The following is a 72,089-nucleotide window of genomic DNA, read 5'->3' on the forward strand; positions in this document are numbered from 1 at the left end:
TGGGTAGCCTAGTGCCTCATGGGTAATGTAGTCTTAATATATATACAGCTGGGTAGTGTAGTCTTATACATACAGCTATATACAGCTCTATGGCTCCACCTAGTGTCCACTATAGAATGACATGTTATTGATCATTACAATAATTCGAAAAGGATTAAGAGTGTTATAAAAACAAGCCTGAAGGCTTTGTGTCTTCATGCGAGGAGCGTTCCTAATAAGGTGGATGATTTAGCTGTGCAAATAGATGTAAACGGATATGATGTAATTGGAATTACGGAGACATGGCTCCAGGGTGACAAAGGCTGGAAATGAAACATCTAGGGGTATTCAATATTCAGGAAGGATAGGCAAAAATCAGAAGTAGGTGGGGTAGCATTGCTGGTTAAAGAGCAGAATAATACAATAGTATGGAAGGATGTTAGCTCTGATGATGTGGAATCTGTATGGGTAGAGCTGAGATGCACCAAGGGGCAGAAAACGCTAGTGGGAGATGCATACAGACCTCCAAACAGTAACGCTGAGTTTGGGGATGGCATTAAATGGGAAATTAGAGATCCGTACAATAAGGGCAAAGCAGTTATCATGGGTGACTTTAATGTACATATAGATTGGGCTAACCAAATAAGTAACAATACTGTGGAGGAGGAATTTCTAGAGTATAGATGGCTCCCGGGACCAATATGTCGAGGAACCAACTAGAGATCAGGCCATCTTAGACTGGGTATTATGTAATGAGAAAGGATTAATTAGCAATGTTTTTGTGTGAAGCCCCTTGGGTCGGAGAGATCATAACATGAAATAATTCGTCATTAAGATGGAGAGTGAAGTAGTTGAATCAGAGACTAGGGTCCGGAATTTAAATAAAGGAATGTACGATGGTATGAGGCCCAAGTTGGCTAGGATGGATTGGGTAACGTTACATAAAGGGTTGACGGTCGATTGGCAATGGCAATCATTTAAAGATCGCATGGATAAACTACAGAATTTCTTCATCACTGTTTGGCATGAAAATAAAACAAAAATGTGACTCAACCGTGGCTAACAAGGGAAATTAGGGATAGCATAACATCCAAGTAGAGGACACATAAATTGGACAGAAAAAGCAGCAGAATCGAGGATTGGGAAGAGTTAGGGATTCAGCAAAGGAGGACAATGGGATTAATTAAGAGGGGGGGAATAAAATATGAGACTAAGCTTGCAGGGAACAGAAAAACTGACTGTAAAAGCTTCTATATATATGTGGAGGGTAAAAGATTGGTGAAGTCAAGCATAGGTCCCTTGCAGTCAGAATCAGGAGACTTTATAAAGGGGAACAAAGAAATGGCAGGCCAATTAAATACATACTTTGGATCTGTCTTCACAAAGGAGGACACAAATAACCTTCCAGAGATTTCGGGGAACATCGGGTCTAATTAGAGGGAGGAATTGAATGAAATCATTATTTGTAAGGAAATGGTGTTAGGGAAATTGACGGGATTGAAGGCCGATAAATCCCCAGGGCCTGATAATCTACATCCTAGGGTACTTAAGGAATTGGCCCAGAAATGCTAGATGCATTGCTGGTCATCTTCCAAAATTCGATAGACTCTAGAATAGTACCCATGGATTGGAGGGTAGCTAATGTTACCCCACTGTTCAAAAAAGGTGGTCAAGAGAAAAGGGGGAATTATAGACCGGTAAGCCTCACATTGGTATTGGGGAAAATGCTAGAGCCATTATAAAAGATGTAATAGCAGAGCACTTGGAAAACAGTGACAAGATCGGACAAAGTCAACATGGATTTACAAAAGGTAAAGCATGCTTGGCTAATCTACTGGAATTTTTTGATGATGTAACTGGTAGAATAGATAAGGGAGAACCAGTGGATGTGGTGTATTTGGACTTTCAGAAGGCATTCGATAAGATCCCGCATAAGAGATTGGACTGTAAAGTTAAAGCACATGGGATTGGGGGTAAGGTACTGACTTGGATAGATTACTGGTTGGCAGATAGGAAGCAAATAATTGGAATAAAAGTGTCTTTTTCCGAGTGGCAGGCAGTGACTAGTGGGGTACCGCAGGGATCAGTGCTAGGACCCCAGATATTCACAATATATATTATTGATCTAGACGAGAGAACTAGATGTAATATCTCCAAATGTGCAGGTGACACACAGCTGGGTGGGTGTGTATGTGGTGAGGAGGATGCCGAGAAACTCCATTATGATTTGGACAGGTTGGGCGATTGGGCAGATGCAAGGCAGATGCAGTATAATGTGGATAAATGTGAGGTTATCCACTTTGTTGGCAAAAACAGGAAGACAGATTAATATCTGAATGGCAATAGATTGCGAAAAGGGGAAGTGCAACGAGACCTGGGTGTCCTTGTGCACCAGTCGCTGAAGGTCAGCATGCAGGTGCAGCAGGCGGTTAAGAAGGCAAATGGTATGTTGGCCTTCGTAGCGAGAGGGTTCGAGTACAGGAACAAGGATGTCTTGCTACAGTTGTACAGGGCCTTGGTGAGACCGCACCTTGAGTATTGTGTGCAGTTTTGGTCGCCTTATCCGAGGAAGGATGTTCTTGCCATAGAGTGGGTGCAGCGAAGATTCACCAGACGGATACCTGGGATGGCAGGAATTAGGTATGAAGAGAGATTGAGTCGATTAGGCTTATATTCGCTGGAGTTCAGAAGAATGAGAGGGGATCTTATTGAAACCTATAACATTCTAACAGGACTAGACACACTACATGAAGGAAGGATGTTCACGATGGCGGGGGAGTCCAGCACCAGGGGTCACACACTAAGGATAAGGGGTAAGCCATTTATGACTGAGATGAGGAGGAATTGCTTCACCCAGAGAGTGGTGAACCTATGGAACTCTCTACCACAGAAGGAAGTTGAGGCCAATTCATTAAATATATTCAAGAAGGAGTTGGATATATTTCCTAAGGCTAAAGGGATCAAGGGACATGGGGAGAAGGCAGGGACAGGGTACTGAATTTGGATGATCAGCCATGATCTCATTAAATGGCGGATTGGGCTCGAGGGGCCGAATGGCCTACTCCTGCTCCTAACTTCTATGTTTCGATGTTTCTAATACCCTTTGCTTCCTGACACTGAGCCAATTATGGATCCAATTTGACACTCTCTATTTACATTTTTGATGAGCCTGCAATGTGGGACCTCGACAAAAGCCTTGCTTAAATCCATGTAGATTACATCAAACGCACTGCCCTCATCGACCTTCCATGTTACCTCATGAAAGAATTCAATCAAGTAAGTCAGACACGGCCTTCCCTTCACAACACCATGCTGACTGTTCTTGATTACCTACACGTGTACAGGTCAAACCAATTTTAAAATGCTCATGAACTTTAACAGTATGTGTTGTATCCGTGTGTTAATGGAGACACGGAATGCAGGAGTTGGTTTAACAGGTGTTTACTGGACAAAGTCTGGAGGTGAACTAACAGATACAAGACACTATACAGGCTTATATACCCGAGTGGCCACTACCGGCATTACAGTACACAGGGGCTCTTAAAGGCACATACACCACAGTATTTAATACATTATCAGTTCTGTATTGTCCTGTAAAAATAATTCAAAAACACAACTATATCATTTATATAAATTATCAAGGACAGGGGCCATTGGCGAGCGGGGTACCAAGCGGAACATTTGTCCATATATTTCATGGAAAGTGGAGGACTGGGTTCCAGGAAATAGGAGACTGGGGAAGTACAGTCTAGTGGTGGTGAAGGCGGCAGAGGGGGTCTGATGGCTGAGGCACAGATCTCAGTTGAACAGCATGCTGAGGTTGTGTACAGTCAGATTAAAACTGAGCCAGCAGCCACGGGAAAGAAGTGAGTCCGGGGCTGATTATGGAGAGTTCCTCCAGACCCAGAAAATGATGGGATGGGATGGGTCTATGCCTTTGTCAATGGGAGGAAATTCTGGATCGTCTGCGATTGAACGTTACTCGCAGTCTGGGAGCACAGCCGTGGCGCAGTGGTAATGGGGCAGGCAAAACAACAACAACAAGAACAACCTACATTTATATAGGGCCTTTAATGGAGCTAAACGGTGTCATAGACAATCCACTGGGAGTTGATCGTGTCCACACATCATGTCGCCGAGTGGCAGTGTACAGATTCAAAAGAGCAGGGACTGAGGGTATATCCTCATGAAATTCCACAGAAGATCAGGTGAGTGCTGGAGGATGAGCAGTTGTTGGAGGTACATTGAACAGTATGGCGATTCTACAATCCCAATATCCATCTCCTGTTGGTAAACTCCGCCACATTACCAGCTTATCCAGACCCGCAATCTCCCCGACCATTGCTCCTCCATCTCTTAGCAGTCGTACTCCCATTGTGGCTAATTTTCTACTGTGTATATACTTCATAGAATGGTTTGTCAGTGCCATTTATGTTGCTCATTCCTCCCCTGTTGTATGTTAAAGTTTACAACCTCCCTTTAATCCACCCATGAAAAGAAAGTTTCCATAGCAGAACCCATCAATGCCAAGTGTTGGCCTTTCCTATGCTCTCTCACATGTTTCACAATTATACATTTATTATATATCAAAGAATCATAGAATGATACCACACAGAGCAAGTTATTATCTTAATGGCAAGAAACTGGAAAGTGCTGAAGTACAAAGGGATCTGGGGGTCCTGGTGCACGAAACTCAAAAGGTTAGTATGCAGGTGCAGCAAGTGATTAAGAAGGCCAATGGAATGTTGGCTTTCATTGCTAGGGGGATAGAATATAAAAACAGGGAGGTATTGCTTCCGTTGTACAAGGTCTTGGTGAGACTGCACCTGGAATACTGCGTACAGTTTTGGTGTCCATGCTTAAGAAAGGACATACTTGCTCTCGAGTCAGTACAAAGAAGGTTCACTCGGTTAATCCCGGGGATGAGGGGATGGACATATGAGGAGAGGTTGAGTAGATTGGGGCTCTACTCATTGGAGTTCAGAAGAATGAGAGGCGATCTTATTGAAACATATAAGACTGTGAAGGGGTTGGATTGGGTGGATATGGGGAGGATGATCCCGATGATGGGTGAAACTAGAACTAGGGGACATAGTCTTAGAATAAGGGGCTGCTCTTTCAAAACTGAGATGAGGAGGAACTACTTCACTCAGAGGGTGGTAGGTCCATGGAATATGCTGCCCCAAAAAGCTGTAGAAGCTACATCATTACATAAATTTAAAACAGAAATAGACAGTTTCCTAGAAGTAAAGGGAATTAAGGGTTACGGGGAGCGGGCAGGAATTTGGACATGAGTCTAGGTTCGGATCGGTCATGGCCCTATGGGTGGCAGAACGAGTCCAGGGGCCGTGTAGCCTGATCCTGCTCCTATTTCGTGTGTCTAATTCGGTTAGATTCAGGAGATGGTTCTGTGATAGTAGATTGGCGGTTAGGATCAGATCAGCCATGATCTTATTGAATGGCGGAGCAGGCTCGAGGGGCCGATTGGCCTACTCCTGCTCCTATTTCTTATGTTCTTAGAAGGTGCTAATTCGGCTCATCCTGTCTATGCCTTAAGCACAAGTCTATATTAATTCACCTAATAAATAGCTACTGTATAAAAACAACTCTTTACTTTGTTAATCTATGTCTTTCCACAGTTCCAAGTTACAGTCTGCAGCTAACATCATTACCCTGTTCCCTTTCATCCATCCAAGAATCTACTCACATCCTGTGTTTGTACCTGAAAAGGATATGAATGGATTTTAAATCAGCTGTGAGTTTCATCATTTGTAATCTGTGCTACTTCAATATTATTTACCTCAATAAAGAATCTAATAAATAGGTCAACTCCTTGCTGCTCGAGTTCACATGATTAAGAGGGCAATAGAGTGAGGAAGCTCAATGTCCTTTCGAGGTTCCATGTAATAATGAGCAACGTTTATTTTCTAAACAGATCGATAATCCAGTCAGCTTGTTAATGTCGGGACTGTTCTCATAGTTCTGTGGATGTGGCTGACGCTGATCCCTAGTTTCCTGGGAATGGGCTGTTGACCATTGGCCTCGGACCATTGCCGTTCCTGTACGGATGGTGCTCACAGGATCCCGCAAGGTCGGGAATTCATAATCATAATCATAATCATCTTTATTGTCATTGTTAGTGCACAAGTGCAGTACAACAAAATGTAGGCTTGCGGCTCCCGAGAGTGTACATTTAGGTTAAGACATTTAAACATTCAACATTCATTTGGCTTGTAATACATTAACATAAACATAAGAAAGTGCATTGACAGATGTGCAGGCATTAGAGTTTATTTGTGGAGTTCAGTAGGATGACAGCCCTGGGAAAGAAGCTGTTCCTAAATCTGGTCGTACGGGTGCGAATGCATCTGTAGCGTCTCCCAGATGACAGGGGGGCGAACAGACTGTGGCTGGGGTGGGTAGGGTCTTTGATGATGGTCCGTGACCTCCGTAAACAGCGTTTCTGGTATATGTGCTCGGTAGCCGGGTGCCGGTAATGCGTTGGGCAGTTTTGACTACCCGCTGCAGGGCTTTCCGGTCATAGTAGCTACAGCTGCCATACCACACTGTGATACAATTCGTCAGGATGCTCTCTATTGTGCAGCGGTAACAGTTAGAGAGGATCAGGGGTGACAGGTTACATCCCTTCAGCCTCCTTAGGAAATATAGGCGCTGCTGGGCCTTCTTCACGAGAGAGGAGGTATTGAGGGACCAGGAGAGGTCTTCCGTGATGTGGACTCCGAGGAACTTAAAGCTGTCCACCCTTTCCACCACAGCCCCATGGATGTGGATGGGGGTGTGACTTCCGCCTTTAGACTTCCTGAAGTCCACAATGATTTCTTTGGTTTTCTTGATGTTAAGGGCCAGGTTGTTATCGGCACACCACTTCACGAGATGCTGGACCTCCTCTCTGTAGGCTGACTCATCGTTGTCGGTGCATCAGTGAGGGTGACGGGACGACCGTGTGCATGTTCAGGTCAGGACGGTTGGTGAGTTGGAGATAAATGTGCGACCACGACATTGCTGCTCTTGTCGTTCTCGGTGAAGTGGGGGGCAGGGGTTGGAGCCGCGGGCCAATAACTTTGGTCCAGTTACTGCAGAACTTCCTGTAGACCGGAGTTACAGCAGTCACAGGGCACATGTGCAGCAGGCGATGCAGCAAACAGGCCGACACTCACCACTGGAACTAATGTAATATTCGACAATTCCAGCGGTTTAGTTTATTGAAATAAGTTGCATAAAACACGACAAGTTTAGACACGCTTGACCTTAATTTGTTTGTTTAAAGGACTGTAACAAATTCCACTCCCACAGCACATTAGCTGCATCCCGGGAGATTCCCTTTTTGGTACAAATAACGGCGGCTCTGGGTGAATATTGTCTGTCTCACTACCACAATCGGGACTGCCCACTTGCCATTGCTCCCTGCTCCCAGAAAATGGAAATACCAGTCATCCTGCAGATAGTCTTCAGCTACTATCACGTCCTTGCGTTCTTTGGACTTCCTGGTGAGATTTCAAACCAGATGTGTTGTTTTCTGTTTGACTGCCGGGTTGTTCTTTTTGTCTGCCTGATATTGTAACGTGGGTTCTTTTCTCCTCTGGTGCAGTTCATGATTCCTTTTATTATTCTAATAAGGAGAATGGCTCCATTGATCATATTTATGGTTTATGATGTCCTTTTTGCATCTAGATTATGTTCTGAGCTCCGAGGGAATCATTTTATTCTGAATATATTCCTCCTGATTCAGGACCCCGCAGAATTCAAGGTGGTAGCTCCGATTGCTGATCTGTTCGATGATCGCTATTCTTGGGCACGACAACAGGGCAGTAAAGTTGTGAATGTAGAATATATACTGAAGCTATAGGGTCCTCAATGCTCACTGTATTGTCATTGTTAGTGCACGAGTGCAGTACAACGAAATGTAGGCTTGCGGCTCCCGAGAGTGTACATTTAGAGTAAGACATTTTTAGTGAAATATTTCCGATCAGCCTCCACTCCTGACTGACGGAGCATTTAGTCGCCCCCTCCGAGAGCGGTACCTCAGTCTTTGCTGGGCTGGGACTTCCTCGCACACAGAGTGTTGTTGGCCACCAAGAGACAGGCTAGACTCAGTCATTCAGTGAGATCAGTCAACGTGCCAAGAGTTAAAAGTCTCTTTGGTTTGAAGGCTAGTACCAGTTTGGCCAGGGAAGCAGACTGCCGTGAGCTTTCAATACGTGAACTTCCAAAAGTGCTTCGAGTTGATAAAGGCAGCGCATTGCTCAAGGTTTTTATATGTGTATGATTGGAGGAAATTTACCTAAGCTTTGTTAAATTATGCTGTCTGTTCAAATATGTGTGGATGAGGGTAACGCAGTGGATGTGGTATACATGGATTTCAGTAAGGCCTTCGATAAAGTCCCGCACAGGAGACTGGTCAAGAAGGTAAGAGCCCATGGAATCCAGGGTGCCTTGGCACATTGCCTTCTGCCACTAAGCCAGTTTTGTATCCAGAGGGTGATGGTCGAAGGTTGTTTTTGTGACTGGAAGCCTGTGGCCAGTGGGGTACCACAGGGATCGGTGCTGGGTCCCTTGCTGTTTGTGGTCTACATTAATGACTTGGATATGAATGTAAAAGGTATGGTCAGTAAGTTTGCGGATGATACAAAAATTGGTAGGGTGGTAAATAGCGAGGAGGGTAGTCTCAGTCTGCAGGACGATATAGATGGGTTGGTCAGATGGGCGGAACAGTGGCAAATGGAATTTAACCCGGAAAAGTGCGAGGTGATGCACTTTGGGGGGGACTAACAAGGCAAGGGAATACACAATGAATGGTAAGACCCTAGGCAAGACGGAGGGTCAGAGGGATCTGGGTGTACAAGTACACAGATCCCTGAAGGCGGCGGAACAGGTGGATAAGGTGGTAAAAAAGGCGTATGGGATACTTGCCTTCATTAGCCGAGGCATAGAATATAAGAGCAAGGAGGTTATGATGGAGCTGTATAAAACACTGGTTAGGCCACAGCTTGAATATTGTGTGCAGTTCTGGTCGCCTCACTACAGGAAGGATGTGATAGCTTTGGAGAGGGTGCAGAGGAGATTCACCAGGATGTTACCAGGGCTGGAGCGCTTCAGCTATGAAGAGAGACTGGGCAGATTGGGTTTGTTTTCCTTGGAGCAGAGGAGGCTGAGGGGGGGACATGATTGAGGTGTACAAAATTATGAGGGGCATAGATAGGATGGACACTAAGGAGCTTTTTCCCTTAGTAGAAGGGTCAATAAGTAGGGGGCATAGATTCAAGGTAAAAGGCGGGAGGTTTAGAGGGGATTTGAGAAAGAACTTTCACCCAGAGGGTGGTTGGAATCTGGAACTCACTGCCTGAAAGGGTTGTGGAGGCTGGAACCCTCACAACATTCAAGAAGCATTTGGATGAGCACTTGAAATGCCATAGCATACAAGGCTACGGACCAAATGCTGGACTATGGGATTAGATTAGACAGGGCGTGATGGCCGGCGCGGACACGATGGGCCTCTATCCGTGCTGTATAACTCTATGACTCTATGAACTTTAGATTCACTTATTTACTGTTCCGAAACCCATGAGTTCTTGTCCAATCATCTCTTTGCAGAGAGAGAGGAACCACGGACAGCATGGAAGGAAGTGCACCCTCTTATCTACACTGGGGTCTTCACACACACCCTGCTGTGATAAATAGCCTGCCTGGCATCGCTCTGTGTCTCTCACTAGTGTGTTTAAAAGCTTCTGTATTAGATCATTCTGCATAATGTCAATGAGCTATTTCTGTTGAATAATCTATACATGCTTACCCTTACACACTCCATGTTCTAATGGCCCCGTGTGTGAAATGAGCCGACTGACTCCACCTTCAATCTTGTATTTACTGAGTCCTAATGACCTGATTGACAAACTGTTAGCAACAAGCACGTATTATTGACATTCTCAGATTCATTCATAATTAACCTAATTTCTTACTGTAAATGTTAAATCGAGATATAAAGGCTCAGATTTACCATTGAATATTTCTCAGCATGTGTCAGTGCTTCGTCGTGCTCAACCTATCCCATACTGACCCATTCACCCCATCTATTCCCATTCTCCTCATCCTATCCCATTCTCCACATCCTGTCCCATTCTCCCCATCCTATCCCATTCTCCCATCCTGTCTCATTCTCCACATCCTATCCCATTCTCCCCATCCTGCCCCATTCTCCTCACCCTGTCCCTCGACCCCATCCTGTCCCATTCTCCCCATCCTATCCCATTCGCCCCATCCTGTCCCATTCTCCCCATCCTATCCCATTCTCCCCATCCTGTCTCATTCTCCCCATCCTATCCCATTCTCCCCATCCTATCCCATTCTCCACATCCTATCCCATTCTCCCCATCCTGCCCCATTCTCCCCATCCTGCCCCATTCTCCCCATCCTATCCCATTCTCCCCATCCTATCCCATTCTCCACATCCTATCCCATTCTCCCCATCCTGCCCCATTCTCCTCACCCTGTCCCTAGCCCCCATCCTGTCCCATTCTCCCCATCCTGCTCCATTCACCCCATCCTATTCCATTCTCCCCATCCTGTCCCATTCTCCCCATCCTATCCCATTCTCCCCATCCTGTCCCATTCTCCACATCCTATCCCATTCTCACCATCCTATCCCATTCTCCTCACCCTGTCCCTAGCCCCCATCCTGTCCCACTCTCCCCATCCTGTCCCATTCTCCCCATCCTATCCCATTCTCCCCATCCTGTCCCATTCTCCACATCCTATCCCATTCTCCCCATCCTATCCCATTCTCCCCATCCTATCCCATTCTCCTCACCCTGTCCCTAGCCCCCATCCTGCTCCATTCTCCCCATCCTGTCCCATTCTCCCCATCCTATCCCATTCTCCACATCCTGCCCCATTCTCCCCATCCTATCCCATTCTCCTCACCCTGTCCCTAGCCCCATCCTGCTCCATTCTCCCCATCCTGTCCCATTCTCCCCATCCTATCCCATTCTCCCCATCCTGTCCCATTCTCCACATCCTGCCCCATTCTCCTCACCCTGTCCCATTCTCCCCATCCTGTCCCATTCTCCCCATCCTGCCCCATTCTCCTCACCCTGTCCCTCGCCCCCATCCTGTCCCATTCTCCCCATCCTATCCCATTCTCCACATCCTGTCCCATTCTCCCCATCCTGTCCCATTCTCCCCATCCTGTCTCATTCTCCCCATCCTATCCCATTCTCCCCATCCTGTCCCATTCTCCCCATCCTGTCCCATTCTCCCCATCCTGCCCCATTCTCCACATCCTGCCCCATTCTCCCCATCCTATCCCATTCTCCCCATCCTATCCCATTCTCCCCATCCTGCCCCATTCTCCTCACCCTGTCCCTAGCCCCCATCCTGTCCCATTCTCCCCATCCTGTTCCATTCACCCCGGCCCTGTCCCATTAACCCCATCATGCCACAACCTGCTCCACTCTGCCCACGCTGTCGATTCTGTCACATCCTGTACCAGGTGATGCACAAATATCAACATCTTAAACTGATCCCCATTTGCAAACATTAGTTACTGCTTCACAGATGGAGTATTACTCCTTCAACCACGCTGCCCTGTTACTAATCGAGTTCTCAATTCATTGCGGCATTTTGTTATAGAAACATAGAGATAGGAACAGGAGTAGGCCATTCGGCCCTTCGAGCCTGCTCCGCCATTCAATGAGATCATGGCTGATCTTCGTCTGAGATCATAGCTGATCTTACCAGTTCAGTACCCCGTCCCCGCCTTTTCTCCGTAACCCTTAATCCCCTTAGCCTTCAGAAATATATCCAATTCTCTCTTGAAAATATTTATTGAATTAGCCTTCACAGCCCTCTGTGGCAGGGAATTCCACAGGCTCACCACTCTTTGAGTGAAGAAATTCTTCCTCATCTCTGTTTTAAATGATTTGCCCGCTATTTTTAGACTGTGGCCCCTGGTTCTGTGCTCCCCGGCCATTGGAAACATTCTCTCTGAATTCAGCCTGTCCAGGCCTGCCATAATTTTATATGTTTCGATGAGATCCCCTCTCAATCTTCTAAACTCCAGTGAGTACAAGCCCAAGCTATTTAATCTCTCTTCGTAGGTCATTCCCGCCATTCCAGGTATCAGCCTGGTGAATCGCCGTTGCACTCTTTCCATGGCAAGAACATCCTTCCGCAGTTGGGGCGACCAAAACTGTACACAATACTCCAGATGCGGTCTCACCAGCACCTTGTACAGCTGTAGTAAGGTATCCCTATTCCTATACTCGAACCCCCTTGATATGAAGGCCAACATACCATTTGCCTTCTTGATCGCCTGTTGCACCTGCATGCTCTCCTTCAGTGACTGGTGCACAAGAACACCCAGGTCCCTCTGCACTTCCCCATCTCCCAATCTATTGCCATTTAGATAATAATCTACCCTCCTGTTTTTACCCCCAAAGTGGATAACCTCGCATTTATCCACATTATAGTGCATCTGCCACGTATCCGCCCATTCCCCCAACCTGTCCAAATCGCACTGTAGCCTCCTGACATCCTCATCAGAGCCCACCCCTCCTCCTAGTTTAGTGTCGTCAGCGAATTTGGAAATATTGCATCCAATTCCCTGATCCAGATCATTTATATATATTGTGAACAGCTGGGGTCCCAGGACAGATCCTTGCGGCACCCCGCTGGTCACTGCCTGCCACTCCGAAAACGAGCCGTTTATTCCAACTCTCTGTTTTCTATCCGCCAGCCAGTTCTCTATCCACGTTAATACTTTGCCCCCAATCCCATGAGCCTTAATTTTGCATGATAACCTTTTGTGTGGAACCTTATCGAAGGCTTTCTGGAAGTCAAGGTACACCACATCCACTGGCTCTCCCCCATCTATTTTACCAGTTACTTCCTCAAAAAATTCCAGCAGATTAGTCAAACACGATTTACCCTTTGTAAATCCATGTTGACTCTGTCCGATCCTTTCCCCATTTGTCAAGTGCTCCGCTATTTTATCCTTAATAATGGACTCTAGCATTTTGCCCACAACCGATGTAAGGCTTACTGGTCTATAATTCCCTGCTTTCTCTCTACCCCCCTTTTTAAATATTGGGGTAACATTAGCTACCCTCCAATCCACGGGTACTGTTCCCGAGTCAATGGAGTTCCGGAAGATGATCCTTAGAGCATCTGCTATCTCCAGGGCCACCTCCTTAAGTACCCTAGGATGTAGTTTATCAGGCCCCGGGGATTTGTCGGCCTTCAGTCCCCTCAACTTACCCAACACCATATCCCTAGAGATACTAATTTCTGTCAGCTCCTCCCTCTCATTAGTCCCTATGTTTGCCGATATTCCTGGGAGGTTATTTGTGTCCTCCTTTGTGAATACAGAACCAAAGTATGAGTTTAATTGGTCTGCCATTTCCTTATTCTCCATTATATATTCTCCCGAATCGGACTGCAAGGGACCGACTTGGGATTTTACCAGTCTTTTCCTCCTGATATACCGATAAAAGCTTTTGCAGTCTGTCTTTATGTTTGCTGCAAGTTTACCTATTAAAGTGTAACCTTGCTCCTGATTTTTGCCATCTGTAACTTTCCTCGACAGCGAATTTACTGACGATCGTCGTTCTCTTCAGAGGCAACTGTGGTCTTTCTAAAGGTGTCACTCTCTACCTATTGGCCATGACCACAGCGGATCTGCTGGTTATCGTTTCTAATGTAATGGTCAGTTATATTCTGTGTTACTATTTCCCATTTTCATTCCTGCACTACACAGCCGTGCGTTCCTTGAACGAGGTTATCAACTATGTGTCCATTGACTGCTCTGTCTGGTTCACGGTCGCTTTCACTTTTGATCGATTTGTGGCCATTTGTTGGCAGAAGCTGAAACCTAATTATTGCACTGAGAAAGCGGCGGCGGTGGTTATATGCACCTTGTGCGTTGTGTTCTGTTTAAAAAACCTCCCCTTGTACTTTGCCTTTCAGCCAGTCTCTATAATTGATGACACAGAGTGGGGAGCCGGCATCAAACCCAGCTACCACGAGCAACCTGGTTGGCTGGCGTTTGACTGGCTCGACACAATCCTCTGCCCACTGCTGCCGTATTTTCTGATTTTATTCTTCAATGCTCTGACCATAAGGCATGTTTTGCTGGCCAATGCAATCCGTCGGGCCCTTCGGGGGCAGTGCTCGAGTGGTAATGACAGTGATCTAGAGACCCAGACCCGAAGAAAATCCATCATTTTACTCTTCACCATTTCTGGCAGCTTCATCGTGTTGTGAATGCCTTATGTTACGTTTTTCCTGGTTTCCCGGATCATATTGAAGCATTACAACCCTAGAGATTACAACGACCCTTTCTTTATCGCTGATCACACTGGTGAAATGTTTCAACTGCTTAGCTCCTGTACAAACACATGTATTTATGCGCTGGCTCAGACTAAATTCAGAAAAGAGTTGCTTAAGGTGGTAAAATATCCATTTACTCTAATTGTTAAGTTGATCAAATAAGAAAGGACACTTTCTGCTGTCAGTGTTGAAATGGACTTCCAGGGTGTCGCGTCACTCCTGCACTCATCTCTCACTTGGAGCCAGATGGATGATGAGGCACCACCCTCTGTGAGTGCCACTGGTTTATAGAGTCAATGCGGCACAGAAGGAGGCCATTCGGCCCTTCGAGTCCATGTCGGCTCTCTGTAAAGATACCCAGTCAGTCCCATTCCCCCGCTCTATCCCCGTAGCCCTGTAAGATTATTCCCCTCGGGTGCCTTTCCAATCTCCCTTTGACAATAGTGATTGTCTCCGCTTCCACCACTTCTGTGGGCAGCGAGTTCCAGGTCCTCACCACTCGCTGGGTAAATATGTTTTTCCTCACTATCCCATGCACAGAATCTGAAATCTGTGTACCCTAGCCCTTAAACCATCAACTAGTGGGTACAGCCTTTCCCTGTCTAGCCTATCCAAACCTGGCATAATCTCGTAAACCTCAATCTAATCAACCCACAACGTCCTTTGCTATAAAGAAAGGAACTCCAGCTGCTCCAACCTGTCCTGTTAGCTCAGATCACCCATCCCCGGAACCAATCTCGTAAATCTGCTCTGCGCCCTCTCAATGGCCTTCACATCCTTCCTAAATTGTGGTGACCAGAACTGGATGCAATACTCCAGTTGTGGCCTAACCAGTGCTTTATAAAGGTTCAGCATAACTTCTCTAATTTTGTACTCATTACTCCTATATACGAAGCCTAAGATCCCAAATGCTTTGTTAACAACACTCTCGTTATGTCCTGCCACCTTCAGGGATTAATGCACATTAACTCCCAGGTCCCTCAGTCCCTGCACACACTTTAAAACAGTGCCATTAACTACATATTGCCTCGCCCTGTTCCTTCTGCCAAAAAGCATCACCTCACACTTCTCTGTATTAACATAGAAACATAGAAGATAGGGGCAGGAGTAGGCCATTCGGCCCCTCGAGCCTGCTCCGCCATTCAATGAGATCGAGGCTGATCATCCAAATTCAGTACCCTGTCCCTGCCTTCTCCCCATGTCCCTTGATCCCTTTAGCATTAAGAAATATATCCAACTCTTTCTTGAATATATTTAATGAACTGGCCTCCACCGCTCACTGTGGCAGAGAATTCCATAGGTTCACCACTCTCTGGGTGAAGAAATTCCTCCTCATTTCGGTCCTAAATGGCTTACCCCTTATCATTAGACTATGACCCCTGGTTCTGGACTCACCGGCCATCGGGAACATCCTTCCTGCATCTAGTCTGTCCAGGCCTGACAGAATTTTATAGGTTTCGATGAGATCCCCTCTCAATCTTCTAAACTCCAGTGAGTATAAGCACAATCGACACAATCTCTCCTCATACGTCATTCCTGCCATCCCATGGATTAGCCTGGTGAATCTTCGCTGCACTCCCTCCATGGCAAGAACGTCCTTCCTCGGGTAAGGCGACCAAAACTGGACACAATACTCAAGGTGTGGACTCACCAAGGCCCTGCACAACTCTAGCAAGACATCCTTGTTCCTGTACTCGAACCCTCTTGCTACGAAGGCCAACATACCATTTGCCTTCTTAACCACCTGCTGCACCTGCATGCTTACCTTCAGCGACTGGTGCACAAGAACACCCAGGTCTCTTTGCAGTTCCCCTTCTCCCAATCTGTTGCCATTCAAATAATAATCTGCCTTCCTGTTTTTGCCACCAAAGTGGATAACCTCACATTTATCCACGTTATAGTGCATTTGCCATGTTTCTGCCCAATCACCCAACCTATCCAAATCATACTGGAATTTCACGACATCCTCCTCGCAGCTTACCCTCCCACCCAGCTTTGTGTCGTCTGCAAATTTGGAGATATTACATCCAATCCCCTCGTCCAGATCATTGATATATATTGTGAACAGCTGGGGTCCTAGGACCGATCCTTGCGGTACCCCACTAGTCACAGCCTGGCACTCGGAAAACGACCCGTTTATTCCAACTCTTTGCTTTCTGTCTGACAACCAGTTCTCTATCCAAGTCAATACCTTGCCCCCAATCCCATGTGCCTTGATTTTGAACGCTAATCTCTTATGTGGGACCTTATCGAAAGCCTTCTGAAAGTCCAAATGCACCACATCCACTGGTTCTCCTTTATCTATTTTACCAGTTACATCCTCAAAAAATTCCAGTAGATTAGTCAAGCATGATTTACCTTTTGTAAATCCATGTTGACTTTGTCCGATCCTGTCACTGCTTTCCAAGTGCTCTGCTATTACAGCTTTTATAATAGACTCCAGCATTTTCCCCACTACCGATGTCAGGCTTACCGGTCTATAATTCTCCATTTCCTCTCTACTACCTTTTTTGAATAGTGGGGTAACATTAGCTACCCTCCAATCCATGTGTACTGTTCCAGAATCTATCGAGTTCTGGAAGATGACCAGCAATGCATCTACTATTTCTAGGGCCACTTCCTTAAGTACCCTGGGGTGTAGATTATCAGGCCCTGGGGATTTATCGGCCTTCAGTCCCATCAATTTTCCTAACACCATTTCCCTACAAATTCTGATTTCTTTCAGTTCCACCCTTTCATCAGGCCCTATGTTCCCCGGAATCTCTGGGAGGTTATTTGTGTCCTCCTTTGTGAAGACAGAACCAAAGTATGAATTTAGTTGGTCTGCCATTTCTCAGTTCCCCATTATAAATTCCCCTGATTCTGACTGCAAGGGACCTACGCTTGACTTCACTAATCTTTTTCTCTTCACATATCTATAAAAGATTTTGCAGTCAGTTTATATGTTCCCTGATAGCTTACTCTCATATTCTATTTTCCCTTTCTTAATTAATCCCTTTGTTGAATCCTAAACTGCTCCCAATCCTCAGGATTATTGCTTTCTCTGGCCAATTTATACGTCCTCTCCTTGGATCTTATGCTATCTCTAATTTCCCTTGTTAGCCACGGTTGAGTCACCTTTTTTGTTTTATTTTTATGCCAAACTGGGATGAACAAATTCTGTAGCTCATCCATTCGGTCTTTGACCCATCTGACCATTTTTGCTGATCTAGGCACTAAGCTGTGCAACTATCACAGAAATCATAGAAACCCCACAGTGCAGATAGAGGCCATTTCGGCCCACCGAGCCTGCACCGACACACACCCCACCCGATCCCCGTAAACCCCTACACCAACACATATCCCACCCTATCCCCGTAACCCCACGTATTTAATCCCCCTAACACTAAGGGTCAATTTATCATAGCCAATCATCCTAACCCGCACATCTTTGGACTGTGGGAGGAAACCGGAGCACCCGGAGGAAACCCACGCAAACACCTGCCTAATCCCTTCCATCTCTGTATCTCACTCTCGTCGTTTAAGACGCGCCCTCAAATCTACCTCTGACCAAGATTTCGGTCATCTGTCCTCATTTTTCCTTTGGAGACTCGGTGTAAAATGTTGTTTGATAGCGCTCCTGTGAAGTGCCTTGAGAGAGTTCATTACTTTAAAGGCGCTATATAAATAAATGTTGTTGTTGTTGTCAGACATATATTCAGCACTTTGCCAGTGTTCCTATGTCCTGTGCATAGTATGGAGTCCGGAACTATGCACAGTGCTCTAAGTGTGACATGACCTATAGATGTTTAGCATAACTGACCTGGTAGATACAGCACAGAAACTGGTCATTCGGGCCATACAGGTCTATGCCGGTGTTTATGCTCCACTTGAGACTCCTCCTACCCCTCATCATCTCACCCCATCAACATGTCTTCCTATTCCCTTCTCCCTCACGTCCTTATCACACTTCCCGTTTAATGCATCTATTCCATTCGCACCAATGATAAATTGTTGCTCCTTCCCCAGTGCCTGTGCATATTTTTCATAATATTGAGACCAGAACTGTGAACAGTGCGCCAAGTTTGGTCTCACCAAGGTTCTATACAAGGTTAAAATAACTTAAAGTCATAGAGACAGAACAACACTAAAGGAGGCAATTGGGCCCATCGAGTCCGTGCCGGCTCTCTGTAGAGCAACCCAGTCAGCTCTAGTCCCCCGCTCTACCCCCGTAGCCCCGCAAGTTTATTTCCCCCAAGTGCCTGTCCAGTCTCCCCTCGAAAACATCGAGTGTTTCCGCTTCCACCACTTCCGTCGGCAGCGAGTTCCAGGTCCTCGCCTCTCCCTAAGTAAAAATGCTTTTCCTCACATCTCCACATGTACATCTTGCCCAAAACCTTAAACCTGTATTTCCTTGACCTTGTACCATCAACTAGTGGGAAAAGCCTTCCCTCGTCCAGCCTAGCCCAAGCCGTCATAATCTCGTTCACCTCTATCAAGTCACCCCTCAACCTCCTTTGCGCTAATGAAAAAATCCAGCTTCTCCAACCTGTCCTGATAGATAAGATCCCGCATCCCCGGAACCATTCTGGGAAATCTCTGCACCCTCTCAACGGCCTTCACATCCTTCCTAAAATATGGTGACCAGAACTGTACGCAATACTCCAGTTGTGGACTAACCAGAGCTTTATAAATGTTCAGCCTAACTTCGTTACTTGTGAAATCAATTACTCTGTTTATGAAGCCCATGTGCTTTGTTAACCACTCTCTCAATATGTCCTGCCACCATCAGGGACCTAGGCACATGTCCCTCTGTCCCTGCACACTCTTTGAAACTGACCATTAAGTGTATCTTGCCTCTCCGTATTCCTTCTGCGAAAATGCATCACCTCACACTTCTCTGTATTAACTTCCATCTGCTACACGTCTTCCCATTCTGCTAGCCTTTCTATGTCCTGTTGCAGTCGATCGGTATCATCAACACTGTTTCTCCAATATCGCAATTTTCCAAATGAAATGTTTATACTAAAATAAAGAACTAATCGTTATTTAGTTAGTACCTTTTCCAGCTCAGGACGTCCCAAATGGGATTTGAAGCCAAGTTCGGGGTCACAGGCGGCACGAGCTGAGCGTGGGGATGGAGCCGAATGTAACGATATCAGCAAATAGAGATGGTATTTGCCTGTTCGATTATGATGCCTTAATAGCATGTTTGCATGTATTGATTGCTTGTGCCTGACCAGCAGAGGGCATGTGACCGAGAGAAGCAAGGCAGTTAGTTTTAGTTTCAGTTTCGTTCTAGATGCATCACTAGCCTGATGTCTCCTGTAAATGCTGCATAAAAGAGTTGAACAGACTTTAGATTAAAACTCATTGGCCTAGAAATTCAGTTAGGCGCTGCAAGCTTTGCGCCCAGTTGGCGCCTAAAGAGGGTTTCTGCGCCAGTATAAGAGGTTGCGCTGATATTCAGCGCTGCGGTAATGGCGGCGGTAGCCGGTAGCGCTGCGCCGACACCGATGACGTCATCGGTGTGCGCAGTGCCCCGGTACCGCCCCGCTTTCGGCCCAAACCCCATATTTAGTTGCGGCCGCAAACAACGTTCGTGAAACGGGGCCGTACTGCTGCGCTACTGGGGCTCTTTAAGGTGGAGGTGCGGCCGGAAGCTTTTTCGGCGGCTGCCTGCCCGCACCTCCCTCCCCGGCCTCCTCCACCACCCCCCCGCGACATTGGTGGCTGATTCCCGTGAGTCCGGCACTTCTCCGTGGTGCCGGGCTCATTTGCTGGCAGAATCCAGCGGCGATCTCACGGCTGCAGGCAGCTCCTCCTTAAGAGAAGGAGGAGGCCTGCAGTACCCCAGCCTGCCGCACCGCATCGGGTGGTGCAGCGGCAGCTGGAGCGCTGAAATTCACTTTCAGCGCCCCAAGCAGAGGCGGGCACACCCTGGAACAGCGCCCGGTTCCGAATTGGGGCGCTAAAAGTGAATTTCTGGCGGTCGTAACGGGCTCCGCGCGCAGCGCTAACTTTTGGGCGTTAGCCTGCTGGCGGGCCTTAACTGAATTTCTAGGCCATTCTCTTTCATAAATGTCTCGTCATTGAACCCACAAAGAAATCAATACACCGAAGACATCAGAAACTATCAGTCGCGGTCAGTGAGACGTGCACAAGGACTGTGGCATTACCCACCGCAGAACAAACGGCAAAGGCGAGCGGCCATATTTGTGTTAAGTCAGGTCGACCATGTTTGTCTGACTTACTGTGTGTCGACCACGATTGTGTGCTGTGTGATGCGGCGGCCATGATTTCCTGAAATTTTCGACCGTGTTTGATTGACATCAGGTCGGCCATGTTTGTATGCCTTGCGTTGGGTCACCCATGATTGTGTGATGTACGATGTATCGGCCATGTTTGTGTGACGTGTGGTCTAAATAGTACGAAGCAGTACATAATATTTACAGCAGACTAACTGAATGTGCGACCCATATGGTCTGTGCTGGAGTTTATGCTCTACACGAGACTCCTCCCACCTCTCTTTAACATCCAATTGAGATCCGACATGCAGAATTCTGTAAAAAGTATCCTCCGGACTCAAAGGAAAACAGTAAACAATGCATGCAGGGCAGAACTAGGCTAATACCCATTAATAATCACTATCCAAAAAAGAGCCACCAAATTTTGGAAACACCTAGAAATGAGCAACCCCCAATGCTATCACTACGACGCCCTGAAATGCCAAGAGATGACCATAAAGAAGAATACGCTCAGTAAACTAGTCCTGGGACTCAGTGAAGTAACTACTAACACTACTAACAATAACCAGCCCCAGGACAGTGACAGCGTAACACAAAGTATTCGACCCAACACAATCGTCGCTAAGCAAAAGGAAAAATATCTGACATATTGGGCAGAAACAACAAAAACCCAAAGCAAACTCAATTGCTACTTGGCCCTAAACAGACAATACAACATAGCTGATTACCTGACCATGGTAAAGGACAGCAAACTGAGAAAAATCTTGACAATGTACAGACTTAGTGAACATAGCCTGGCGATCGAAAAAGGTAGACACAGGCAGACCCGGCTACCAAGAGAGGACAGGATATGCTCTCACTGCAGTCAGGGAATGGTGGAGACAGAGATGCACTTCCTCACAGCTTGTAGAAAATATCAGGGCATAAGGGAGAATTTCTACCCAAAATTTACAAAAATATGCCCGGAATTCAGACATTTGAATGACGACCAAAAACTCCCATACCTACTAGGGGAAGAGAGAGATTGCATAACACTAGCGGCACACTATGTTACAGCTTGCCATAAACAGAGGGACAACCACTAAATATAAGAGTATATATAAATTATATGAAAGTATATTTATACATTCATATGTTTATACACTGTACGGATAGACCTGTATTTTTGTGAACAAACATGAATGTTTTCCGATGCTTTGGCAACATAAGATGTAACTTGTCATGCCAATAAAGCGATTTGAATTGAATTGAATACATCCTTCCATTCATTCTTACTCATGTGCTTATCTAGTATAAACTTAAATGCATCTTCGCTATTCCCCTCAACTGATCCCTGTGTTATCCACTTCCACAATCTAACCACTCTCTGGGTTAAGAAGTCGCTCCTGAATTCCATTTGGTATTAATAAGCGACTATTTTATATTTCTGGCCCTACAGTTGCTCCCGATCAAACACTTTCATTATCGTAAAGAGCTCGATGAGTTCACCCCTCGGTGTTCTCTTTGCTCCAACCTGATGAGCTTTTCTTGATAGTTAGAAACTCTCACTTCTGGTATCATACTAATACATCGACCTTGCACCTTGTCCAGTGCCTATATGTGATTTTTATAATATACAGACCAGAACTGTTCACAGAACTCCAAGCGTCTGAGGCTGCAGCGGGTGACTGGCGAGAGTGGGTGGCACAGGTGGCCCGAATGCCGTTGCTTTTCGCCACCTTCTCACTCCAGGAGACGAGGAACAGCGAGACGCTGACGGGTTTGTCGCTGTGGCTGAAATGCTGCTTCGAACTGTCGCTATTCATGGGAGGTAGTATAGATGCATAGAAGCATAGAAGACAGGAGCAGGAGTAGGCCGTTCGGCCCTCGAGCCTGCTCCGCCATTCAATGAGATCGTGGCTGATCATCCAAATTCAGTACCCTGTCCCTGCCTTCTCCCCATGTCCCTTGATCCCTTTAGCCTCAAGAAATATATCCAACTCTTTCTTGAATATACTTAATGAACTGGCCTCCACCGCCCTCTGTGGCAGAGAATTCCACAGGTTCACCACTCTCTGGGTGAAGAAATTCCTCCTCATTTCAGTCCTAAATGGCTTACCCCTTATCCTTAGACTATGACTCCTGGTTCTGGACTCCCCGGCCATCATAAGCATCCTTCCTGCATCTAGTCGGTCCAGGCCTGACAGAATTTTATAGGTTTCGATGAGAGCCACTCTCAATCTTCTAAACTCCAGTGAGTATAAGCCCAATCGACACAATCTCACCTCGTACGTCATTCCTGCCATCCCAGGTATCAGCCTGGTGAATCTTCGCTGCACTCCCTCCATGGCAAGAACGTTCTTCCTCAGGTAAGGTGACCAAAGCTGCACACAATACTCAAGGTGCAGTCTCACCAAGGCCCTGCACAACTGTAGCAAGACATCCTTGTTCCTGTACTCGAACCCTCTCGCTACGAAGGCCAACATACCATTTGCCTTCTTAACCGCCTGCTGCACATGCATGCTTACCTTCAGCAACTGGTGCACAAGAACACCCAGGTCTCTTTGCACTTCCCCTTCTCCCAATCTATTGCCATTCAAATAATAATCGACCTTCCTGTTTTTGCCACCAATGTGGATAACCTCACATTTATCCACGTTATAGTGCATTGGCCATGTTTCTGCCCAATCACCCAATCAGTCCAAATGGTAGTGGATACAGGACCCTTTAATGATTTCTCCTAAATCCACTGAAACCCGTCGGAAATCAAATCAAATCAACTTTTATCGTCATCGTTAGCGCACGAGTGCAGTACAACGAAATGTAGGCTCACGGCTCCCGAGAGTGGACATTTAGATTAAGACATTTCAACGTTCGACATTCACTTGGCTTGCAATACATTAACGTCAACATAGCCGTGATAAAGCGCATCGGCAGATGTGCAGGCTTTAGAGTTTATTTGTCGAGTTCATTAGGACGACAGCCCCGGGAAAGAAGCCGTTCCTAAATCTGGTCGTTCGGGAGCGAATGCATCCGTAGCGTCTCCCAGACGGCAGGAGGGCGAACAGACCGTGGCTGGGGTGGGCAGCGTAGTGTCCGTGTGTAGATAAAGACACTGAAGACAGGAGTTGGTTCATAGGTATTTACTAAGCAAGTCTGGGGGGGGCGGGGGGGGGGGTTTCTAAAGGATATACACAATACACAGGCTTATATAGCCAAGTGGCAATTACCGGCATTACGCACACCTGGGGCTCTTAAAGGCACATACACCACAATTCCTCCCCTTCTAGCTAACTAGTACATCATATTTTAAGTAATTATTAATTACATGTTTTATGCAAAATAATATACATTGCTGTATTAATTAATTATAAGTTAGTCTCTCAGGAGGCTTCCTGACTCGGTCCGGATAACGCCTCGGGGGTGTAGTAGTTTCTGGTGGTGTAGTAGGTTCTTCTGGCAAGGCTGAGTCGGCTTGAAGGCCAGTGTCGGGTTCATCAGGCTCCAGTATCACCGGATCGGAGGTAGATATGGGTATCTCTACTTCATCATTAGATGTATAGAGTGGTGGTGTAGGTTGTCCCTTTTCGGATGACTTGATGATTTGGTCAGCATGGCGCCTTATTATGCTGTCTCCGATGTCCACGGTATACATCAGTGGTCCTAATCGTGTGCAGATAGTTCCAGGCTGCCATTTCTCGGTACGTTAGTCCCGGGCCAAAACCGGTTGGCCTATCTGGAAGGCCCTAGTTGGCCTTTCATTCATGCCATGAAACTGCCGGTTCTCCACGTCCCTTCGGATGTTGGGCTTGACCAAATCCAGCTGGCATCTTAGGTTTCTATTGTAGAACATCATGGCGGGAGTTTGGTTAGTAACCATATGCGTTGCATTCCTATATGCAAATAAGAAGTTATCCACCTTGTGCTGAAGTTTTATGTCTTCATTACCCATGGCCTTGATGGCCTTCTTGAAGGTCTGGACAAACCTTTCAGCCAATCCATTGGTGGCGGGATGGTATGTGGCGGACGTGTAATGCTTTACCCCATTGTTCTTTAAGAACTTTCTGAATTCTTCGGACACAAATTGCGATCCATTATGAGAACATATCTGCTCCGGCAGCCCATTCCTGGCAAACATGGTCCTTAATACTGTGATGGTTTTTTCCGTGGTGGTGGAGGACATCTTTATTACCTCCGGCCACTTGGAGTGTGCATCAACTGCGATTAAGAACATCGAGTCCATAAACGGACCAGCAAAGTCAATGTGCACACTTTGCCAGGGAGATGAGGGCCACTCCCATGGATGTAGAGGGGCCTGTGGCGGAGCATTTTGGACCTTCTGGCATCCTAGGCAGCTCTTGGTCATGTCTTCGATGTCTCCATCGATACCTGGCCACCATACAAACGCCCCAGCTAGGTTCTTCATTTTTACTCCACCCAGATGCCCCTCGTGAAGCTCCTTTAGTACTTTATCCTGGAGTTTGGGTGGAATCACCACTCTGGATCCACACATCAAGGTTCCTCGGCACACTGACAGCTGTTCTCTTCTTTGCAAGAATGCTGGCAACAGTGGTTCGCCATGTGCTGGCCATCCCTTCACTGTTAAATCGTAGACCCGTGAGAGAGTAGGGTCATTTCTTGTCTCCCTTTCAATGGCAGAATTTGTCACCGGTAGACATTCCACTATGGTAGAGTGGAATATCTCTACTGGGTCTACTGTAGGTGCCTCTTCTATCGTTGGCAACGGTAGGCGTGAGAAACCGTCAGCATTCCCATGCTGTTTTGACCCTTTGTATTCAATGTTGTATTGGTGTGCCCCTAGAAAAAGGGACCACCTCTGTAGTCTTTGTGCCATCATAATGGGGACCCCTTTTTTAGGGTTGAATATGGAGATGAGGAGTTGATGGTCAGTCAGCAAGGTAAATTTTTGTCCGTGTAGGTAATGGTTGAATTTCTTCACTCCCCATACCAGGCTGAGTGCTTCCCTGTCTATCTGGGCATAGTTACGCTCAGCTGAGTTCAATGAGCGTGACGCAAAAGCTATCGGTCGTTCCGAGCCATCAGGGAATCTATGGGACAATACCGCTCCTATGCCGTAAGGGGATGCACCGCACGCCAGTCTGATTGGTAGTGATGGGTTGTAATGAGCCAAAATTTTCTCGGATGTGATTAAGTCTTTACATTTATGGAAGGCACGTTTACAGTCTTCGTTCCATTTCCAAATCACTCCTGTCTGTAGAAGATCATTAAGAGGGTGTAGAATAGTTGATAAGTTCGGTAAAAATTTATGATAGTAATTTATTAATCCCAGGAATGACCTTAATTGTGAAACATTTTCAGGTGCTGGGGCTTTTATAACTGCTTCAATTTTTTCAGGTGACTTATGCAACCCTTCCTTATTAATTATGTGGCCACAATATGATATCTGATTTTGGAAAAATTCGCACTTGGGGCGATTTGCTCGTAGGCCCCGTTCTTTCAGCCTAGTGAGCACCTGCTCCAAATTGGCAAGGTGCTCGTTGTCGTTTTCTCCTGTTATAAGGATGTCGTCTAGGTAGCATTGAGTCCCCGGAAACCCTTGCAGGACTTGCTCCATAGCTCTTTGCCAGATAGCTGGAGCTGATGCTATTCCAAAAACCAGTCGATTGTACTGGTACAGGCCTTTGTGTGTGTTTATTGTGAGATACTTTTTAGAGGTCTCCTCAACCTCCATCTGTAGATATGCCTGTGCCAAGTCAATTTTTGTGAAACGTTTCCCTCCGGATAGTGAGGCGAAAATATCTTCTATCCTCGGAAGAGGATACTGTACCGTGTGAAGGACCGGGTTTACAGTCACCTTCAAGTCCCCACAGATGCGAATTTTTTTCTGTTCCTCAGAGTTATTTTTCAATGTTTTTTTCATGACTGGAACGATGGGTGTTGCCCATTCGCTCCAATCTATTTTGGATAATATGCCTGCCTTTTCCAAATTCTTCAGCTCTGCCTCGACTGCCGGATGTATTGCGTATGGCACCGGTCTTGCCTTAAAAAATTTTGGAATTGCTGTATCTTCCACTTTTATTGAGGCGGTGATGCCTTTCAAGGTTCCTAGTTTCTCTTGAAACACTTCTTTGGCGTTGGCCAAGATGTCTTTTAATCGTTCAGGTACGATGCCATCATTGTTTTTTTCCTTACTGGTCGCCGTCAGTGCCTGAATGGAGTGCCAGTCTAAACGTATCTTCCTCATCCATTCACGTCCCAACAACGGTGGGCCACCATCTTGTAGAATGTATAAATACAACTTTTGTATTTCTTTGCCGTTGTATACCACAGGCACCCTTATTTTTCCTTTGGGGTAGACTTTCTGCCCCGTATATGTTTTTAAGATAATGGATGTGTCTTTTAGAGGTATATGCGAAAATAGCCTCTCGTAATCTCGTCGATTTATTACGGTTAGAGCTGATCCTGTATCTAGCTCCATTTTAACTGGGGACCCTGCTATTGTGAGGGTAACCCAAATGGTTTGGTAATCCTCTTTGGCAAGTACATTATGTAATTTGAGACAGCTTAGTCTCTTGTTTCCGGAGTCGCTATCGTTATTCTGGTCTTCGGAGCTATTGTCCGTCATCATTTGTACCTTCCTGTACTTTTCTTTATTGATTTTTTCTTTTCTGTCAGTGGATTTATTTTGTCCAGATTGGCATACCCGTGCAATGTGTCCAATCTTACCACATTGCCTGCATGCTTTGCCCTTGAACCAGCAGTCCCTCTGGTTATGGGTGGATCTGCCGCAGCGATAACATCTTCCGAACTCCTGTGTCATTTTATGGGTGCCGAAGTCCTGTGTCTCTTGTTGTATCTCTGCAGCTCCTTTTGCTGCTGCTTTGTATGATACAGCCATACTGAAAGCTTTGTCCAATGTTAAATCTTTTTCAGAAAGCAGTCTTTTTTGTGTTCCTTCACTTAAGAGACCGCAAACAAATTTGTCTCGAAGATAATCCGATAGTCCTGCTCCGAATTGGCAGTACTTTGATAGCTTTCTTAATTCGTTTAGGTAATCAGTGTTACTTTCATTCTTGTGTTGATTTCTCTTGAAGAACTTGAATCGTTCTGCTATCAGCAGCGGTGTTGGGTTTAAATGCTCCTGCAGGGTATCAACAATTTCTTTAAAAGTCTTGTCCTTTGGTTTGGCTGGAGTGATTAAATTTCGTAACAGCCCGTATGTCTTCGCGCCAATTAAGTTCAGAAGTACTGAAGCTTTTTTTTCATCTGTTTTTCCATTTGCAGTGCAATAAACCTCTACTCTTTCCACGTATGTGGTCCAATCTTCTATTTCGCCATCAAAAGCCTCAATATTACCAGATTTAGGCATTTCAGAAAAGATATGGCGCTCCCCGCGCTTTTTTTTCTTCTCTCTGTCGCAACGATATGGCGCGTCCCGTGCTTTCCCGCCGCTGCTACCGATAACAACGCTGTTTTACTGTGGTTTCCGTTTATTCACTGTTGGAGACTCGTTCCCGACGGAGGTCTAAACGCTGACCTGCTTGCCGCGCTGGCCGTCTCTCGAGTGCACCCTCCCAGTCCGTTATTGCTTGCCTCCGATTTCGCTGCCTGTCTCAGCTGTAGAGCCCGCCGCTGGAGCTCCAGCCTGACGCCCAGGGAGGATTAGCGCAGTACCTGTCACCAGCTTGGCCAGCTGGTGAAACCACAGTTTCTCTTACTTCCTTGAGTCTTCTGGACGCTGGAGGAATCGATGTCCTTGAGGTGCTGCCGAATTGCAGGTAAGTCCGTTTCCACTTCGTCGCCACTGTAGTGTCCGTGTGTAGATAAAGACACTGAAGACAGGAGTTGGTTCGTAGGTATTTACTAAGCAAGTCTGGGGGGGGGGGTTTCTAAAGGATATACACAATACACAGGCTTATATAGCCAAGTGGCAATTACCGGCATTACGCACACCTGGGGCTCTTAAAGGCACATAAACCATAATTGCTCTTAAAGGCACATACACCACAGGCAGGGTCTTTGACGACGGACCGCGACCTCCGTAAACAGTGTTTCTGGTATATGCGCTCTGCGGTCGGCAGCCGGGTGCCGGTAAATGCGTCGGGCAGTTTTGACTACCCGCTGCGGGGCTTTCCGGTCACGGTAGCTACAGCTGCCGTACCACACCGTGAGACGGTTCGTCAGGATGCTCTCTATTGCGCAGCGGTAAAAGTTAGAGAGGATCAGGGGCGACAGGTTACATCCCTTCAGCCTCCTTAGGAAGGACCGCCATCATTCATCCCCTTCAGCCTCCTGGAGGCGATGGGCATGAACGACGGTAGTCCTTTCGCCCGGGTGGAGAAGACTACCCAGTTAGCAGGGGAGACCCCGCAGGCTTTCGCAGACAGGTTGCGGCCTGCGTACAGGAGCGCCCGTAATGGGGATCTCGACCGGGCTAACATGAACCAGGATGAGCCGGTGAGCCGGCTCGCCACCTCCGGAGTCCGGCGGCAGACAGCTCGCCACGGTTCAGAGCCGAGGCCGAGCTGCGGTTCGACCCAAAGGGCCCCCCGAGTCACCGAGGAGACAGCGGTCAGACAACTGACCCCGGCATACGGCGACGGTAGAGGGGCAGAAGAACCGCAAGCAAAAGGAAAGGTTCACGAGTTAAAACCCAGCCGGCGTAAGCAGGAACGGCACCAGGAAGGGGATCACCCTTCCGACACGAGGCGTCACTGCTTCGGGCGTGGGAAAAGAGGGCATCGGAGAAGGGACCGTCGAAATCCTTGGAAGGATAGTGCGGGTTAAACTCCCCAGCTCCCGGCCCAAAGACAGAAACACCGACCTCTCCCCCCCCCGCAGTCGATTCGTCCGTAGCTGCGCTTCGAGTTTGGTCGGCTGACCCGGGGAAGGTAGCCACAGCCACGGGTGCTTTAACCCCATCTGCCCCGTACAACCCAGACCTACGACTAGAGCCAGCGCAGCCCGTCGACTCACGTCCCCTCGAATAGGACGAGGGGGGGGCAGGCCCCCGTGTTAAGACGGGAGCGGAGACGGTGCAGGGGAGATATTCGGCGGACAACGGAGCTCCCGGCGCGGCAGTCCGTTCGGAAGACCCGACCGATTCACCCAGGTCTGAGGAGGTCCCGTCTAGCCTGGCGGGAGTCACAGGGAGCGAGCAAGCCGGGGAAAGGTCCAATCCATTGGCCATAGATTTAGGATCCCTCCCTACCACGCGGGAGGGCGGCCCAAGGACCGACGAGGTGGCCGAGCAGAGGGCTAGGGAAAGGAGAGTTCCGGGATCCCTGCAGAGCAGGTGCGGTAGCCGCAATCCGGGACAAGGGAGGCACACAGGGGGTGGCTTGGGCCCCCGCACCTAAAGCAGGTCCGAGCCCAGGATTCCGTCCTCAAGGCCATCCTGGTAAAGAGAGAGAGAACGGGGAGCCCGCAGAAGGCCTGTTCGGGGCAGCGGACGAGACTGGAAAACAGGCTGCCGGTTACATTGTCCGGCGTAAACTGTTTAAACCCGAGAAAGGGGAACGGCCAGCAAAGGCCGACCGCGTTCAAACTAGAGAGCGTCAGCCTGCGGCCGCGGCAGACTCGCAGACCGCAAAGGCGGGGGCGGCGGCTCGCGTCACCAGCGAGGCCCCCCCGCCAATTACTTGGGACACGTCCCCAGTGGCCGGAGCCCTAAGGAGGTTCTTATGTTCATTAATAACGAGACATTCTTATTATGAACACAGCTAGCTTCTAGCTAGTCATTTATTCGGTACACGTTCTCTGGGTACAGTATCTGTAGAGATGCAGCACGTGTGCTCCTGTGTGCAGGCTGCCATCTTGACTGTTGCCTTGTGGGGAGCCTAGCCTCATGGGTAACGTAGTCTTAATATAATATACAGCTGTGTAGCGTAGTCTTATACATACAGCTCTACAGCTCCACCTAGTGTCCGCTATAGAACGACATGCTATCGATCATGACAGAGGTCTCCCGGCATACCACCGCAGAAACTCCCATGGTCACCCGAGTGTCAATTTAAATGGATCCAGCCGCAGGAGAGCCCTTAACAGAAAGGGAAAAGCCAAAGGCCAGGGACCAGTCTAAGGACACAGATCCCCAGCCTACAGCCTCCAAAGGTGAGGGACTCACAGGAGAGGTAGCGTCGGGCAGAGAGAGAGAGAGAGAGAGTGAGAGAGAGAGAGAGAGAGGAGGGTCCCCAGCCTTTATCCCAACTCTCTGCCTTATCTTAGATAGCCGAGCCTCCACCCGCGCCAGAAGATGAGCCCAATCCCGTGATTTTTGTCATCCGGAGCGAGAATCTTTGGCGCGGCACCTCGTCAAATGCCCTTTCGGAAGTATAAAGACACGACGTCCACCGGTTCCCCTCTCTCCACCCTGTACGTTACTTCCTCCAAAAACTCCAGCAAATTTGTCAAACACGACTTCCCCTTCGTGAAACCGCGCCGAGTTTGTCCTATTAAATGACGTGGATCCAAACGTCCCGTTACTGTCTCCTTAATAATGGACTCTAACATTTGACCGACCGCAGATGTCAGGCTAACAGGTCTACAGTTACCAGCCTTCTGCCTACGACCCTTTTTAAATAAAGGGTGTCACATTAGCAGTTTTCCAATCTGCCGGCACCTTTGCTCAGTCCAGTGAGTTTGGGACATTTATGACCAACGCATCCGCAATGCCTACCGCCACTTCCCTCAAGACCCTAGGACGCAAGCCATCAGGTCCAGGGGATTTATCCGCCTCGAGTCCCATTATTTGACCGAGTACCACTTCCTCAGTGATCTTCAGCGTATTGAGTTCCTCCCCCCCTAGAGCCCCCTGTTTGTCCAGTGTTGGGATCTTCTTCGTGTCCTCTACTGTAAAGACTGGAGACAAAATCATCGTTCAGTGATTTTGCCATCTCCATGTTTCCCACCATTAATTTCCCGGTCTCATCCTCTAAGGGACCAACATTGACTCGAGCCACCTTTTGTCTTTTGATATAACTGTAGAAACTTGGAATGTCTGTTTTGATCTTCTGGCCTAATTTACTTTCATCATCTATCTTCCCTTTCTGAATCAATCTTTTAGTTCTTTTTTGCTGTCTTTTAAAGGCTTCCCGATCCTCGATCCTCCCACTAGATTTGGCGACCTTATTGTAATGATATCAGCAAATAGTGATGTTATCTGCCTGTTCGACGACGATGCCTCAATAGCATGACGATTGCAGGTATCGATGACTTATACCTGACCGGCAGAGGTCACGTGACCGCGAGACGCCAGGCAGAGAGTTTCACTTTCAGTTTCATTCTCGATGCATCACAGCACGGTGTGTTCTGTAAAGGCTGTTCCAAAGAGTCGAATAGACTTTAGGTTAAAAAGACATCTCTTTCAGAAATGAGTCGCTATTGAACCCACAAAGAAATCAAGACACTTACATGCCCTTGTTTTGAGTCGAATACTGTCCTTCATTTCTGGACTTAGCCACAGATGGCTGTCTTTTCTCGGACACCCCTTTCTTCTCAGCGGAAGAGATTTGTTTGGCAAGTTGTCAAATAACTCCTTCGGTGCACACCGCCGATCTGCCACCGTTCCGCCCGTCTGAACGACCCGTCTATCTCGTCCTGCACACCGAGGCTACCCTCCTCGCTATCGTCCGCCCGAAATAAAGAAGAGATTGGCCTTTCTAATCTAGGCTCGATTAACTTGAACAAATCCAGTAGCACATCTTTCAACACCCAGGCTCCGAGCATGACTGGAGAGAACCGAATTGAAGACGGCCACCACAAATCACCGGACATGAACTACCAATGAGTTGACAGCATATATCTCAAGGTCGAAACAAACAACCAATTACCAGACTTCTTACTGACACAGAGAACAACCACCACATTCACCAATCACAAGACTTCTTATTAAACATAGGAATAATCACCACACCACCCTGCCGATTTCGGCATCATCCGCGAACTTACCGATCGGACCTTTGACATTCACATCCGAGTCGTTAACGTAGACCACAGACAGATAGCCGGCGACTCGATATCTTCCCATCACAATCGACTTCTCGTAAAGCTCGACCGAAAGACTCTCGTCGTAAAACTGAAAAAGACAACACAGAAATGGAAGCACACATTAGTATACAAGCGCATCACTGATACGCGTACACAAATCGAGGCACGCCCGAGCGACACAGTACATTTGGCACGTCAATGAGCAAACACGTGCAAACACAGCTTACTGCGAAGATACATTGAGCAAACCGGAAGGCATTCTCTTTCAATTAGCCCTGGAGAGAGTGCCTCAAAAGACAGCTACTAGTTAACCGGCCAGACAGAGAGCGAGCACTTCACGGCTAGCCGTGTAAGTTTGCTTACAGAGAAAAGTGACAAACTCAACATTTCCTGCAACATACAGTGTACACTAATCATCGATAACATTCTCAAGTCCTTACAGACAAAGAATATCCAGGACTCGGGCACGGGAACCAGACAACTTCCCGGAGCACGTGCCGCCGTAGGTCTGCAGTTTACTCGACCGCACCAACGTAAGGATTTTGGGGGCTTCTTTAAACTGGTTTAAAGTAATTGTCCTGCTCTTGCAGCCTTTGCCTGCACATCAGACCAATTCCAATAAAACCACTTTGAAAACATCGGTTTGGAATCGCGACCCCTCCTTTAGTTCCGAGCGGAGGAACTTATAATTAATGATATGAAAACAGAACAAGCGGTTTGGACGAGAGCCAAAAATCAAGCTTCATTAACTGAAAGAAACTACCATCACACTATCAAACTAGCCCACACGAACACAGTAAAATGGTAAAACTATATCACAAGGGGGTACACACGGCAAAAAGGGGGGATACAATGGCTACAATGTTATTTAAACAATCTTAGCAATTCCCTTAAATCACCATCCCCCCTTTACTCCTGCTAGGTTGCCTTGTGTGGAGTCAGAAACTCTGCTCACATGTTGAGAGAGAGAGAGAGAGAGAGAGCTCACCTATGGTCCCAGGAAGTCAAGAGAGCGAGCTGGCTTCTCAGCCCTATCTTGATATCTGGCGAGCCCCCCTGCCGTTCTGCCTCGCAAGGGCTGCGTGCAAAAATTCCCCACCCAAAAGGGTGGAAAGCTGTGATAGGCTAACTCAAAGTGGTTAGATTCAGTGAATGCGATTTGCAGAGCTCCCTGTGCTGAAACAAAAAGGGAGATACAGCTGCTCCATTGTCCAGCACTGGGTGATTGGAAACCCATTGCAATGTGAACGCTTCCCATTCAAGGTGCAAAAGTCTCTTCTGCAGTTTCAGGTGCATCTAAACAAATGCTAATAGCATTCAGTTGCTTTGTAAACAAAGCATTGTCCTTTGTCTTCATTGAACCTTACTTCCAGACACAGGAAGCTACATTCCAAGCCTTTTTGTCTCGGCCACGTGGCGACTGCCATTCGATCCCTGGAAATTTAAAAGCACATCGCCCAGGGATACTTTAATCCAAAAAAGGAATCTTCGGAACTGTCAATTATTGCGAAGTCTTACACATACTGCGCTCGACAGCACTCGACTGCACTTTGACCACAGTCGCTAGGTACCAAAGAGCCAGCGGGTGGCAGCGCACAATGGGAATCGACCCAACTTACTGCAACCCCTGAATTCACTGGAAAACTCACATCAATCGCTACAGAGAGACAGCACACCAGGAGTAATGCAGAGATGACAACCTTGGAGCTGCTGCTCTTTAATCTTCTACCAAGCTCCCTCAATTCTTGCCACAGGACCTCATCCCCGAATTCCCACACAGAGCGAGAGGAGCACGTCACGGGGCTGGGCTCTCCCGGCACGGCCCACCCCTGGAATCCGCTTCAATTCAATTCATTCAATCCCACCAGTAAAGTCAGTCTCACCTGGTCTCCGGAGCCCCTCGCAGGCCCGCTGTGCCGCCGAAGCTCCTCGCCCTCGCCGCCCCTAACTCCCCCAACTGCCGGCACTCTGTTCGAACCCGCACTCCCTGCAGAACGCACTGGCGAGCCTCTCTTTATAGGCCCTGCAAGTCAGACTTGCTGAGCTCAACTGCAGGAGAAGCAGCTTCATCAGGTGACTGCACTCGCCCTTGTTAACTGCCTTCAGCTGCACTGAGTGGCTTGCCTCTAGATTTAACCCTTGCAGCGCCGGGACAGTGTCGAGGGAGCCTCCCTCTGCCTTTAACCCTTGCAGCGCCTGCCCCCCGGGCGCGAACGACTTCCCTCTGCCTTTAACCCTTGCTGCACCTGCCCCCCCGGGCGCGATCGACTTCCCTCTGCCTTTAACCCTTGCTGCACCTGCCCCCCGGGCGCGATCGACTTCCCTCTGTCTTTAACCCTTGCAGCGCCTGCCCCCCGGGCGCGATCGACTTCCCTCTGTCTTTAACCCTTGCAGCGCCTGCCCCGGGCGCGATTGACTTCCCTCTGCCTTTAACCCTTGCAGCGCCTGCCCTGGGAGTGTTTGACGGGACAGTGTAGAGGGAGCTTCGCTCTAGATTTAACCCTTGCTGTACCTGCCTTGGGCGTGATTGACGGGACAGTGTAGAGGTGGTGATGGGGGCTCTCTCTCTCTCTCTCACACACAGAGAGTGGGTACAGGGGGCGACGGGGGCTCTCTCTCTCTCTCTCTCTCTCTGAGAGTGGGTACAGGGGGCGATGGGAGAGAGGGACTGAGTGACAGGAGTGAGTTTACAGATATCTTGCTGAAAGAGGGACTGAGAGACTCCAATCAGTGGACAGATCTCGCCCCGAGAGAGAGAGGGGCCGAGAGACACCAGTCAGCGGACAGATATCTCCCCGAGAGAGAGAGGGGCCGAGAGACCCCGGTCAGCGGACAGATATCTCCCTGAGAGAGAGCGAGCGAGAGACACCGGTCAGTGGACAGATATCTCCCTGAGGGAGAGAGGGACCGAGAGACACCAGTCAGCGGACAGATATCTCCCTGAGGGAGAGAGGGACCGAGAGACACCAGTCAGCGGACAGATATCTCCCTGAGAGAGAGAGAGGGACCGAGAGACACCAGTCAGTGGACAGATATCTTCCTGAGGGAGAGGTGCGGAGAGACAGCAGTCAGTGGACAGATATCTCCCCGAGAGAGAGAGGGGCCGAGAGACACCGGTCAACGGGCAGATATCTCCCTGAGAGAGAGAGAGGGACCGAGAGACACCGGTCAGCGGACAGATATCTTCCTGAGAGAGAGAGGGACCGAGAGACACCGGTCAGTGGACAGATATCTCCCCGAGAGAGAGGGGGACCGAGAGACACCAGTCAGTGTACAGATATCTCCCTGAGGGAGAGAGGGACCGAGAGACACCAGTCAGTGGACAGATATCTCCCTCAGGGAGCGGGACCGAGAGACACCAGTCAGTGTACAGATATCTCTCTGGGTGAAGAAGTTCCTCCTCATTTTGGTCCTAAATGGCTTACCCCTTATCCTTAGACTATGACCCCTGGTTCTGGACTCCCCGGCCACCGGGAACATCCTTCCTGCACCTAGTCTGTCCAGGCCTGACAGAATTTTATAGGTTTCGATGAGATCCCCTCTCAATCTTCTAAACTCCAGTGAGTATAATCCCAATCGAACCAATCTCTCCTCGTACGTCATTCCTGCCGTCCCAGGTGTCAGCCTGGTGAATCTTCGCCGCACTCCTTCCACGGCAAGAACGTCCTTCCTCGGGCAAGGCGGCCAAAACTGCACACAATACTCGAGGCGCGGTCTCACCGAGGCCCCGCACAACCCTAGCAAGACATCCTCGCTCCTGTACTCGAACCCTCTCGCTACGAAGGCCAACGCACCATTTGCCTTCTCGACCGCCTGCTGCACCTGCATGATTACCTTCAGCGACCGGTGCACAAGAACACCCGGGTCTCTTTGCACTTCCCCTTCTCCCAATCTATTGCCGTTCAAATAATAATCCGCCTTCCTGTTTTTGCCACCAAAGTGGATAACCTCACATTTATCCACGTCACAGTGCATTCGCCACGTTTCTGCCCAATCACCCAACCTGTCCAAATCGTACTGGAGTTTCGCGACATCCTCCTCGCAGCATACCCTCCCACCCAGCTTTGTGTCGTCTTTGACTCATTTTTAACGGAGGGCGTTTCAACATGTTCTCGTCGGTTTGGTACCGCGGACCTTTCCCACGTCAGACAAATAAGATAACGGTCATACTGCGGAAACCACCGGGGCATTTTTTATAATGTCAGCGTGACAACACAAGAAATAGCCGCAGCAGTTAACCATTCGGCCCCTCGAGCCTGCTCCGCCGTTCAAGATGGTCACGGCTGATCTGACCTTGGCCTCAACTCCACTTTCCCGCCTGTTCGCCATAACGCGGGGCTCCCCCGAAGCTCAAATATCGGTCTATCTCCACCTCGACTACATTCAATGAGTCCTACTCCACAGCGCTCCGGGGGAGCGAAGCCCAAACTCAGAAGGGAACTGCGGTCAGCAAATCAGCTTTGACAAAACAGTTTTGGTATTAATTATGCAAAACTCGCTCAACACTAAAACGAAGAGAAAAATTTCTGTGTTCGCCATTAATTAACCAATCACTTTCAGTGTCGGTCGGAAAGATGTACCAACATGGTCAACACATTAAATTTTTTGTGTTTTGCATTCGCTGACTTGTCATTCCCTCTCAGTTTACAGACTGTTTAAAATTATTCAGCGCTTATGAAAACAGGAATTTGAGGCAGTCTTATTTAAAAGTTAAGGCCGCAACACAGATCACTGCGGGACACCACTGGCCACATCCTGCCCGTTAGAGTGCCGACCATTATCCCTACACCCTGTCTCCTGCTGCTCAGACAGTTTCCTAACCAGGTCATTAATTTGCCCTCAATTCCATGGGTGTCTGCCTCAGGTAACCGTATCTTATGTGGAACTTCATCAAATGCCTACTGGAGGGCGATATAAATAACATCCATCGACATTCCCCTGTCGAATACTTTAGTCACCTCTTCAAATAATTCAGTCAGGTTTGTCAGAAATAACCTGCCGTTCACAAATCTATGCTGCCTCTCTCTGATCAACTGCAACATTGAGGTGTTCAGTCACTCCTTAATTATACATTCTAGCAATTTCCCAACAACAGTCGTCAGGCTAACTGATTCCCTGTTTTCCCTCTCTCACCATTCGTAAACAGCAGAGAGACATGCACAATATTACAAACTGAAGGAACAGTTACTGAATCTACAGAACTTTGGAAATTTATCGTTGGGACATCTGCAATGTGCTCACCTATTTCCTTTAAACCCCTGGGATGGAAACGAACTGGCCCTAGGGATTTGTCACTCGTCACTGCCGTTATTTTCTTCTTATTGTTATTTTGCTTACGTTAATTTGATCGAGTCCCTGTCACTGATTCAATATTACGTTCCTTGGGATTTCCGGCATGCTATCCACTTCTGCTGCTGTAAATAACGACGCCAAGTAATTATTCAAAATGTCTACCATTTTCTTGTCATCGTTAACAATATCACCGCGTTCAGTTTTGAAGGGGCCAACATTGGTCCTGACTACCCCCTTTCCCCAAATGTAATTTTAAAAATTCTTCTTATTGATTCTGATATCCCTTGCAAGTGTCGTTTCGTGCTCTATTTTTGCAACTCTTACTATCTGTTTTGTGATCCTTTGATGTTCTTTGTATCTTTCCCATTCGCCAGGATCTGTGCCATTTTTTTCATTCTTGTATGCATTTTTTATTTCGTTTTATGCTGTCCCTTACCTTTGTACTGGTCCATGACATTGTTTTGGCCAGTATAACCTGGTGTTTATAACACATTAACATTTTTTTTGGACATCTTCCAATGATCTTCTGTAGATTTACCCATTAAGAGATTAGCCCAGTTTACTGTGGACAGTCCTGTTGAAGTTGCTCTTTCCTCAATCGAAAACCTTAATAGCTGATTCGCCTTTCTTCCATTCAAAAGCTACGTGGAACTCGATCATGTTATCACAGAATCACAGAAACCCCACAGTGCAGATAGAGGCCATTTTCGGCCCATCGAGACTGCACTGACACATATCCCACCCGATCCCCGTAACCCCTACACCAACACATATCCCACCCTATCTCCGTAACCCCACACATTTTAATCCCCCTAACACTAAGGGTCAATTTATCATAGCCAATCTGTTAAGTCTGTGTGTTATAATGAGAATTATTACACAGGCCACAAGAGTAACTTTTTAACAGGTCTTTACTAGTCGAAGGTCAGGGCGGAACTGCCCAATAAATCATTACACAGCACTTATATACCGGTGTGGTCACCACCGGTATTACAGTATACAGCAGCCAAGATAAAGTAGTGCAACCCTTAAAATAGTTCTCTTAAAGGTGGAACGGTTACATACACTACAATCCTCCCTTTTTAGCTTAACAGTATATATTCCCCATTAAACATAACATCATAACATATATACACAACTTCATGTAAAAACAGTTCACAGATTCAGTCTCTCTGGAGGCTTCCTGACTCGGTCCGGATAACGCCTCGGTGGTGTAGTAGTTTTCAGTGGTGTAGTAGGTTCTCGTTGCTGGGGTGACTCATCTAATAGTCCTTCACTGAACTTAACAGCTTGAACTTTCGTAACTTCAGAACCAGCATTGTTGACTTCTAAAGGCTCGAGTACCTTGGGAAGTTTTTCTGCTTCCAGACTGATTTGGCTCAGTTCGGAGGGACCACCTGCGTGACCTGGTAGGGGTGATAATGGTTCAGATGAGTCATCATCTTCGGCTCCTTCTCTATTGTCTTCTATTTCCTCCATCGCTTCAGCTTTTGCCTCTGCCACCAATTCCCTGAGTGGCTTATTACTGCTGACACTGCTCACAAAAGGGTGCTCTTTCTTCTTAGCTTTCAACTGATCGATGAATTTGACATATTCCCTTTCTTCCTCAGCTTTGATTTGTTTGGCCTCATCGCGCAGACGGTTTGTGTGTTCCTGATCCATTTTCTCAATCAGCTGCTTCTGCTGTCTTCCCAGATTCTCCAACTCCGTGTCAAAGAACTTTTTCTTTGCATTCATCTCTTGCTCAAAACGGCGAATCATTTGTTCTAATTGCTGTTGTAGTTTGAAATTGAGTTGAGTTCGAGCCCGGTGTTCCTCAGAAATGTGTATGTCTGTAGACTGGACAGATTCAGAATTCTCTGTCAAACTATGTTGTTGTTGTTCAGTGGAATCCTGTTCTGATACTTTGTTCTCTCCTGAAGCATTTATGCACTCCTTCGTTTTTCCATCATTAGTCTGCAAGTCCATTTTAGACTTGTCTTTTGCACATGGGCTGGCCTTACCATCATCAGTTCCAGAGTCTGAGCTGATTGTCTTCACCGAGTTCTCACTCTCTGCTTTGTCACTGTCACTGCTGCATATGCCCTCATCCGATATTCTGGACAATCATGCAGGTTTGACATTTTTTTTCCCGGAATCTCCCGTTATTGCTTATAGGGAGTGCCAGTCCATATTTACTTTCCTGATCCACTCCCGTCCCAGAAGTGGTGGACCTCCCTCAGGTAGTACATATATGTCCATTCCTTGGTGTTCTTTGCCCTTGTGTACCACCTTGACTTTTATCTTTCCGATGGGGTATACTCTTTGCCCCGTGTATGTCTGCAATACTATCTCCGTATCCCGTAGGGGAATATGTGTGAATAACCTTTTGTAATCTTGCTTATTCATGACCGTCAACGCCGATCCGGTGTCCAATTCCATCTTCACCTGGACTCCTGCTATCTGAAGTGTGACCCAGAGAGTTTGTCGGTCAGCTTCCTTACTCACATTGTGAATTCTCAGACTACCCAGTTCCTTGCTGTTGGAGTCTGAATCCGAATTCTGTTCATCCGAACTCTTCTCAGCCACCTTATGTACCTTTCTGCACTTTTCCTGCGGTGACTTTTTGTTGCTGGTCTTCTTTCCTGACCGGCATACTTTAGCGATGTGACCAAGCTTGCCACATTTTCTACATTCCTGGTTTTTCAACCAGCATTGGTTCTGATCGTGTGTTGTCTTCCCACAACGATAACATTTCGTTGTACCCAAAGCCATTTGATCTACGCTGAGTACCGCTGCCTTTAGCTGCATTTATGCAGTGCCTCTCGCTGCGGCTTCGTGCGATGCTGCAATAGTGACAGCCTTATCAAGTGTAAGATCATCCTCTTCAAGCAGCCGCTTTTGTGTTCCTTCTTTCGACAATCCACACACGAATTTGTCTCTCAGTGCCTCTGTCAGTCTTTCCCCAAACTGACAGTGTTTCGCTAGCTTACGCAGTTCAATTAAATACTCCGCGTTGCTTTCCTCTTTCAGTTGCGTTCTCGCATAAAATTTAAATCGTTCCGCTAACATCAGCGGTGTGGGGTTCAAATGATTCTTCAGGACAGCAACAATATTAGCGAAAGTCTGATCCACCGGTTTAGCTGGTGCTAGAAGATGCTTCAATAGCCTGTATGTCTTCGCACCCATTGAGTTTAGTAAGGTTAGTGCTTTATCTTCATTTGATATTTTATTTGCCTTACAATATATCTCTATGCGTTCTACATACGTGGCCCAATCTTCAACATCGGGATCGAAATCGTTGATGTTACCACGCTTAGGCATCCTCGCAATCTTCTTGAGAAACAAAAAGACATTTTTCTTTTTTTTTCAAAATGGCGGTTTCCCGCGCTTGTCTTCTTCCCCCGCCTACGAAAATGGTGGCTTCCCGCGTTTGCCTTTCTCCCCCGCTGGCTGTAATGGCGATTGCCGTATTGCTGCATTCGCCCTCCCCAGCGGTTCTCGAATCGTGCCTCCCAGCCCCTCTTGCAGTCCGGTCCTTTCCCCCCGGCTGCGGCTGAGTTCTCCGCAGTTTTTTATTTTCTCCCATGCCTTACGCTGTCCCTGTCGCTGCGCCTCGTGGCCTCGGTAGCTGCCTGGCCTTTTTCACCGGTCGCGGTCGAGCTCTCTCTCGACGCTGTTGCGTCTCCCAGACCGCTTGCAGCCCGGTCTCTCACACCGGCTGCGTTTGCATTCACCACGGCTTCCATGCCTTACGCTGCCCCAGTCTCAGCACCTCTGGCCCCGACTTCTGTCCGGCTTTTTTTCCCCGGCCGTGGTCGAGTTCTCCGCCCTTATATCCTTCGTCTTTCCCTCCCCTACTTTACAGCCAACGTGGCCGACTTGCTGCTCGTCGCTGATCGGCTTAACCACCACCGTGATACATAGAAACATAGAAACATAGAGATAGGAACAGGAGTAGGCCATTCGGCCCTTCGAGCCTGCTCCGCCATTCAATGAGTTCATGGCTGATCTTCGTCTGAGATCATAGCTGATCTTACCAGTTCAGTACCCCGTCCCCGCCTTTTCTCCGTAACCCTTAATCCCCTTAGCCTTCAGAAATATATCCAATTCTCTCTTGAAAATATTTATTGAATTAGCCTTCACAGCCCTCTGTGGCAGGGAATTCCACAGGCTCACCACTCTTTGAGTGAAGAAATTCTTCCTCATCTCTGTTTTAAATGATTTGCCCGCTATTTTTAGACTGTGGCCCCTGGTTCTGTGCTCCCCTGCCATTGGAAACATTCTCTCTGAATTCAGCCTGTCCAGGCCTGCCATAATTTTATATGTTTCGATGAGATCCCCTCTCAATCTTCTAAACTCCAGTGAGTACAAGCCCAAACTATTCAATCTCTCCTCGTAGGTCATTCCCGCCATTCCAGGTATCAGCCTGGTGAATCGCCGCTGCACTCTTTCCATGGCAAGAACATCCTTCCGCAGATGGGGCGACCAAAACTGTACACAATACTCCAGATGCGGTCTCACCAGCACCTTGTACAGCTGTAGTAAGGTATCCCTATTCCTATACTCGAACCCCCTTGATATGAAGGCCAACATACCATTTGCCTTCTTAATCGCCTGTTGCACCTGCATGCTCTCCTTCAGTGACTGGTGCACAAGAACACCCAGGTCCCTCTGCACTTCCCCATCTCCCAATCTATTGCCATTTACATAATAATCCACCCTCCTGTTTTTACCCCCAAAGTGGATAACCTCGCATTTATCCACATTATAGTGCATCTGCCACGTATCCGCCCATTCCCCCAACCTGTCCAAATCGCACTGTAGCCTCCTGACATCCTCATCAGAGCCCACCCCTCCTCCTAGTTTAGTGTCGTCAGCGAATTTGGAAATATTGCATCCAATTCCCTGATCCAGATCATTTATATATATTGTGAACAGCTGGGGTCCCAGGACAGATCCTTGCGGCACCCCGCTGGTCACTGCCTGCCACTCCGAAAACGAGCCGTTTATTCCAACTCTCTGTTTTCTATCCGCCAGCCAGTTCTCTATCCACGTTAATACTTTGCCCCCAATCCCATGAGCCTTAATTTTACATGATAATCTTTTGTGTGGAACCTTATCGAAGGCTTTCTGGAAGTCAAGGTACACCACATCCACTGGCTCTCCCCCATCTATTTTACCAGTTACTTCCTCAAAAAATTCCAGCAGGTTAGTCAAACACGATTTACCCTTTGTAAATCCATGTTGACTCTGTCCGATCCTTTCCCCATTTGTCAAGTGCTCCGCTATTTTATCCTTAATAATGGACTCTAGCATTTTGCCCACAACCGATGTAAGGCTTACTGGTCTATAATTCCCTGCTTTCTCTCTACCCCCCTTTTTAAATATTGGGGTAACATTAGCTACCCTCCAATCCACGGGTACTGTTCCCGAGTCAATGGAGTTCCGGAAGATGATCCTTAGAGCATCTGCTATCTCCAGGGCCACCTCCTTAAGTACCCTAGGATGTAGTTTATCAGGCCCCGGGGATTTGTCGGCCTTCAGTCCCCTCAACTTACCCAACACCATATCCCTAGAGATACTAATTTCTGTCAGCTCCTCCCTCTCATTAGTCCCTATGTTTGTCGATATTCCTGGGAGGTTATCTGTGTCCTCCTTTGTGAATACAGAACCAAAGTATGAGTTTAATTGGTCTGCCTATTCCTTATTCTCCATTATATATTCTCCCGAATCGGACTGCAAGGGACCGACTTGGGATTTTACCAGTCTTTTCCTCCTGACTTTATGTTTGCTGCAAGTTTACTTTCGTATTCTATTTTCCCCTTCCTGATTAATCCCTTTGTCCTCTTTTGCTGTATCCTGTACTGCCCCCAATCTTCCGGTCTGGTGCTTTTTTTTGCCAGTTGATATGCCCTTTTTTTTGATTTTATGCTGTCCCTAATTTCCCTCGTTATCCACGGTTGAGTCACCTTTTTAGGTTTATTTTTATGCCAAACCAGTATAAACATGTTCTGGAATTCTTCCATTCTATCTTTGAATGCTTGCCATTGTCTAGCCACTGTCAATCCCCCCAGAAACACCACCCAATCAATCTTACCCAATTCCCGTCTCATACCCTCGTAATTCCCTTTATTTAAGTTCTGGACCTTAGTCTCTGATTCAATTTCCTCACTCTCCATCTCGACTGAGAGCTCGATCATATTATGATCGCTCTGACCCAAGGGGCCTCGTACAAGAAGATTGCTGATAAGTCCCTTCTCATTGCACAATACCCAGTCTAAAATGGCCTGATCTCGAGTCGGCTCCTCGACATATTGGTCCAGATAACCGTCCCGAAAACATTCCAGGAATTCCTCCTCCTCAGAATTTTTACTAATTTGGGTAGTCCAATCAATATGTAAATTAAAGTCACCCATGATGACAGCTGTGCTCTTATCGCACGCTTCTCTAATTTCCCTTTTTATGCCTTCCCTCACCTCCATATTACTATTTGGAGGCCTATATATCACACCCACTAAAGTTTTCCTCCCCTTGCTATTTCTCATTTCTACCCATACAGATTCCGTTTCATCCGAGTTAATATCCTTCCTTTCCATTGCATTAATCCCCTCCTTTACCAGCAATTCTACCCCACCTCCCCTACCTTTTTGCCGATCCTTCCTAAATATTGTATATCCCTGGATGTTAAGTTCCCAGCCTTGCCCACCCTGCAGCCACGTTTCTGTAATCCCAATCAAATCATACTTGTTTACCTCTATTTCCACAACTAATTCATCCACCTTGTTCCTAATGCTTCTAGCATTAAGATACAAAGCCTTCAGGCTTGCTTTTTTCACACTCTCATTATGAATTAGTTTGGCCCTTTGTGTTTCTCTCCTTTGCTTATTGCTTCTCACCTTTCTACCATCTATTTCTAACTTCATATGACTTCCCTCTTTTCCACTACCTAGGTTCCCATCCCCCTGCCAAATTAGTTTAAATCCTTCCGAACCGCCCTAGAAAATATTACCCCGAGGACATCGGCTCCCTCACAGTTCAGGTGTAGACCGTCCCCTTGGTACAGGTCACTCCTCCCCAAGAACTGGTTCCAATGCCTCAAGAATTTAAATCCCTCTCCCTTGCACCACTGCTCAAGCCACGTATTTAGCTTATCTATCTTACTCTCTCTAAACTTATTAGCTCGTGGCACTGGTAGCAATCCAGAGATTACTACCTTTGAGGTCCTACTTTTCAATTTAGCTCCTAACTCCCTAAATTCAGCTTGTAGGACCTCCTCCCTCTTTTTACCTACATCGTTGGTACCTACATGTACCACGACAACTGGCTGATCCCCCTCCCCCTTCAGAATGCTCTGCACCCGCTCCGAGACATCCTTGACCCTTGCACCAGGGAGGCAACATACCATCTTGGAGTCTCGGTCTCGGCCACAGAAACTCCTATCTATCCCCCTTACAATTGAATCCCCTATCACTATAGCCCTATCCCTCTTTTTCCCGCCCTTCTGTGCAGCAGAGCCAGTCATGGTGCCCTGAACCTGGCTGCTGGTGCCTTCCCCTGATAAGTCATCTCCCCCAACAGTACCCAAAACGGTAAAACTGTTTTGGAGGGAGATGACCGCAGGTGACTCCTGCACTACCTTCCTGCCTTTACCCTGCCTTTTGGTCACCCATTTACTGTCTGAGCTAGCCTTTACCTGCGGTGTGACCAACTCACTGAATGTGCTATCCACAACATCCTCAGCATCGCGTATGCTCCGCCATGCGGTCCGCTAGGAGCTGCAGCTGGACACACTTCCTGCACACATAGTTGTCAGGGACAGTGTCCCTGATTTCCCACATGGCACAGGAGAAGCATGACACGGGTCCGAGCTGCCCTTCCATGACTTAACCCCTACAATACCCTTTTATTTACTACGATTTAGCTTAATTATTGAATTCTACTTAGAATAAGTTTGTGAAAGTACTCACCAACCAATCACCTACCTGTTTTCTGGTGTTGTATTTTCACTGCCACCTCCTGTCCTGGAACCTTTTCCACCTAGGTTAGGCTCCTGAAATAAAATAAATTGAACCTACCTTTTCAACTTCCCCTAACCCCTAATAGGTTAGAGGAGGTGGAAGGGTGGGAGACACTACACTGTAGTGTTTCGGGTTTAGCAACAGCTCCACCTATATAAGAGTTACTGGCCTCCTGCTCTCCCGACTGCACCAGCTGTGAAAGAAAAAGCCCGCGAAAGGTGAGCTTTTAAACTCACCAGTTACTGGCCTCCTGCTCTCCCGACTGCCCCAGCAGTTACTGGCCTCCTGCTCTCCCGACTGCCCCAGCTGTGGTCTCGGGCCTCGCCTCTCTCCGGTTTTTATACCGGGCTCCGACTCACTGCGCCCGACTGGTCTCGGGCCTCGCTGGTCGCTGGGTTTTCTCCCGAGCTCCTCCTCGCTGCTCCCGCTGGTCCCGACTCCGCCTCCACCCGCTGCCGATGCCGCACTGGGGCCTACCTGAGCCTCTGGGGCCTCTTGTAGTCGCTCTGCCGCTCAGCTCCGCCTCCACCCGCTGCCGATGCCGCACTGGGGCCTACCTGAGCCTCTGGGGCCTCTTGTAGTCGCTCTGCCGCTCAGCTCCGCCTCCACCCGCTGCCGATGCCGCACTGGGGCCTACCTGAGCCTCTGGGGCCTCTTGTGATTGAAGGGATGATCACTGCCTGTTGCTGATGGAAGGCTTCGTGTCAGAATTCTTCCTTTGCTCTGCAGACCCGAGTCATTTCTCAGCAGGATGATGAGGGCGGATGCCTCTTCTCGACGCCCGTTAAACTGCCTTGGATATATCTCTGCCACAGGGTAAGATCGTACTCGTCACCACTGTTAAGTCTGTGTGTTATATTGAGAATTATTACACAGACCACAAGAGTAACTTTTTAACAGGTCTTTACTAGTCGAAGGTCAGGGCGGAACTGCCCAATAAATCATTACACAGCACTTATATACCGGTGTGGTCACCACCGGTATTACAGTATACAGCAGCCAAGATAAAGTAGTGCAACCCTTAAAATAGTTCTCTTAAAGGTGGAACGGTTACATACACTACACAATCAACCTAACCCGCACATCTTTGGACTGTGGGAGGAAACCGGAGCACCCGGAGGAAACCCACGCATACACGGGGAGAATGTGCAAACTCCACACAGACAGTCACCCGAGGCCGGATTCGAACCCAGGTCCCTGGGGCCATGAGGCAACAGTGCTAACCACTATGCCACCGTGGATTGGATAGATGTTTACGCAAAATTAGGCTGTTAACTAAATCTGCTCCGTAATAAATCTAACGTGGCTTGCCCCCTTTTTGTGTCTGGAACATAATTGCCCGGAATTTTCGTTCGGATGCTCCCTGTGTACGGACGCCTCCGATCTGGGAAACATCGACGAAATTATCCGCTGGCTCCGTGGGTCTCAACATTTCCTCTCCTGGGGCTCTCCTGGTGTGTGTGTGCAGAGACCTCCGTATCACAGGGGCAAAAACAATGAATAGGGATCACTCCAAAACACACTAAAACATTAAAGATTGTTTTTAAACTCACATATTTAAAATTAGTGACATTTCCATTAAATTAATTATCTTAAACAAAAACTTAATGTTTTGAAAAAAGCTTACTTTTATTTTTAAAGCATTTTAAAATTATAAATGAGTGAAAAAAATGTTTTAATTTTTTGAACTCTTATGCTGGTAAAACATAGAAACATAGAAGATAGGAGCAGGAGTAGGCCATTCGGCCCCTCGAGCCTGCTCCACCATTTAATGAGATCATGGATGATCATCCAAATTCAGTAGCCTGTCCCTGCCTTCTCCCCGATATCCCTCGATCCCTTCAGCCTTAATGAACAAATTATGTAGCTCGTCCATTCGGTCTTTGAACGTTTGCCATTGCCTATCCACCGTCAACCCTTTGAGTGCCATTCCCCAATCAATCCTACCCAACTCGCAACTCAGACCATTGTAGTTTCCTTTATTTAAATTGAGGACCCGAGTCTCAGAGTTAAATTCCATCAGTCGCTTGTGTTCCCATTCTGCGAGCTTTTCTATGCCCTGTTGCAGTCGATTGGTATCATCCTCACTCTTTGCCACAAATTTGGTGTTATCGACAAATTTAGGAATTTTACTTTGTCTTCCAATATCCAGGTCATTTAAATGTATCAAAAAAGCAGTGGCCCCGTCACTGACTACCGGGGAACACCACTGTCTACCATCCTCCAGTCTGAAAAGCAGCCATTTGATAAAACTCGCTGTTTTCTGTCATTAAGACAATTCCATACCCAAGATGCCACTGATCCACCTAGTCCACGAACCTCGATTTGGTTAACCAGCCTTCTACGCGGTACTTTGTCAAACGCCTTCCTAAAACGCATACAGGCAGTATCCATTCCAATTCCTTTCATCGATCTTCCCCGTCACTTCCTCAAAACATTCAATTCGATCAGTCAAACACGATCTGCCTTTTCCAAATCCGTGTTGGCTTTCCTGAATTAGCTTAAACCTCACCAAGCGCCCGTTAATTTCTTCCTCGATTATTGTTTCTAATATTTGACCCATCCCTGATGTTAAACTGACCGGCCTGTAGTTACTTGGATTGCCCTTACACCATCTCTTGAAACACACCATCACGTTTGGTACTTCCCAATCCTCAGCCATCTCCCCCGCGTCTCATAGAACCCTAGAAACATAGAAAGTTACAGCAGGGAAGGAGGCCATTTCACCCATTCTGTCTGTGCCAGCCAACAAAGAACTATCCTGCCCAATCCCACTTCCCAGCTCTTGGGACAAGTAATTTTAAAATGTAGTTAGGGTTCCCGCCTATACCAGCCTTTCAGGCAGTAGGTTTCAGACCCCCGCAGCCATCTGGGTGAAGAAATGTCCCCTCGAATCCCCTCTAAAGCTTCCTCCGATTACTTTAAATCTGCGCCCCCTGGTTTCTGACCACGCTGCTGAGGGAAATAGATCCTTTCTATCCAATTTATCGAGGCACTTATAATTTTATAGACTTCGACAAGGTCTCCCCTCAGCCTCCTCTGTTCCAAGGAAAACAGACCCAGCCTATCCAGTCTTTCCCCGTAGCGAAGATTCTCTCCTCCCAGCAACATCTTTGTAAATCTCCTCTGCACCCTCTCTAGTGCAATCACATCTTTCCTCTAATGTGGTGACCAGAACTGCAGGCAGTACTCCAGCCGAGGCCAAAAGAGTGTTTTATACAGATGAAGCATAACCCCCACCCCGCCCCGCTCTTATATTCTAAGCCACGGATAATAAAGTCTAGCATTTCGTATGCCTTCTTAACAACATTATCTACCCGACCTGTTACCTTCAGGGATCTGTGGACATGCTCTCCAAGGTCACTTTGTTCCACGACGCTACTCAGTGTCCTAAAATTTCAGTTCTATTCCCTTCCTCGTCAGCCCTCCCCAAATGCAAGACCTCACACTGCTCCAGATTGCATTCCAATTGGCACTGCTCTGCCCACCTGACCAATTTATTGATAACTTCCTGCAGTCTACAGCTTCCTTCTTCAGTATCAACCACACAGCCGATTTGAGTATCACCTGCAAGCTTCTTAATCATTCCCCCTATATTCCAATCTAGATCATTGATATATGCCACAGTAAGCAAGGGACCCAGTACTGAGCCCTGCGGAACCCCACTGGAAACAGCCTTCCAGTCACAAAAACACCCATCGACCATGACCCTCTGCTTCCTGTCTCCGAGCCAGTTTGGAATCAATCTTGACACTTTGCCTTGGATCCCATGCACTTTTAACTTTGTGACCCGTCTGCCATGTGGAACATTATCCAAAGCCTTGCTAAATCCCATAGAAACTAAATCAAACGCACTTCCCTCATCGACCCTCCTTGTGACCTCCTCAAAAAACTCAATCAAGTTTGTCAGACACGACCTTCCCTTAACAAATCCGTGCTGACTATCATTGTTTAATCCGTGGCTTTCTAAATGAAGACTTATCCTGTCCTTTAGAATTCGTCCCAATAATTTCCCCACCACCGAGGTTAGGCTGACTGGCCTGTAATTACTCGGTCTATCCATATCTCCCTTTTTAAACAAGGGCACCAGATTAACAATCCTCCAGTTCTCCGGCACCACACCTGAAGTCAGAAAGTATTGAAAAATGATGGTCAGTGCCTCTGCTATTTCCTCTTTTGCTTCGCTTAACAGCGTGGGGTACATTTCATCCGCGCCTGGGGAATTATCCACTTTTGAAGCTGTAAACAACTTAATACTTCCTCTCTCACTATGGTTATGTCATCTAATATCTCACACTCCTCCCCCCCCGATGGCAATGCCTGCTTCAGCCATCTCCTTTCTGAAAACAAGGTATTCATTAGGAAACCAACATACGTCTCCCGCCTCCACACACAGATTACCCGCATGATCGCTAATAGGCCCTACAATTTCTTTAGTTATCCTCTTAATATATTTATAGAACATCTCTGGGTTTTCCTTGATATTACTTGCCAAGGGTTTTTGATGCACTCTCTCTCTTAGCTTTCCAAATATCCTTTTTAATTTTACCCCTGCACTTTCTGTACTCCTTAAATTTTCTGGACTATTTACCCCGCGGTATCTGTCATACTCCCCCCATTTTTTTCATTATCTTATCCTCAATGTCCTTAGACATCTAGTGGGATCTAGGTTTGCAAGTCCAACCTTTTTATCTTTAATGGAACATATTTTATCTGAGCCCTCCGGAATTCTGCCTTGAATGCCTCCCACTGCTCTGACTCTGATTTACCTTCAAGTAGCAGTTTCCTGTCCACTATTGCTTATTCCCCTCTGAGCTTAGCACCATTTGCTTTTCATCAAATTTCCCCAAATTTCCCCAAATTTCAAACATTCCAGCCAAATCGAATTGTACGTTATCACTTTAATCAAAGTATTTTCTGTGTCTCTCTCAATAAACAAAGAGTGGTTTCTTCTAAAGTAGCTTCCTGCAATTTTTGGTTGGGGTTTGATACAGGGCTATGGGGAGAGAGCAGGGCAGTGGGATTTGCTTGGATATAACACAGGGCTATGGGGAGAAAGCGGGGCAGTGGGCTTACGTTGGGGATTGATGCAGGGCTATGGGGAGAGAGTGGGGCAGTGGGATTTGTTTGGGGATTGAAACAGGGCTATGGGGAGAGTGCGGGGCAGTGGGATTAGTTTGCAATTGATACAGGGCTATCGGGAGGATGCGGGTCTTTGTGATTAGTTTGGGATTGATACAGGGCTATCGGGAGAGAGCGGGACAGGGGGATTAGTTTGGGATTGATACAGGGCTATCGGGAGAGATTGGGGTAGTGTGATTAGTTTGGGATTCATACAGCACTATGGGGAGAGAGCGGGGCAGTGGGATTAGTTTCGGAATTGATACAGGGCTATCGGTAGAGATCGGGGCAGTGGGATTAGTTTGAAATTGATACAGGGATATCAGGAGAGAGCAAGGCATTGGGAATAGTTTGGGAGAGATACAGGGCTATCGGGAGAGATGGGGGCAGTGTGATTCATTTGGGATTGATACAGGGCTATGGGGAGAGAGCGGGGCTTTGGGATTAGTTTGGGATTGATACAGGGCTATCGGGAGAGAGTGGGGCAGTGGGATTAGTTTGGGGATTGATGCAGGGCTATGGGGAGAGAGCGGGGCAGTGTGATTAGTTTGGGATTGATACAGGGCTATGGGGAGAGAGCGGGGCAGTGGGATTAGTTTAGGATTGATACAGGGCTATTGGGAGAGAGCAGGGCAGTGGGATTAGTTTGGGATTGATACAGGACTATGCAGAGAGATCGGGGCTGTGCGATTAGTTTGGGGATTGATACAGGGCTTTGGGGAGAGAGCGGGGCAGTGGGATTAGTTTGAGATTGATGCAGGGCTATCGGGAGAGAGCGAGGCATTCGCAATAGTTTGGGACTGATACAGGGCTATGGGGAGAGAGCGGGGCAGTGTGATTAGTTTGGGATTGATACAGGACTATGGGGAGAGAGCGGGGCAGTGGGATTAGTTTGGGATTGATGCAGGACTATGGGGAGAGAGCGGGGCAGTGGGATTAGTTTGTGATTGATACACGGCTATGCGGCTGGGGGGGGCAGTGGGATTAGTTTGGGATTGATGCAGGGTTTTGGGGAGAGAGCAGGGCAGTGGGATTAGTTTGTGATTGATACAGGGCTATGGGGAGAGAGCAGGGCAGTGGGATTAGTTTGGGATTGATACACGGCTCTGGGGAGAGAGCGGGGCAGTGGGATTAGTTTGGGATTGATGCACGACTACGGGGAGAGGACGCGGCAGTGGGATTAGTTTGCGATTGATGCAGGGCTATGGGGTGAGAGCGGGGCAGTGGGAATAGTTTGGGATTGATACAGAGCTATGGGGAGAGAGCGGGGCAGTGGGATTAGTTTGGGATTGATACAGGACTATGGGGAGAGAGCGAGGCAGTGGGAGTAGTTTGGGATTGATACAGGGCTATCGGGAGAGATTGGGGCAGTGTGATTAGTTTGGAGATTGATGCAGGGCTATGGGAAGAGAGCGGGGCAGTGGGATTAGTTTCAGATTGATACAGGGCTATCGGGAGAGAGCGAGGCATTGGGAATAGTTTGGGGATTGATACAAGGCTATGGGGAGAGAGCGGGGCAGTGTGATTAGTTTGGGATTGATACAGGGCTATGGGGAGACACGGGGGCAGTGGGATTAGTTTGGGATTGATGCAGGACTATGGGGAGAGCGAGGCAGTGGGATTAGTTTGGGATTGATGCAGGACTATGGAAAGAGAGCAGTGCAGTGGGATTAGCTTGGAATTGATGCAGGGCTATGGGGGGAGAGCGGGGCAGTGGGATTAATTTGGGGTTGATACAGGGCTATGGGGAGAGAGCGGTGCAGTAAGATTAGTTTGGGATTGATACAGGGCAATCAGGATAGATCGGGGCAGTGGGATTATGTTTGAGATTGATACAGGGCTATTGGGAGAGAGCGAGGCATTGGGAATAGTTTGGGATTGATACAGGGCTATCGGGAGAGATCGGGGAAGTGTGATTAGTTTGGGATTGATACAGGGCTATGGGGAGAGAGCGGGGCAGTGTGATTAGTTTGGGATTGATACAGGGCTATGGGGAGAGATCGGGGCATTGGGATTAGTTTGAGATTGATACAGGGCTATCGGGAGAAAGCGGGCATTTGGGTTTAGTTTGGGATTGATACAGGGCTATCACGAGAGAGCGGGACAGTGGGATTAGTTTGGGATAGATACAGGGCTATCGGGAGTGAGCGGGGCAGTGGCATTAGTTTGTGAATTGATACAGGGCTATCGGGAGAAATCGGGGCAGTGTAATTGGTTGGGATTGATACAGGGCTATCGGGAGAGAGCAAGGCATTGAGAATAGCTTGGGAGGGATACAGGGCTATTGGGAGAGACCGGGGCAGTGTTATTAGTTTGGGATACAGGGCTATGGGAAGAGAGCGGGGCAGTGTGATTAGCTTGGGATTGCTACAGGGCTATCGGGAGAGATCGGGGCAGTGTGATTCATTTGGGATTGATGCAGGGCTATGGGGAGAGAGCGGGGCAGTGGAATTGGTTTGGGATTTATACAGGGCTATGGGGAGAGAGCGGGGCAGTGGGATTATTTTGGGGATTGGTACAGGGCTATGGGGGGAGAGTGGGGCAGTGGGATTAGTTTGGGATTGATACAGGTCTATCGGGAGAGAGCGAGGCATTGGCAATAGTTTGGGATTGATACAGGGCTATCGGGAGAGATCAGGTCAATGTTATTAGTTTGGGATTGATACAGGGCTATGGGGAGAGAGCGGGGCATAGGGATTATTTTACGATTGATACAGGACTATGGGGAGAGATCGGGGCATTGGGATTAATTTGAGATTGATACAGGGCAATCGGGAGAAAGCGGGCATTCGGGTTTAGTTTGGGATTGATACAGGGCTATCACGAGAGAGCGGGACAGTGGGATTAGTTTGGGATAGCTACAGGGCTATCGGGAGTGAGCGGGGCAGTGGCATTAGTTTGTGAATTGATACAGGGCTATCGGGAGAGAGCGAGGCTTAGGGAATAGTTTGGGGATTGATACAGGGCTTTGGGGTGAGAGCGGGGCAATGGGATTAGTTTGGGGATTAATACAGAGATATGGGGAGATAGCGGGGCAGTGTGAATAGTTTGGGATTGATACAGGGTTATGGGGAGACACGGGAGAATTGGGATTAGTTTGGGATTGATGCAGGACTCTGGGGAGAGCGAGGCAGTGGGATTAGTTTGGGATTCATGCAGGACTATGGGAAGAGAGCAGGGCAGTGGGATTAATTTGGGATTGATACAGGGCTATCAGGAGAGATCGGGGCAGTGGGATTAGATTGAGATTGATACAGGGCTATCAGGAGAGAGCAAGGCATTGGGAATAGTTTGGGATTGATACAGGGCTGTGGGGTTTTGTTTTTTCCACATGTCCTGTGCTTGAAGTCTCTGACATTGGCCAGACATTGTTTCAGCATTTCATTGTCTTGGTCTGTTTACTATGGACACCTTTACCTGTTTCTAATCAACACAGGATGCAACAGATCAGAAAAACCTCCATTCAACAATGCCTCTGCAAAGACATCATACTGTTCCACAATGCAGGAATGTCGCAAACAGTCTTTGATCCCATAAGCTGAGATCAACGTTAAACATTCAAATCTTTCAGGTAAAGAAGCTTCTAGATTCCGAGCCACAAATTGAATCGTTTAAGACAGAAAAAATGTCACAGAAATGTGATTTATTGCTGTTATTTTACAATTTACAAATATACACACAATTTGTGTCACTGAATTATAAACAAAAAGCAGGCTAAGCTATGACTTAACAGAAATAAACACTTGTTTTTCTTCCTGGACAGCAAAATCAGTCAGACTGACTTGCAAATGTTTACTGATATGTTGACGTAAAGATTTATAATTTACCAATTTCGCTTCTAATGTTTTTCTCTCAAACATTCTCCACAATATTAATCCCTGCTCTTGTCACAAGGAGTGTTGAATTATTTGAGGTACTTCGCAATTAAAAGCAGGAAACAAACTTCATTATCCTCACAAATTTTAATCTCCTATTTCAAACATTCAAACCAAATCGAATTGTACGTTATCACTTTAATCAAAGTATTTTCTGTGTCTCTCTCAATAAACAAAGAGTGGTTTCTTCTAAAGTAGCTTCCTGCAATTTTTATACATCATTACATAACTCTTGCTTCAATTAACACTCCAATAAATGTTTAAGAGGAAATCTATATTTACGTTATTCCTGCGACTTGTTAGGACTATCGAACGACAGACATTATAAAATGGTTTGTGTTTTTCCCCTTTCTTGGTTCTCTTCCTAAATGTCTTAATGGTATATTTTTTTTAAGTCATTAAAAAGTAATATGTAACTCCTACAAATCCTCCCCTACCTTCCCCCTCCTCAACACCATGGTTGCGTGTTTGTGTAAAGCTGCTCACTTCAGTCAATCACTCAAAATCAAATCTTGAGATATTTCAATTTTAAAACATTTTAACCAGTTCGGAGCTCTTTAAAAGCGTTTGGACTTCAAGACCTGGTTGAAATTGTTTCGGTGAGGGGAAGATTGGCTTCTGCTTCAGCCTCTTCCAAAATCATGTTCGAAACTTAGGGGGAAAAAGTGTTTTTTACACTCATTTTTGGTGAAAGGTTCATTAAAAATCTTTAAATTCTTTCAAGTCTCACTGCAGCTTTGACAGAAGAAGTTGCTCCAAGTTTCTCCTTCCCCCTTCAATGCTGTCGTTAAACATCCGACAAAATGAAGTCTAATTCCAAACGGAGCTCCAATCAGAAAGTGAATAAAGTGGTTAAACTTCCTAAGAAGGCGGCGAGGTTATCTATCCCCAGCCTTGGCGATGAGTTGGGATCAGTTTTTGGAGATGTTGTTTCCTCTTTTTCTGTTGCCGTTCCCTCCGTCTCTCAGACTCTGAGGTACAAACGGGGGCACAAACTATTTCCCTTCCTCGCAACATGATTTAAATAACCCTGGCTGATTCCCTCTCTCTCTAACCCAGGGGTCACTGGACAGTGATCAGGAGCAGGAATCCTGGCTGACTTCCCTCTCTCTAACCCAGGGGTCACTGGGCAGTGATCAGGAACAGGAACCCTGGCTGATTTCCCTGTCTCTCTAACCCAGGGGTCACTGGGCACTGATCAGGAGCAGGGACTCTGGCTGATTTCCCTCTCTCTCTAACCCAGGGGTCACTGGACAGTGATCAGGAGCAGGAATCCTGGCTGACTTCCCTCTCTCTAACCCAGGGGTCACTGGACAGTGATCAGGAGCAGGAACCCTGGCTGATTTCCCCTCTCTCTAACCCAGGGGTCACTGGGCACTGATCAGGAGCAGGAACCCTGGCTGATTTCCCTCTCTCTCTCTAACCCAGGGATCACTGGGCAGTGATCAGGAGCAGGAACACTGGCTGATTTCCCCTCTCTCTCTAACCCAGGGGTCGCTGGGCAATGATCAGGAGCAGGAACCCTGGCTGATTTCCTCTCTCTCTAACCCAGGGGTCACTGGGCAGCGATCAGGAGCAGGAACCCTGGCTGATTTCCCCTCTCTCTAACCCAGGGGTCACTGGGCACTGATCAGGAGCAGGAACCCTGGCTGATTTCCCTCTCTCTCTCTAACCCAGGGATCACTGGGCAGTGATCAGGAGCAGGAACCCTGGCTGATTTCCCCTCTCTCTCTAACCCAGGGGTCGCTGGGCAATGATCAGGAGCAGGAACCCTGGCTGATTTCCTCTCTCTCTAACCCAGGGGTCACTGGGCAGCGATCAGGAGCAGGAACCCTGGCTGATTTCCCCTCTCTCTAACCCAGGGGTCACTGGGCAGTGATCAGGAGCAGGAACCCTGGCTGATTTCCCCTCTCTCTAACCCAGGGGTCACTGGGCAGTGATCAGGAGCAGGAACCCTGGCTGATTTCCCCTCTCGAAGGGGAGAGAGTGGGGCAGTGCAATTAGTTTGGGATTGATACAGGGCTATCGGGAGAGAGCGAGGCATTGGGAATAGTTTGGGGATTGATACAGGGCTATGGGGAAAGAGCGGGGCAGTGTGATTAGTTTGGGATTGATACAGGGCTATGGGGAGACACGGGGGCAGTGGGATTAGTTTGGGATTGATGCAGGACCATGGGAAGAGAGCAGGGCAGTGGGATTAGTTTGGAATTGATGCAGGGCTATGGGGGGAGAGCGGGGCAGTGGGATAATTTGGGATTGATACAGGGATATGGGGAGAGAGCGGTGCATTAAGATTAGTTTGGGATTGATACAGGGCAATCAGGATAGATCGGGGCAGTGGGATTATGTTTGAGATTGATACAGGGCTATCGGGAGAGAGCGAGGCATTGGGAATAGTTTGGGATTGATACAGGGCTATTGGGAGAGATCGGGGCAGTGTGATTAGTTTGGGATTGCTACAGGGCTATGGGGAGAGATCGGGGCAGTGTGATTAGTTTGGGATTGATACAGGGCTATGGGGAGAGATCGGGGCAGTGGGATTAGTTTGAGATTGATACAGGGCTATCGGGAGAATGCGGGCATTTGGGTTTAGTTTGGGATTGATACAGGGCTATCACGAGAGAGCGGGACAGTGGGGTTAGTTTGGGATAGATACAGGGCTATTGGGAGTGAGCGGGGCAGTGGCATTAGTTTGTGAATTGATACAGGGCTATCGGGAGAGAGCGAGGCATTGGGAATAGTTTGGGGATTGATAGAGGGCTATGGGGAGAGAGCGGGGCAGTTTGATTAGTTTGGGATTGATACAGGGTTATGGGGAGACACGGGGGCATTGGGATTAGTTTGGGATTGATGCAGGACTCTGGGGAGAGCGAGGCAGTGGGATTAATTTGGGATTGATACAGGGCTATCAGGAGAGATCGGGGCAGTGGGATTAGATTGAGATTGATACAGGGCTATCAGGAGTGAGCAAGGCATTGGGAATAGTTTGGGATTCATACAGGGCTATCAGGAGAGATCGGGGCAGTGTGATTAGTTTGGGATTGATACAGGGCTATGGGGAGAGAGCGGGGCAGTGTGATTAGTTTGGGATTGATACAGGGCAATGGGGAGAGAGCGGGGAAGGCGGTTAGTTTGGGATTGATAAAGGGCTACAGGGAGAGAGCGGGGCAGTGGGATTTGTTTTGGATTGATACAGGGCAATGGGGAGAAAGCGGGGCAGTGGGATTAGTTTGGGGATTGATACAGGGCTGTGGGGAGAGAGCAGGGCAGTGGAAATAGTTTGTGATTGCTACAGGGCTTTGGGGAGAAAGCGGGGCAGTGGGATTAGTTTGGGGATTGATAAAGGGTTATGGGGAGAGAGCGGGGCAGTGGGATTAGTTTGGGGATTGATACAGGGCTATGGGGAGAGAGCCTGGCAGTGGGATTAGTTTGGGGATTGATACAGGGCTATCGGGAGAGAGCCTGGCAGTGGGATTAGTTTGGGGATTGATACAGGGTTATGGGGAGAGAGCGGGGCAGTGGGATTAGGTTGTTGATTGATACAGGGCTATGGGGAGAGAGTGGGGCAGTGGGATTAGGTTGTTGATTGGTACAGGGCTAACGGGAGAGACGGGGCAGTGGGATTAGGTTGGGATTGATGCAGGGCTATGGGGTTTTGTATATTCCAGATGTCCTGTGCTTGAAGTCTCTGACATTGGCAAGACGTTGTTTCAGCATTTCATGGTCTTGGTCTGTTTACTATGAACACCTTTACCTGTTTCTGATCAACACAGGATGCAACAGATCAGAAAAACTTCCATTCAACAATGCCTCTGCAAAGATATCATACTGTTCCACAATGCAGGAAGGTCGCAAACAGTCTTTGATCCCATAAGTTGAGATCAACTTTAAACATTCAAATCTTTCAGGTAAAGAAACTTCGAGATTCCGAGCCACAAATTGAATCGTTTAAGACATAAAGAATGTCACAGAAATGTGATTTATTGCTGTTATTTTACAATTTACAAATATACACACAATTTGTGTCACTGAATTATAAACAAAAAGCAGGCAAAGCTATGACTTAACAGAAATAAACACTTGTTTTTCTTCCTGGACAGCAAAACCAGTCAGACTGACTTGCAAATGTTTACTGATGTGTTGACGTAAAGATTTATAATTTACCAATTTCGCTTCTAACGTTTTTCTCTCAAAAATTCTCCACAATATTAATCCCTGCTCTTGTCACAAGGAGTGTTGAATTATTTGAGGTACTTCGCAATTAAAAGCAGGAAACAAATGTCATTATACTCACAAATTTTAATCTCCTATTTCAAACATTCAAACCAAATCGAATTGTACGTTATCACTTTAATCAAAGTATTTTCTGTGTCTCTCTCAATAAACAAAGAGTGGTTTCTTCTAAAGTAGCTTCCTGCAATTTTTATACAGCATTACATAACTCTTGCTTCAATTAACACTCCACTAAATGTTTAAGAGGAAATCGATATCTACGTTATTCCTGCGACTTGTTAGGACTATCGAACGACAGACATTATAAAATGGTTTGTGTTTTTCCCCTTTCTTGGCTCTCTTCCTAAATGTCTTAATGGTATATTTTTAAGTCATTAAAAAGTAATATGTAACTCCGACAAATCCTCCCCGACCTTCCCGCTCCTCAACACCATGGTTGCATGTTTGTGTAAAGCTGCTCACTTCAGTCAATCACTCAAAATCAAATCTTGAGATATTTCAATTTTAAAACATTTTAACCAGTTCGGAGCTCTTTAAAAGTGTTTGGACTTCAAGACCTGGTTGAAATTGTTTAGGTGAGGGGAAGATTGGCTTCTGCTTCAGCCTCTTCCAAAATCATGTTCGAAACTTAGGGGGGAAAAATGTTTCTCGCGCTCATTTTTGGTGAAAGGTTCATTAAAAATCTTTAAATTCTTTCAAGTCTCACTGCAGCTTTGACAGAAGAAGTTGCTCCATGTTTCTCCTTCCCCCTTCAATGCTGTCGTTAAACATCCGACAAAATGAAGTCTAATTCCAAACGGAGCTCCAATCAGAAAGTGAATAAAGTGGTTAAACTTCCTAAGAAGGCGGCGAGGTTATCTATCCCCAGCCTTGGCGATGAGTTGGGATCAGTTTTTGGAGATGTTGTTTCCTCTTTTTCTGTTGGCGTTCCCTCCGTCTCTCAGACTCTGAGGTACAAACGGGGGCACCAACTATTTCCCTTCCTCGCAACATGATTAAAATAACCCTGGCTCATTTGCCTCTCTCTCTCACCCAGGGGTCACTGGACAGTGATCAGGAGCAGGAACCCTGGCTGATTTCCCCTCTCTAACAGTTAGAGAGGATCAGGGGTGACAGGTTACATCCGTTCAGCCTCCTTAGGAAATATAGGCGCTGCTGGGCCTTCTTCACCAGAGAGGAGGTATTGAGGGACCAGGAGAGGTCTTCCGTGATGTGGACTCCGAGGAACTTAAAGCTGTCCACCCTTTCCACCACAGCCCCATGGATGTGGATAGGGGTGTGACTTCCGCCTTTAGACTTCCTGAAATCCACAATGATTTCTTTGGTTTTCTTGATGTTAAGGGCCAGGTTGTTATCGGCACACCACTTCACGAGATGCTGGACCACCTCTCTGTAGGCTGACTCATCGTTGTTGGTGCATCAGTGAGGGTGACGGGACGATGTCCTTTTTGCATCTATATTATGTTCTGAGCTCCGAGGAAATCATTTTATTCTGAATATATTCCTCCTGATTCAGGACCCCGCAGAATTCAAGGTGGTAGCTCCGATTGCTGATCTGTTCGATGATCGCTATTCTTGGGCACTACAACAGGGCAGTAAAGTTGTGAATGTAGAATATATACTGAAGCTATAGGGTCCTCAATGCTCACTGTATTGTCATTGTTAGTGCACGAGTGCAGTACAACGAAATTTAGGCTTGCGGCTCCCGAGAGTGTATATTTAGATTAAGACATTTAAACATTCAACATACATTTGGCTTGTAATACATTAACATCAACATAACCATAATAAAGTACATTGACAGATGTGCAGGCTTTAGAGGTTATTTGAGGAGTTCAGTAGGATGACAGCCCTGGGAAAGAAGCTGTTCCTAAATCTGGTCGTTCGGTTGCGAATGCATCTGTAGCGTCTCCCAGATGGCAGGAGGGCGAACAGACTGTGGCTGGGGTGGGTAGGGTCTTTGACGATGGTCCGTGACCTCCGTAGATGGCGTTTACGTGGGCGAGGTACCGGACAGTGAGTGGTACGCTTGTGGAGTTAACTCCTTCAACAGAAGAAAGGAGGAATCTGAACGCCAAATAATAGACTGTTGCTTCCCAGTGACACTTCAGCAGGATTGTTGTGCTGATTCAAACTCTCCCAGCTTCACCATGTCATCATGGACCGACAATGAGGTACAAATCCGCCATGACCCAATTGAATTGTGGAACAGCCGCGAGGGGCTGAGAACCTACTGCTGCCCCTATTTTCCTAACCAATCCCTCCTTATGAGTTGCCATGGCTTTGTTTGTCTCACAGGATCAGTTAACTGAAACAATGAATGGTCGCTCACTGCACAGAGTGACTGCCCCCTTAAATGGTCCAAATCATGTTTGTTGCTTTAGAGACCCAAGATTCTATCAAAAAATGGTTGATGATAGGCCTCTCCTCCTCACTTGATCCATCCACATGATTGGCCATCTCTCACTCCCATCCCCAGGCTTCTTCCCTCGGCCTTTTTACTGACCGTCCCCTCTTGAATAGTGAAATATTTCCCATCAGCCTCCACTCCTGACTGACGGAGCATTTAGTCGCCCCCTCCCAGAGCGGTACCTCAGTCTTTGCTGGGCTGGGACTTCCTCGCACACAGAGTGTTGTTGGCCACCAAGAGACAGGCTGGACTCAGTCATTCAGTGAGATCAGTCAACGTGCCAAGAGTTAAAAGTCTCTTTGGTTTGAAGGCTAGTACCAGTTTGGTCAGGGAAGCAGACTGCCGTGAGCTTTCAATACGTGAACTTCCAAAAGTGCTTCGAGTTGATAAAGGCAGCGTATTGCTCAAGGTTTTTATATGTGTATGATTGGAGGAAATTTACCTAAGCTTTGTTAAATTATGCTGTCTGTTCAAATATGTGTGGATGAGGGTAACGCAGTGGATGTGGTATACATGGATTTCAGTAAGGCCTTCGATAAAGTCCCGCACAGGAGACTGGTCAAGAAGGTAAGAGCCCATGGAATCCAGGGTGCCTTGGCACATTGCCTTCTGCCACTAAGCCAGTTTTGTGTCCAGAGGGTGATGGTCGAAGGTTGTTTTTGTGACTGGAAGCCTGTGGCCAGTGGGGTACCACAGGGATCGGTGCTGGGTCCCTTGCTGTTTGTGGTCTACATTAATGACTTGGATATGAATGTAAAAGGTATGATCAGTAAGTTCGCGGATGATACAAAAATTGGTAGGGTGGTAAATAGCGAGGAGGGTAGTCTCAGTCTGCAGGACGATATAGATGGGTTGGTCAGATGGGCGGAACAGTGGCAAATGGAATTTAACCCGGAAAAGTTCGAGGTGATGCACTTTGGGGGGGACTAACAAGGCAAGGGAATACACAATGAATGGTAAGACCCTAGGCAAGACGGAGGGTCAGAGGGATCTGGGTGTGCAAGTACACAGATCCCTGAAGGCGGCGGAACAGGTGGATAAGGTGGTAAAAAAGGCATATGGGATACTTGCCTTCATTAGCCGAGGCATAGAATATAAGAGCAAGGAGGTTATGATGGAGCTGTATAAAACATTGGTTAGGCCACAGCTGGAATTATGTGTGCAGTTCTGGTCGCCACACTACAGGAAGGATGCGATAGCTTTGGAGAGGGTGCAGAGGAGATTCACCAGGATGTTACCAGGGCTGGAGCGCTTCAGCTATGAAGAGAGACTGGGCAGATTTGGATTGTTTTCCTTGGAGCAGAGGAGGCTGAGGGGGGACATGATTGAGGTGTACAAAATTATGAGGGGCATAGATAGGATGGACACTAAGAAGCTTTTTCCCTTAGTAGAAGGGTCAATAACTAGGGGGCATAGATTCAAGGTAAAGGGCGGGAGGTTTAGAGGGGATTTGAGAAAGAACTTTTTCACCCAGAGGGTGGTTGGAATCTGGAACTCACTGCCTGAAAGGGTTGTGGAGGCTGGAACCCTCACAACATTCAAGAAGCATTTGGATGAGCACTTGAAATGCCATAGCATACAAGGCTACGGACCAAATGCTGGACTATGGGATTAGATTAGACAGGGCGTGATGGCCGGCGCGGACACGATGGGCCTCTATCCGTGCTGTATAACTCTATGACTCTATGAACTTTAGATTCACTTATTTACTGTTCCGAAACCCATGAGTTCTTGTCCAATCATCTCTTTGCAGAGAGAGAGGAACCACGGACAGCATGGAAGGAAGTGCACCCTCTTATCTACACTGGGGTCTTCACACACACCCTGCTGTGATAAATAGCCTGCCTGGCATCGCTCTGTGTCTCTCACTAGTGTGTTTAAAAGCTCCTGTATTAGATCATTCTGCATAATGTCAATTAGCTATTTCTGTTGAATAATCTATACATGCTTACCCTTACACACTCCATGTTCTAATGGCCCCGTGTGTGAAATGAGCCGACTGACTCCACCTTCAATCTTGTATTTACTGAGTCCTAATGACCTGATTGACAAACTGTTAGCAACAAGCACGTATTATTGAAATTCTCAGATTCATTCATAATTAACCTAATTTCTTACTGTAAATGTTAAATCGATATATAAAGGCTCAGATTTACCATTGAATATTTCTCAGCATGTGTCAGTGTTTCGTCGTGCTCAACCTATCCCATACTGACCCATTCACCCCATCTATTCCCATTCTCCTCATCCTATCCCATTCTCCCCATACTGCCCCATTCTCCTCACCCTGTCCCTAGCCCTCATCCTGTCCCACTCTCCCCATCCTATCCCATTCTCCCCATCCTGTCCCATTCTCCCCATCCTGTCCCATTCTCCCCATCCTGTCCCATTCTCCCCATCCTGCCCCATTCTCCACATCCTGTCCCATTCTCCCCATCCTGCCCCATTCTCCTCACCCTGTCCCTAGCCCCCATCCTGTCCCATTCTCCCCATCCTGCTCCATTCACCCCGGCCCTGTCCCATTAACCCCATCATGCCACAACCTGCTCCACTCTGCCCACGCTGTCGATTCTGTCACATCCTGTACCAGGTGATGCACAAATATCAACATCTTAAACTGATCCCCATTTGCAAACATTAGTTACTGCTTCACAGATGGAGTATTACTCCTTCAACCACGCTGCCCTGTTACTAATCGAGTTCTCAATTCATTGCGGCATTTTGTTATCTATCCTATTAAAGTGTAACCTTGCTCCTGATTTTTGCCATCTTTCTCTTTCCTCTACAGCGAATTTACTGACGATCGTCGTTCTCTTCAGAGGCAACTGTGGTCTTTCTAAAGGTGTCACTCTCTACCTATTGGCCATGACCACAGCGGATCTGCTGGTTATCGTTTCTAATGTAATGGTCGGTTTTATTCTTCGTTACTATTTCCCAATTTCATTCCTGCACTACACAGCCGTGCGTTCCTTGAACGAGGTTATCAACTATGTGTCCATTGACTGCTCTGTCTGGTTCACGGTCGCTTTCACTTTTGATCGATTTGTGGCCATTTGTTGGCAGAAGCTGAAACCTAATTATTGCACTGAGAAAGCGGCGGCGGTGGTTATATGCACCTTGTGCGTTGTGTTCTGTTTAAAAAAACCTCCCCTTGTACTTTGCCTTTCAGCCAGTCTCTATAATTGATGACACAGAGTGGGGAGCCGACATCAAACCCAGCTACCACGAGCAACCTGGCTGGCTGGCGTTTGACTGGCTCGACACAATCCTCTGCCCACTGCTGCCGTATTTTCTGATTTTATTCTTCAATGCTCTGACCATAAGGCATGTTTTGCTGGCCAATGCAATCCGTCGGGCCCTTCGGGGGCAGTGCTCGAGTGGTAATGACAGTGATCTAGAGACCCAGAGCCGAAGAAAATCCATCATTTTACTCTTCACCATTTCTGGCAGTTTCATCGTGTTGTGGATGCCTTATGTTACGTTTTTCCTGGTTTCCCGGATCATATTGAAGCATTACAACCCTAGAGATTACAACGACCCATTCTTTATCGCTGAACACACCGGTGAAATGTTTCAACTGCTTAGCTCCTGTACAAACACATGTATTTATGCGCTGGCTCAGACTAAATTCAGAAAAGAGTTGCTTAAGGTGGTAAAATATCCATTTACTCTAATTGTTAAGTTGATCAAATAAGAAAGGACACTTTCTGCTGTCAGTGTTGAAGTGGACTTCCAGGGTGTCGCGTCACTCCTGCACTCATCTCTCACTTGGAGCCAGATGGATGATGAGGCACCACCCTCTGTGAGTGCCGCTGGTTTATAGAGTCAATGCGGCACAGAAGGAGGCCATTCGAGTCCATGTCGGCTCTCTGTAAAGATACCCAGTCAGTCCCATTCCCCCGTTCTATCCCCGTAGCCCTGTAAGATTATTCCCCTCGGGTGCCTTTCCAATCTCCCTTTGACAATAGTGATTGTCTCCGCTTCCACCACTTCTGTGGGCAGCGAGTTCCAGGTCCTCACCACTCGCTGGGTAAATATGTTTTTCCTCACTATCCCATGCACAGAATCTGAAATCTGTGTACCCTAGCCCTTAAACCATCAACTAGTGGGTACAGCCTTTCCTTGTCTAGCCTATCCAAACCTGGCATAATCTTGTAAACCTCAATCTAATCAACCCACAACGTCCTTTGCTATAAAGAAAGGAACTCCAGCTGCTCCAACCTGTCCTGGTAGCTCAGATCACCCATCCCCGGAACCAATCTCGTCAATCTGCTCTGCGCCCTCTCAATGGCCTTCACATCCTTCCTAAATTGTGGTGACCAGAACTGGATGTTGTGGACTAACCAGAGCTTTATAAAAGGTTCAGCATAACTTCGCTACTTGTGAAATCAATTACTCTGTTTATGAAGCCCAAGATCCCATGTGCTTTGTTAACTACTCTCTCAATATGTCCTGCCACCATCAGGGACCTAGGCACATGTCCCTCTGTCCCTGCACACTCTTTGAAACTGACCATTAAGTATATATTGTCTCTCCCTATTCCTTCTGCGAAAATGCATCACCTCACACTTCTCTGTATTAACTTCCATCTGCTACACGTCTTCCCATTCTGCTAGCCTTTCTATGTCCTGTTGCAGTCGATCGGTATCATCAACACTGTTTCTCCAATATCGCAATTTTCGAAATGAAATGTTTATACTAAAATAAATAACTCATTGTTATTTAGTTAGTACCTTTTTCCCAGCTCAGGACATCCCCAAATGGGATTTGAAGCCAAGTTCGGGGTCACAGGCGACACGAGCTGAGCGTGGGGATGGAGCCGAAGTCATCAGAAACTATCAGTCGCGGTCACTGAGACGTGCACAACTACTGTGGCATTACCCACTGCAGGACAAAGGGCAAAGGCGGGTGGCTATTGTAATGATCAATAACATGTCATTCTATAGTGGACACTAGGTGGAGCTGTAGAGCTGTATATAGCTGTATGTATAAGACTACACTACCCAGCTGTATGTATATTAAGACTACATTACCCATGAGGCACTAGGCTACCCACAAGGCAGCAGTCAAGATGGATGCCTCTACAGATACTGTACCTAGTCCACATGTGCTCAATAAAAGTGTCTAGCAAAAGCTAGCTGTGTTCATAATAAGAATGTCTATTTATTAATGAACGTAAGGGCTATATTTGTGTGAAGTCAGGTCGGCCATGTTTGTCTGACTTACTGTGTGTCGACCACGATTGTGTGCTGTGTGATGCGGCGGCCATGATTTCCTGAAATTTTCGACCGTGTTTGATTGACATCAGGTCGGCTATGTTTGTATGCCTTGCGTTGGGTCACCCATGATTGTGTGATGTACGATGTATCGGCCATGTTTGTGTGACGTGTGGTCTAAATAGTACGAAGCAGTACATAATCTTTACAGCAGACTAACTGAATGTGCGACCCATATGGCCTGCGCTGGAGTTTATGCTCAACACGAGCCTCCTCCCACCCCTCTTTAACACCCAATTGAGATCCTACATGCAGAATTCTGTAAAAGTATCCTCCGGACTCAAAGGAAAACAGTAAACAATGCATGCAGGGCAGAACTAGCTCAATATCCATTAATAATCACTATCCAAAAAAGAGCCACCAAATTTTGGAAACACCTAGAAATGAGCAACCCCCAATGCTATCACTACGACTCCCTGAAATGCCAAGAGATGACCATAAAGAAGAATACCCTCAGTCAACTAGTCCTGGGACTCAGTGAAGTAACTATTAACACTACTAACAATAACCAGCCCCAGGACAGTGACAGCGTAACACAAAGTATTCGACCCAACACAATCGTCGCTAAGCAAAAGGAAAAATATCTGACATATTGGGCAGAAACAACAAAAACCCAAAGCAAACTCAATTGCTACTTGGCCCTAAACAGACAATACAACATAGCTGATTACCTGACCATGGTAAAGGACAGCAAACTGAGAAAAATCTTGACAATGTGCAGACTTAGCGAACATAGCCTGGCGATCGAAAAAGGTAGACACAGGCAGACCCGGCTACCAAGAGAGGACAGGATATGCTCTCACTGCAGTCAGGGAATGGTGGAGACAGAGATGCACTTCCTCACAGCTTGTAGAAAATATCAGGGCATAAGGGAGAATTTCTACCCAAAATTTACAAAAATATGCCCGGAATTCAGACATTTGAATGACGACCAAAAACTCCCATACCTACTAGGGGAAGAGAGAGATTGCGTAACACTAGCGGCACACTATGTTGCAGCTTGCCATAAACAGAGGGACAAACACTAAATATAAGAGTATATATAAATTATATGAAAGTATATTTATACACTCATATGTTAAAACACTGTACGGATAGATCTGTATTTTTGTGAACAAACATGAATGTTTTCCGATGCTTTGGCAACATAAGATGTAACTTGTCATGCCAATAAAGCGATTTGAATTGAATTGAATTGAATACATCCTTCCATTCATTCTTACTCATGTGCTTATCTAGTATAAACTTAAATGCATCTTTGTTATTCCCCCTCAACTGATCCCTGTATTATCCACTTCCACAATCTAACCACTCTCTGGGTTAAGAAGTCGCTCCTGAATTCCATTTGGTATTAATAAGGGACTGTTTTATATTTCTGGCCCTACAGTCACTCCCGATCAAACACTTTCATTATCGTAAAGAGCTCGATGAGTTCACCCCTCGGTGTTCTCTTTGCTACAACCTGATGAGCTTTTCTTGATAGTTAGAAACTCTCAGTTCTGGTATCATACTAATAAATCTACCTTGCACCATTCGGCCCCTCGAGCCTGCTCCGCCATTCAATCAGATCGTGGCTGATCAGCCAAATTCACTACCCTGTCCCTGCCTTCTCCCCATGTCCCTTGATCCCTTTAGCCTCAAGAAATATATCCAACTCTTTCTTGAATATACTTAATGAACTGGCCTCCACCGCCCTCTGTGGCAGAGAATTCCACAGGTTCACCACTCTCTGGGTGAAGAAATTCCTCCTCATTTCAGTCCTAAATGGCTTACCCCTTATCCTTAGGCCATGACTCCTGGTTCTGGACTCCCCGGCCATCATAAGCATCCTTCCTGCATCTAGTCGGTCCAGGCCTGACAGAATTTTATAGGTTTCGATGAGAGCCACTCTCAATCTTCTAAACTCCAGTGAGTATAAGCCCAATCGACACAATCTCACCTCATACGTCATTCCTGCCATCCCAGGTATCAGCCTGGTGAATCTTCGCTGCACTCCCTCCATGGCAAGAACGTTCTTCCTCAGGTAAGGTGACCAAAGCTGCACACAATACTCAAGGTGCGGTCTCACCAAGGCCCTGCACAACTGTAGCAAGACATCCTTGTTCCTGTACTCGAAACCTCTCGCTACGAAGGCCAACATACCATTTGCCTTCTTAACCGCCTGCTGCACCTGCATGCTTACCTTCAGCAACTGGTGCACAAGAACACCCAGGTCTCTTTGCACTTCCCCTTCTCCCAATCTATTGCCATTCAAATAATAATCTGCCTTCCTGTTTTTGCCACCAATGTGGATAACCTCACATTTATCCACGTTATAGTGCATTGGCCATGTTTCTGCCCAATCACCCAATCAGTCCAAATGGTAGTGGATACAGGACCCTTTAATGATTTCTCCTAAATCCACTGAAACCAGTCGGAAATCAAATCAAATCAACTTTTATCGTCATCGTTAGCGCACGAGTGCAGTACAACGAAATGTAGGCTCGCGGCTCCCGAGGGTGGACATTTAGATTAAGACATTTCAACGTTCGACATTCACTTGGCTTGCAATACATTAACGTCAACATAACCGTGATAAAGCGCATCGACAGATGTGCAGGCTTTAGAGTTTATTTGTGGAGTTCATTAGGACGACAGCCCCGGGAAAGAAGCCGTTCCTAAATCTGGTCGTACGGGTGCGAATGCATCCGTAGCGTCTCCCAGACGGCAGGAGGGCGAACAGACCGTGGCTGGGGTGGGCAGCGGAGTGTCCGTGTGTAGATAAAGACACTGAAGACAGGAGTTGGTTCATAGGTATTTACTAAGCAAGTCTGGGGGGGGGGTTTCTAAAGGATATACACAATACACAGGCTTATATAGCCAAGTGGCAATTACCGGCATTACGCACACCTGGGGCTCTTACAGGCACATACACCACAATTCCTCCCCTTCTAGCTAACTAGTACATCATATTTTAAGTAATTATTAATTACATGTTATATGCAAAATAATATACATTGCTGTATTAATTAATTATAAGTTAGTCTCTCAGGAGGCTTCCTGACTCGGTCCGGATAACGCCTCGGGGGTGTACTAGTTACTGTTGGTGTAGTAGGTTCTTCTGGCGTAGTAGGTTCTTCTGGCAAGGCTGAGTCGGCTTGACGGCCAGTGTCGGGTTCATCGGGCTCCAGTATCACCGGATCGGAGGTAGATATGGGTATCTCTACTTCATCGTTAGATGTATAGAGTGGTGGTGTAGGTTGTCACTTTTCGGATGACTTGATGATTTGGTCAGCATGGCGCCTTATTATGCTGTCTCCAATGTCCACGGTATACATCAGTGGTCCTAATCGTGTGCAGATATTTCCAGGCTGCCATTTCTCGGTACGATAGTCCCGGGCCAAAACCGGTTGGCCTATCTGGAAGGCCCTAGTTGGCCTTTCATTCATGCCCTGAAACTGCCGGTTCTCCACGTCCCTTCGGATGTTGGGCTTGACCAAATCCAGCTGGCATCTTAGGTTTCTATTGTAGAACATCATGGCGGGAGTTTGGTTAGTAACCATATGCGTTGCATTCCTATATGCAAATAAGAAGTTATCCACCTTGTGCTGAAGTTTTATGTCTTCATTACCCATGGCCTTGATGGCCTTCTTGAAGGTCTGGACAAACCTTTCAGCCAATCCATTGGTGGCGGGATGGTGTGGGGCGGACGTGTAGTGCTTTACCCCATTGTTCTTTAAGAACTTTCTGAATTCTTCGGACACAAATTGCGGTCCATTATCAGAACATATCTGCTCCGGCAGCCCATTCCTGGCAAATATGGTCCTTAATACTGTGATGGTTTTTTCCGTGGTGGTGGAGGACATCTTTATTACCTCCGGCCACTTGGAGTGTGCATCAACTGCGATTAAGAACATTGAGTCCATAAATGGACCAGCAAAGTCGACGTGCACCCTTTGCCAGGGTGATGAGGGCCACTCCCATGGATGTAGAGGGGCCTGTGGCGGAGCATTTTGGACCTTCTGGCATCCTAGGCAGCTCTTGGTCATGTCTTCGATGTCTCCATCGATACCTGGCCACCATACAAACGCCCTAGCTAGGTTCTTCATTTTCACTCCACCCAGATGCCCCTCGTGAAGCTCCTTTAGTACTTTATCCTGGAGTTTGGGTGGAATCACCACTCTGGATCCACACATCAAGGTTCCTCGGCACACTGACAGCTGTTCTCTTCTTTGCGAGAATGCTGGCAACAGTGGTTCGCCATGTGCTGACCATCCCTTCACTGTTAAATCGTAGACCCGTGAGAGAGTAGGGTCATTTCTGGTCTCCCTTTCAATGGCAGAATTTGTCACCGGTAGACATTCCACTATGGTAGAGTGGAATATCTCTACTGGGTCTACTGTAGGTGCCTCTTCTATCGTTGGCAGCGGTAGGCGTGATAAACCGTCAGCATTCCCATGCTGTTTTGACCCTTTGTATTCAATGTTGTATTGGTGTGCCCCTAGAAAAAGGGACCACCTCTGTAGTCTTTGTGCCGTCATAATGGGGGCACCTTTTTTAGGGTTGAATATGGAGATGAGGGGTTGATGGTCAGTCAGCAAGGTAAATTTTTGTCCGTGTAGGTAATGGTTGAATTTCTTCACTCCCCATACCAGGCTGAGTGCTTCCCTGTCTATCTGGGCATAGTTACGCTCAGCTGAGTTCAATGAGCGTGACGCAAAAGCTATCGGTCGTTCCGAGCCATCAGGGAATCTATGGGACAATACCGCTCCTATGCCGTAAGGGGATGCATCGCACGCCAGTCTGATTGGTAGTGATGGGTTGTAATGAGCCAACATTTTCTCGGATGTGATTAATCTTTACATTTATGGAAGGCACGTTTACAGTCTTCGTTCCATTTCCAAATCACTCCTGTCTGTAGAAGATCATTAAGAGGGTGTAGAATAGTTGATAAGTTCGGTAAAAATTTATGATAGTAATTTATTAATCCCAGGAATGACCTTAATTGTGAAACATTTTCAGGTGCTGGGGCTTTTATAACTGCTTCAATTTTCTCAGGTGACTTATGCAACCCTTCCTTATTAATTATGTGGCCACAATATGATATCTGATTTTGGAAAAATTCGCACTTGGGGCGATTTGCTCGTAGGCCCCGTTCTTTCAGCCTAGTGAGCACCTGCTCCAAATTGGCAAGGTGCTCGTTGTCATTTTCTCCTGTTATAAGGATGTCGTCTAGGTAGCATTGAGTCCCCGGAATCCCTTGCAGGACTTGCTCCATAGCTCTTTGCCAGATAGCTGGAGCTGATGCTATTCCAAAAACCAGTCGATTGTACAGGTACAGGCCTTTGTGTGTGTTTATTGTGAGATGCTTTTTAGAGGTCTCCTCAACCTCCATCTGTAGATAT

This window comes from Somniosus microcephalus, unplaced genomic scaffold (genome assembly GCF_052327205.1).
Source record: "Somniosus microcephalus isolate GS21.2 unplaced genomic scaffold, FLI_Smic_1.0 unresolved_chr6, whole genome shotgun sequence".
NCBI classification, from domain to species: domain Eukaryota; kingdom Metazoa; phylum Chordata; class Chondrichthyes; order Squaliformes; family Somniosidae; genus Somniosus; species Somniosus microcephalus.